The 72,089-nt window shown below is 40.3% G+C and overlaps 3 protein-coding genes and 1 pseudogene across 5 annotated transcripts in view; 1 reads left to right on the plus strand and 3 right to left on the minus strand.

The window, feature by feature from the left end:
* The window catches only part of zpbp2.L (zona pellucida binding protein 2 L homeolog), a 16,211-nt gene extending 7,095 nt beyond the window's left edge, over positions 1-9,116 (minus strand). Inside the window, 5 exon segments of the mRNA NM_001097863.1 lie at positions 2,593-2,811; positions 3,623-3,778; positions 4,610-4,735; positions 7,208-7,285; positions 8,988-9,116. Of these exon segments, the coding sequence (NP_001091332.1) occupies positions 2,593-2,811; positions 3,623-3,778; positions 4,610-4,735; positions 7,208-7,285; positions 8,988-9,051 (643 nt within the window). The 5' untranslated portion in view covers positions 9,052-9,116.
* A 4,227-nt stretch (positions 9,117-13,343) lies between these two features.
* On the plus strand, positions 13,344-45,311 carry ikzf3.L (IKAROS family zinc finger 3 L homeolog). Of its 2 annotated transcripts, none has more exons than XM_041575635.1 (8): positions 13,344-13,458; positions 25,331-25,384; positions 25,837-25,965; positions 32,364-32,624; positions 33,303-33,470; positions 33,917-34,027; positions 36,788-36,913; positions 43,456-45,305. In XM_041575635.1, exons 1-8 carry the CDS (start codon positions 13,452-13,454, stop codon positions 44,136-44,138), a joined length of 1,539 nt encoding a protein of 512 aa, XP_041431569.1. In that variant the 5' UTR covers positions 13,344-13,451; the 3' UTR covers positions 44,139-45,305.
* A 3,862-nt stretch (positions 45,312-49,173) lies between these two features.
* LOC108700773 lies at positions 49,174-53,777 on the minus strand (annotated as a pseudogene).
* A 148-nt stretch (positions 53,778-53,925) lies between these two features.
* The window catches only part of grb7.L (growth factor receptor bound protein 7 L homeolog), a 28,560-nt gene continuing 10,396 nt past the window's right edge, over positions 53,926-72,089 (minus strand). For both annotated transcript variants that reach the window (XM_041576136.1, XM_018234707.2), the window contains 14 exons: positions 61,930-62,113; positions 60,788-60,920; positions 60,317-60,473; positions 60,004-60,125; positions 59,141-59,218; positions 58,707-58,844; positions 57,963-58,073; positions 57,489-57,587; positions 57,172-57,246; positions 56,740-56,856; positions 55,831-55,894; positions 55,641-55,728; positions 55,072-55,165; positions 53,926-54,645 (listed from right to left, as the gene is read on the minus strand). In XM_041576136.1, the coding sequence (XP_041432070.1) occupies positions 54,499-54,645; positions 55,072-55,165; positions 55,641-55,728; positions 55,831-55,894; positions 56,740-56,856; positions 57,172-57,246; positions 57,489-57,587; positions 57,963-58,073; positions 58,707-58,844; positions 59,141-59,218; positions 60,004-60,125; positions 60,317-60,473; positions 60,788-60,920; positions 61,930-62,113 (1,607 nt within the window). In that variant the 3' untranslated portion in view covers positions 53,926-54,498. The remainder of the gene's footprint in view (positions 54,646-55,071; positions 55,166-55,640; positions 55,729-55,830; positions 55,895-56,739; positions 56,857-57,171; positions 57,247-57,488; positions 57,588-57,962; positions 58,074-58,706; positions 58,845-59,140; positions 59,219-60,003; positions 60,126-60,316; positions 60,474-60,787; positions 60,921-61,929; positions 62,114-72,089) is intronic.

A 72,089-nucleotide genomic window follows, 5' to 3' on the forward strand; every position in this document is an offset into this window, starting at 1 on the left:
TATTGCTAAATTTTCTGTGTAACAGCATAGACTCTCTTACTCACCTCTTTCTTAGATCTTTTATTTAACATGGACATCAGTGTGTGCCCATATATGTGTGTATATTTCTGTGTGTGTCTTTATATATATAATTTGTAGCAGATACATTCACACATACACATGCACAAATTCATCAACCATAACTGTTGTAGCTTGCCAATATCAGTTTTCATTATACGTTCTTTGAGGACATCTACTGGAAACTAACACTAGTTGCACTAGTTGTAGATTCATCATCCCATTGATGCTTACTAACACCTTTTTTTGGATAGTAAAAGGTACATATTAAAACAAAATTATATAAATACTGAGGGGCTTATTTACTTAAACTCAAATTAATCTAATTCTTTTATGAAAACAAATCCGTCCAAACTCCCTTCCATGATTTTAACTCATTTATCAATCATTTTTATCAGAGCAACAAATCGCTACGACAAATCAATTTGTATCCTACGATTGATACTGTGAAAATTTTAACGAGTTTTCGCTGCGAAAACTTGACTCAGATATGGATTTTGTAGCTGCTTTGGGATATGATAAATCTCTTCAAAATGTATTTTTTCCGCAATACAAATCAAAATTTCCCCCTAAAACCTCGACCAAAAAAATTTGAGGTTTAATAAGTGGGCACCTAAAAGTGACATTTTACTATTGTTGACAAAATGAACGAGCCGGGCGCCACATATAAATCATGACCTGGGCACAAAAGCTCTTTACTTATAAAGGGCAATTTATTCGTGTAATCTATTCATACCTGCATTTAGATGCAGGTATTAGATATTAAGAGACAATGGAGACTTAAGATACGACTGGGACTTAAAGTGGAGGATATGGAGGAAAAGTGCAGAATTTCTATTCTTGCATGAGTCATTCTGCTAACCCCCCAAGCAAAACCTCAACAACTGTCTTTCTGTTCAGACATTTTATTTCTCATGGCATAGTGTGTTAGAAATAGGTATTTAGCAGCAGTAGATTATATTGGTGCCATCTATCAGTATTAGGGTAGAGTAGTACTGGACAAGGTACTCAAGGCACCTTGCCTCTCCCTGAGTGTTGAGGTGGAGACATTCTGATTACCTAAGCCTAGAAGTTTGAAGCATCTAATTCCTGCAGTTCCAAACATTATGTTCAGTACTGGCCCAGCCTTGACTCAAAGTGTGTTTATAACAGTGTTCTTATTATAAGCACCTGTTGCGTCCATAAGACACCATACAAGGAGAAAGATCCAGTTGGGAAGCGTTTAGGAGTGCAACGGATATCTAGAATAAGCAATTCTAGAGCAACTGGACTTGTTGAGTTATCATTGAAGATGTTTCACTACTCATCTGAGCAGGTTCTTCAGTTCAACTGACTGGTATGGGAACTCCCTGGCATATAAATCACAATGGCCCATTGTAACTTTTCAGAGAGGTGTTACTGTTGTGCAGTGATAGGATCACCAATGTATCATGCAACTCTTACCAGTCAGTTGAACTGAAGAAGCTGCTTGGATGAATAGTCAAATGTCTTCAATGATTACTCAGCAAGTCCAGTTGCTCTAGAATTACTTATACTAGATATACCATGACCTGGATGAATGATAATCTTCACATGTCCTTACAAAAAGAAAACTTCCCATACTTCCACATGACAGTGGCAGCTTTGTTTCTGCTTTGCATCATTCCATCATGCTACTTGAAGATAACGCCAATAAATATGCTTTTAATTAAGAAAGCCCTCGTAGCAATATAATAACCTCTGACACAGTCGGCATCTTAATTGCAATTACTATTGTTCTTTAGGCAAGATCCCGCAATTTACTGGAACCTTAAAGTACAGGAGCTTCTGTGCATTAGCACCAGTCAATACTTTACATCACTGCAAGCTCATCATTACCAATTGTCAATTGTATTCCGCTTTTGCTGTTGGTGATGTCTATGGATTTTGTCAGCTATGAGCATAATACGCCAATACAGAATGTGGCACACAGAGAGTTATCAGTACATTTTTAAGAGTGCAATGGTGTGAAATATTGATCAGTGTTAATGTTTGTTTGTGACAATATAGGTCCTGTTTTTGATTACTGCCCACTTAAACTGTAAAGCAGAAGAGAGATGATAGGGTTCAGCTAAAGGCAACAAAACCACAACACCTGAAGTAAAAGGACTTATCAGGACAAGCAGCACCTGGAATTGATGCAATGTGAAGCAACACCAGTCAAGATGACCCATTGGTGTAAAAAATTGGACTCAAATAAAAAACAGCTGAAAATAAATTTCTACATCTCATATTTCTGAAGGCTTTCCATATCTCAATAATATTCCAAGAACTCAATGGCTTCAGTATGGCTGATATTTAATCACTAGAACAGTAATATGTAGTAACCAATAAGCAGTTAGCTTTTACCAATGATGAATAATAAAATTAAAAACATAATTGTTTGGTATGGGTTACTGGATTAGGGCAAACGATGCTCATGTTATTACAATAAAATATCCCCATAATAACACAGTAAATCAGTTTTCTTTTGCAGAGCGTGATATTATCAGAATCCAAAGTGAAACATATACTTACCAGTGAAAGATATGAAGAGCTGTCTCTGTAGGCTTTGATGTGGAGGTATAAGGGTGTGACATTTATGGTACGAGTCCACCACCTTGCATGTGAAGTTTTTAACAATCTCCTCCATCACACCGATAAGCCATTCTACGGCACGGTCGTTAATTTGAAACCCGCAGGATTCGGTGGAGTATCGTACGTTGAACTGGTAGGTGTAATCTGGCTCATGATATGCTGTGAAAACAAGATTGTTGTTTATTTCTGATGCTTCTTTGTACAGATATAGGATCTATTATCTGGAATGCTTGGGAGTTTTCTGGATAAGGTATCATCATAATTTGGATCATCATACCTTAAATTTGCCGAAATGATTTAAACATTAAATAATCCCAAAAGAATTGTGTTTGCCATCAATATGGATACATGCAATTTAGTTACCATCATGAACAATGGATTGTTTTATTATTAATAAAGAAAAAGGAAATCATTTTTAAAAAAATATTTTTGTGTCTTGCAGTAAGAAGAAGTTGTTACCAGAGGTCTCAGGTATTTTGGTTGCTCCAAGAAGGTCAAAGCACTTGGTGCGTCACTAGATGTAGAAAAGGATCGAAAATCTCTTGGATTGTCTATCCAGGGCCATGAAAGATGCTTTAAGGTTAGTTCACACGAGGAGATTCGGGGAGATTTCGTCGCCTGTAGACTAATCGCCTCATCTTCTGAGTGCCAATCTCCCAAACTGCCTCAGCGTGTTTTCCCATAGGCTATAATGAAAAGTCGCCTGCGCTAAAGCACACGCGATGATTAGTCGACAGGCGACAAAATCTCCCGAATCTCCTCGTGTGAACTAACCCTAAGATGAATACATATAAAAGGGAGGGCATCTCTTTTTTTAATTCACCAATAGGTCTTTCCAGATGACGTAGGCATCCCTAGAGATTAGAAGAGAAGGGGTTTAATAATCTGCAGGTGCAAAAAGGGTTTTGAAAAAATAAATAAACCAGGTTGTATAATTTGACTGTTGGTAGAAACCGTTTCAAATTCTTACCCAGCAAAGTAAATGAGAAGGATTTCACCACTGTGACTTTATTGCCATTCTTGATGTTGAGGTATCTCACCATGCAATTGTAGGACCCAGACATGGATTTGCGAAAAGACTTCATCATGAGCTTTCCTGTTTCGGTGAGGTTAACGCTGATGTGCCCTGAGAGAAAAACAGGAAATGAGTCTCGCTGACAGCTGGAATATACTGATGCATGATATGTAGAGGAGAATATGCAAAGACTTCCAGTAAAGTCACAGTATTTGCAATATGTCAAGATAAGTGAGCCATAAAAGGTCACCCAAAGCCAGTAGGACCCAAAACTCTAAGTCATGTTAGCTGATATCTGTGAAATGGTGAGTGAGATGAATCCCACAGACACCAAGCAGACTGGTACTACAGTAACTTACAAAGTAGAGCTCTTTCATCTCTGAAGCAGTTAACCACATTGAAGGACTGGAACCCCCTTAGACCTACTTATGAAATGTTTTCAATTCAACCAGTAAGATGCCATTATGTAACTATCTAGGGCATGCATATAAGTACGGGGTTTAGAGGTGCCCAAAGTGCCTCAGTAAACGAAAATAAAGTCTATATGTACCAGGGTGATCGTTAGAGACTAAACAAAACCCTTTAGATCAACTTCAGGCATTCTGTTCTGGCTGAAGACTGTTGGGGGTTGATATTAGAACTTTTGCAACAGCTAGAAATCGACAAGCTGGGCAGCCCATCAGCATTAATGCCAATTGTTTGTCGCATGTACCTTTTATGGAATTTTTGAGTATTGATTACATTTACGTTTGGCAACGACCTCAATACTTTAGAAGTCCTTTACCGTATCCAACAAACGATGCGAGCAACATTTAAGAAAGCAAAACAATAACATTCTTTAAAGATGACCTCTCACTACAACACTACTACAACATGTCTACTTTAAAATAAAAAGTAACTGTGCATCAACAAAATATGACCTTTAGAAAGAATGGTACCTGCCTTTTATAAGTCTTTCATTTGGTCCAAGCCACACAAACATTGGGTCTATCAACTCATCATTAGCCGTTTCTATGTCCATGCACGCAAGGAATGGGCTGTTTTTGAACAGTTCCACAAAGACACTCACTGTGATACAAAAGAGGGACAATTAACTGTGATAAAATAGTAACACATTCTCATTTTAGTCACAATCCCAAATAAATGACTATTATTTGAGATATCAATTGATGACGATGTTCTGCTGTAAAACTGCATATTTGTTAAAACTTCAAAAACAACCAAAATATTAATTTCTATGAGAAAGCCAAACCTAAAACCTATGCCATTGCTGCATGTAATTTCCAAATGGTTGTCCTTCTTATAAGTTACGTTAAGCTCAAGAGATTTTTTCTGATAATCAGCAAAATAGGCATCATTCTCTATCCTTGTCGGTAAAGCCTCCGTTTACGACCTCAGTTTCTCTTTCCTGAAGCTGTTTTTCCGTGTTAGGTGCAGTCTCTGTTTCCTTTGACATTTAATTATTTTGCCTTTTCTGTGGTTGACACACCTGCATTTTTGGCACCAGATATTCAACCTTTTTCCAGACGTGTTAGTTATTTCATGTTGCTTTAAAAACTTAAGTTAACATGCTGAGTTTAGAGATATATAAGAAGATTAACATGACTGAATTCACTGGATTATTGTTTCTGTATTCACCGAATTATTGTATTTTTTAGAGCAGTTACAGGAACCTTCTCCCCACTCTTTCCATTGAAACCAGATAAAAGTTTAATTGGTAGTAGTCACAAAGGAGAAGCTGCTTGGAGGATGCAATGAAGAGTTGCTCTCCTTTAGTCCAAAGTTGCTCTTCCTTACTTTGTTTATGGTGATCTACTTTGTCCTTCTCCTTTACTCCTCCCCTAAATGTCCATGACTGCTAAGGGTTTGCTTAACATGGTTAATTATTTAACTCTCTTCTGACCACTTATTTGAGGGCAGAAAACATTAATCAGCAATATACTAAAGAGATGATCCTAACCATTTACCAGTAGATCTTGTTGGTGACCAGCAGATATCATAGCATTGTCCACAAACTGCAACAGTGGTCTTCCCTGATGGCTGTGTGTTGATCATTTAAGTTGATCATTTGAGTTAAGTTGTATGTTGATCATTTAAGTTAAGTTGTGCGTTGATCATTTAAGTTATATCTCATAATTTAATTTTATTAACAAATATTTTCCACGAATCTTAACAATGCAGTTGAGTTGGTAGATCTTGAGAGGACAGCAAATTGATTATCTATATATTACTGAAATCAGGCTTTGTGTAAAGCTACCATCACTATTGCATGTTGTTTATTTGTAAATGAAACCATTTCAAGAAAAGGGTAGACACTATAAGGAAATTTGTGAGGACCATTTAAATCTAAAATAAAAACTGAGCATAAATAATTTATGAATTATGCTCATAATAATTTGAAGATGCTGAGAATTATAAAAGGGTTTCATATAGAGTGAATAGCTTTTGTTACATCCAGGAACTCACTTGTTGGGTCATGATCTCCTAAAACAACAATTTTACTCCTATGTAACCAGCCAAAAAAAAAAAGCTGTTTATGATGTATATACGTTACTAGATGGACAATTCCCATCAACTTCTATTGAACCTCACCAGCTTTTACTTGCCAAATTTTTTCAATCACGTTTTGTGGGTTTAATCTTTAATAAATCCTGACTCGAATCATTAAAAAAAGGAAAATTTGACCTTTGATAAATCAGCCTTCAAATGTCATTTGACTTTAAAGCTCTGGACAACAGATATCTTCGTTTACACACAATGCATTTGTTTATTTTTCTTAAATTTTAAAGGAGAAGGAAATCTTGGTGCACTTGGGGGTGCCAAATGTTAGGCATAACCAAGTGATTGTAATAAGTTACCTTAAACCCCAGGCCGGTGTTCCTAACAGCAGAAGTCTGAACTTTAAAAAGTCAGCCATTTTGTTCAACTGCGCATGCTTTTGCCCTGGGAAATTTGAAGACAGAAGAAGAAAGAAGTGGATCGCTCTTTGGTGCTCGCTGGTATAACCCCGTGGTTTCAGGTAAGTCAATACAATCACTTAGGGGTGCCTAACAGTTATGCACCAAGCCTTTCCTTCTCCTTTAAATCTAAATATGCAAGATGCAAATTAAGTTCATCTTTGGGAAAATGTTTATAATTCACCGAATCCAATTATTTCAATAAAACCCCCATTTTATGGTTTTCAGGGGACCAGAAAAAAATTGTGTAAAATCCGAAAAAATGTATTATGCATTATATATTGTTGGGACCTCAATGTAAAATGAGGGGAAGCTTAAAATCACTGTATGTAAAGTTGAGGTTTTGACTGTATTTCATGATTGTTCTGGTCTCAGTTTTTTTGGTGGCTACTGTTATAAGTAGTTTCATTGCCAAAAATAAGCCTTGTAAGTAATGATTACTATCACAGACACTACTATTTCTTCATATTACTTTCAATGCTAAAATTCTACAAAGATGGAATATTTCTTCCTACTAATATCAATTAATCATAAATGACTCTGCAACTTTTCACTATCATTATGTCTAAGACATACAAATTACCTTTGTGGTTTAATTTGCCATAAACAATATGCTCTGCACCCAGTAGAGGTGTATCCTCTTTGGTGGTTTTAACTCGAACTGGAAAGAGACAAAAACATCAAAACCAATTAACCAGTATGATGCAGTGAATAGTTGTCAATGTCAGGAACTAATCAGAGTGTGACGTGCTTGCTGTACAGATCATGCCTACAGAAGGAGCAGTCACGTTACAGAAGAAACAAAGTCATATTGTCCCAATGCATAAACCCATGCACATTTATATTTAAATCTGGAAGTTCAGATTCTGTATGCACCTTTTCTACATAAAGCCAACTAAATGAGCTCATTTCAAAAAGTACTTATGTCTTCTGATTCTAACAGGGTTGGGACTTGCTTAATGATATTGGGGAAAATCCCAGTGGGCCATGATCCTAGTGGGCACAGTTCCATGGTAGAACATATGGCGATCTTTAATTTTTTTCACTGAAGGTTTGGGTGATTGAATATGTGTGGAATGTAGTGGGGGAAAGTGTAGTGGGGAGTAATGGAAAACTGGAAAACAGGATGGCCGGGATTTGGGGTCCTTGGGTACCTGAGCCCAACACTGTAAACAAATATAGGAAATGCTTAATGATCTAAACACAAATTAAGAATAAACATACAATGAACATACAATGACTCGGGGCACTCTCAACAAATGCTAAAAGCAACACTTTGGGCTTGATTCATAGATGATCTTTTTATGTTTTGTAGTTAAATTTATAATAAATAATCAATCTGAAAATCATGTTATCTGCCCATGTGATAAATTGATGTAATTTAAACCTAAAGTAGCAACACACACCTGGTGCATGATCATTGTGTGCCCAATAAATAAAACTCATTTTGAAAACGTGTAGCCTGTCGCCCTTGGGTCATGATAAGCACAAATCAGCCTTTGAAGCCTGTACGCTACTGTTATTCACACTGTATTATTGCCTTTGTTCTGTATTTGCAAGCCTGTATCCAAAAACGTGCAGCATATTTTGTGTGTTATAAATAAAATCAAGTTTTTCAAAAAAAAAATTAATGGCATATTTTTGAGACTAGATTTTTGGTGTTATAATACAGAAAACCATGTCACACATGAAGAGCACCATGGACCACAAGGCAAGCACACAAATAGATCCTTGACCTAATTAAGTCTGGACATCCACTTGAGGCACAAATGGCCAAATTGTAGATGACCCAGTCTACTGGAAAAGACAATACGATTAAGAAAAAATGGGAAGACAACAAGATGGATTGATTTAATCACACTAATCATGAATGTGCCATTGTGGAGCCTGAGGATCCAGACAGACAATTATAGAAAATACAAGGAGGCCTACAAATGGTATCTTTGAGTGGCCCTTCCCCTTAAAATACAGTTTATACATTTAAATACCCAATACCCCACCATATATGTGTGGTGTCAAGGGCATGAGCCTGTGATCAGTGCTGGACATCCCACTACTAGTGACAACTGCTTTGCAACACTTGGGGTCCTGAAGCAGGTGGGTTGGGTGGGTTCTACTCTGGAAATATAGGTTGCTGAAAAAAAAATATATTTACATATATTTATAAAATATATATTTATTTGGAAAACCCTGTCATGAAGCCTAATGTACACTATTAGGTATATTTAAAGCAGCAACCAGAGAATTCCAGTGACAGTTAAAGTATATAGGTAAGCAAGGTACTGAAGGCCCTTGCTAATCAAACTAAATTATAGGGAAGTGACCAGCATAAGAAACAATGGTAAAAGTAAATCTTCATCTACCTATAAATAAACACACCAGGAATTGCCATATTAAACATAGGGCTGGGTAAAACTTGCAGTCCATTGTCACCAGATGCGACAGAAAAGACACAAACTTTTCTGTTGTCGGTTGTGACTCTAGACCCTACCAATATTGTATCGATGCAGGGAAACTCTCTGATCCTAAAACTAAAACACGATCAGGAAAACTCTTAAATGCTTACTCTCACATATTTTAGGGAAATATTTGTGTATTCAGATGGCTTTTGCACAAGGAACATGGGAATAAAGGTTGCTCAGAGCTACAAAGGATAAGTTGTGTCCACCCATACTTTGCCTGTGCAACCAAACATGGCCAATCAATGAAAAGCAACACAACAACACACAACATGAATAAAAACACCTGAATCATAGAATTTTTTGCTCATTCTCATCCTTATAATGGAAAACTGAATGAAATACTACAGCAATGCAGTATCTATAACCAATTAACCTAACAAATTAGATGCTCGTGAAATGTGAGAAACCTAATTAACTTTAATTAAATGTACCTTTGTGTTTTCTCATTAACCTCAGTGGCATAATTAGTGATTGTTGAGACTCACATCATAATTCTTTTTTTAGGGGAACACCATCATCTCAAAGACCTCGAGCAAAGACTTTGATCATCGATCCTCAGCTTACTTATCTGTAGGAGTTTTAGGCCCTATGAAATAACAAAACTGGTAAAATAATGAGAAGATATTGTGATGACTTTTTCTTCAGGTTCAGATCCTCCTTGCCTATAAAGTCTATAATTTGGCTCCTTGAGTGGTAGGATATTATAAACCTTAATAGAAGCACCATAGTAGACACAACTGAAATGCAACTATAGTGTATTTCCATCTTATTTTAAATCGGTTTTAAGCAGTTAAAAGGAACCTATTATGTTATGGAAATTGAAATACGTTTGCCCAATGATTCACAGCAGTAAATGTGTCAGTAAAACTGAAGATTATACTAATGGCCCATGCCACTTGGTGGAATTCCATCCAAACACAAGACAAATAAGTCAATGGTGCTCAAGCCCAAGACCACAGTAATTTGGGACAGCAATTGAAATTGCTGGGAAATTACCTATAGAATCTTTGTGCTGGCACAAATGATGGACGAGTGTCTTTTTTCAACCAAACTTACTATGTTACTATGTAATTAAGAAAATAAAGTGTTACAGCTTTATAGTATGGGCTCATTACCAGTAATTCATCTACGGTAATAAATCTGTTCTTATTTGTGTTTGTCATATTATTTTTAGAACATAGCTATGGCTATTCATCACCCACCATCCTTCTGCCTTTACAGTGGCCCTTTGCTATCCAATTATTTTGCATTACATATTAGTATGATATATATCAATATAAATCCATTGAAATGAGGCACTCATGAGTGTCAATCCTGTGCTTGTGGTCTCTAAGCTTCAGTAGGTCACTTTATTATGGACTTAAGGAGGCTGAGTCCTTCTCTAATGTGTTTTCTGCTTGACTAATGATATTGTGAGCTAATAGATAATGTTTATTAAATCCTCTTATATTTGCTGCAAGTGTATATGGATTGGTAAATGGGACAACGTGGTTCTGGTTTTCAACTGGGCATCACGTTGTGACATGGAGCAGCCTTACCTGGAATGGTGATAGTAAACAATATAAAGAGTGAATAAACCCTTTGTAAATACATCAACATGCCCTATCTTGATATGTTCAGAGCAGGACCTAAGAAACTACTTGTCAACCCAGTATAGATTTATTGATCTGCTAAGCTAACATATGAGTTATGCATGCAGCACTAATTTCCCTGAAGATAATATGCTAGAACTATATTTGATTTAAAGTGAATCTTAATAACATGTTTCATCCATCACTTTATTCATTTTCTGTTCTTTTTGTGTCTACCCCTTGGGCGATTTTGCAGCCGTGGAGTCGACAAGTTTTATGACAATATATCTATGTTATCGGCAGTCAGCCCGTTTATTAAAATCCTTATTTTTCATGAATCTCTTTGCTAATACAAAGTTGCACCAGAAGGTACAGTAAAAAAAAAAGCCACAAAAGTTGCAATAAACTCCTTCACTTCAACATGTCCCTCACCCGCGGGTGGATGCGGTAAGTACAAGGTGTTTATCTGTATTTGTGCTTCCCACATGTCATAGAAAGGAACATAAAATTCCTCCAAAACCTCATTTAAACACCACAATAACTTATTATGCCACCACCATGAAATGATTCTGGGTTTGGACACCTAAGGATGTCCTTTGGTTTACCACAAAACTATTTAAAGGAAAAACCTTGCTTTGAAAGCTTAGCTGTAACAGGGGAAGTCTATCACATTACAGTTAGTTACGTAGGCACCCAATGTTTTTTTTCCTGCTACCGGACAGATTCAATGAACCTGAAAAATGATTTTGCTAACCTATATTGCAACAACCAGTCAGCAACTGGTTCTCTAATACAAGTTACACAGTAAACATAATGATCTGATTGCTTGCTATGGGCACCTCTCTAAGTAAATAAAAGACCTACGGGGCCAATGATGTGTGGCCTGGTGGGTTTTTTTATTGAGACACCAAAAGATGTGCATAAGAGTTTTCTACATACAAATAACGAGAAATTAAGTTACACTGCAACTACCATTATCACTGTCCATACAGAGGGATGGAAGCTTGTGAATGATATAAACCCTAGGGGGGATCACCAGCCGTGTATGAAGAATGAGGGTAATATACAAGGTTTGTTAATGTAAAACAGGGGGCCTCGTTGTTCCTTTAAACTGTTGTTTGAGTTGCATTCAGAAGTAGGTGAAGTTGTAGCTTCAAGGTGAAGTTGTAGCTTGATGCTGTTGTCAATAGCAGTGCGGTTGGATGCTGCTAGTGTGCAATAGTATATAGATAGATAGATAGATAGATAGATAGATAGATAGATAGATAGATAGATAGATAGACAGATGGTGCATCCCTAGTGCCTGCATGTTTCTACTGAATTCAAACTTATAGCCTACAAACTGTCATGTTTTTTCTGAAGCGCGTTTTCTCGAAGGATCAGTTGTAGCATGATCACAAGTAAAGTTCCGTAATAACTGCGCTAATGTTTAAATTATTTTATCACTTTAAGTTACAAATAAATCATTTTAAGCTCCGGTCCATTTTGGTAACATTGGCGTTGTCATTTCATACAGTACATGATCTGGTGTATCTGAGGAGTAACCCAGTCTGTCCTAGGGATCTCCATTTCAGAAGGGAATAAGTAATATGATATTATGTGGAGTGAAAACAACTGCTAGACCTCCTTCAATTGTGTCCACCCTACTCCCAGTTCTTCTGACAGATATGCCTTTAAACTGGCCATAGACGCACAGATTAGATCCTCGATTCGCACCATTTTCGGATAGTGTGTGGAGCTTCCCGACATTTATCTCGCCATGCCGATCGGTCGTTCAGTCGATCGGACAGGTTAGAAAATTTTAGACGGCTACGGATCATATCTCTGCATGTATTGCCGATCGGACGATTTTCAGTGGGAGACTGTCAGCAGATTGGTCGGACAACATCGACTGACCAGTTATTTTACTGCTTTATTTGGTCGGAATGGTTAGTGGCAGGTCGGGAGATGAGGACGTACGATCGTTCATCCGATATTGAGGTAAAATCTTTGCGTCTATGGGCAGCTTTAAAGTCCACTTGAAAGCCTGTTAATGTGCTGGTAAGTAATGTTCTTTTAACATAGCCCTAGTACTAATTTCCCAGTCTCAGCAATTCCCACCTGACTTGTTTTGTAGGTTTACAATGAAGCAGAAAATAAAAGCTTATTGGGATGTTTGGGCCTCTCTATAGTTGAAATGCCTATTTTGTATCCCAGCTGCTAACAAGCTCAGCTTTTGTTCTCCCTTTGTCTCATGGCTACCTTTTCTGAAGAAAACTATCCTCTATACGGCTTCTTTCTTAACGATTAATAACTTTGGCATCCCAGCCTAAAATGGCAGCCAAGTGCCAGCCCTCCATTTTGTTTGAAGGCAGAGATATTGGGAGATAAAAGTGATTCCTTGAGTGGAAAGACAGGCGGCTCCATTATAATTAATTACTTCATGTTATTGTTTTATGGCTCACTGACAAAAAGCTCAGCAGTGAAATATGTAGAAAAGCAGGACTCCGTTTTAACTACAAACGACGGCGCATTTATGAAGTCTGTGAAACTACAGACTTCAAATCAACTTTGTGACAGAAAACGTATCTTTATACTCAGATAACTCTGTCAGCAGGATTACTCTGACACAACCCCAAGCCCGCCCGCCTCCACTCCCCCTTCCCCTTCAGCGTGTGACGCCTCATCCCTCCGGAAGGCGCTACATGTCGCTATAGGAATCTCCCGCCTGCCGAACTATTTGGAGACTGCGCGGCAGCAGGAGAAGCACGTGGATCAGAGCGCGGCGGAGGGATCTTTTGGGAAGAGTCGCACTATGACGGGTGAGCGATACAGAGCGAGCAATGGAAAGGGAGGGGCGGGGCTTTGCTTCCAGCGCCTTTTCCCAATGGGAATCCATCCGCGGTAGTTTATAGCTGTGTAACTGCGCTTGATGTGCTGATTTTTTTTTGTAATTCCTATTTAACGTCAGTATCCAGTTGCTAATACAACATCACAGCAATTCATATGGTTTTTATTGAGGCGTATATGTTTTATTTGGTCACTATATTTCCTCACAGCATGAGGCTGGGACTTGGGAGTTTTGAGGGATTACTTTGTTTTTACAGACAATTACAATAATATCAAGTGTGACTGAACTAGTTCAGTTTCTATTCAGTCAATATAAGCCTGTAAGTGATCTACACACAAGGGCATGGAGTATTGGGCTAATTTATAGAGAGTTTTGTGGAGAAATGATTCATAACTCTGCCCCTTGGTGTTAAAACATAAATATTGTACCCGCCGCTGATTCAGAAAGGCATGGTACCACTTATATAAAGCCACTCTTGTGCCCACCTCATAAGGAATACTTTCACTTTGTATTCTTCCCGTATGCTTCTGTTCTCAGCAACGTAAACGGCAGCAGGTCACCCAGACCAAGTGTCCTTTACCGTAACGGTGATGTGTTTGACGGGAAGTGACCCATGGCAACTAGTAGCGGTTAACTAGATGGCAGGCCTCTTGTGTACCTAAAATGCCAGGGTCAGGCCCGGAACTGGCAATCTGTGGTCTCTGGCAAATTCCGGAGGGGCTGCTGTATCGTTCTATAGAAAGTTATCATATAGTGGGCTGTTTGGGCTGCTAGGGGGTTGTTTGGGCCTCTGTGTACTTGGAATGGCAGGGCCTATTTTGATTCTCGATCCAGACCTGCTAGAAGGCGATTAAGATATCCAGTTTGCCACTGTCCAGATAAAATATAGTGGCACAGGTGTAAATCTGGGGTGTCCAAACATTATGCAACGAGGGCCTGATTTAGTGAGGTGAAAATTTGTGAGGGCCGACCATTCAGCCTGACATCCATTCCAATGTAGCTAGCTTGTGGTCAGGAGCATTCACTCCCCGAGATGGACACGTACACGGCGTTTAGGAAGTGGAGTCTGTTTGGACTTATTCTCCGCGCCTCATTTAAACAAGATATCGCATAGACGTAGCAGTAATATTTGGGCACATGATAAGGAAATGATCTGCCACTTGGTCTATACTGCTGCCTGTGAGCTGAAGGTTTTAGTAAAAGACACGTACTGGCACCTAGTGACGCACTGCTCTCTCGCATATGTCTTTAGTTTACTGTACTGGCACGTCAGTACGTTTATTGCTCCTTCAGCCCTAAAAAAGTATGCGAGAGTGGGGCATCAATACTTCTTTTACAAAGCACACAGGCAGCGGTATAGACCAAGTGGCAGATCATTTCACTAATCATGTGCCCAAATGTTACTGCTACGGCTACGCGATTCCTCATTGCACTGTGCTGGGGGGCCACATTATTATTAATTTCATGATGGAGGCTGAGGGCCGGTGTAAATTTGAAAACGTGCCGCAATTGGCCCGTGGGCCTGACTTTGGACATGCCTGCTGTAGATAGAACGTTATTTATTTGCATAGACTCACCACACCGTGTAGCCTTCAGGGGTTAAACTAAATTCTATAGACCTAAGAAAAAAAAACTGCGCCACTGTGCGGCCACATTTCACTTTTCTTGACTTAACCCAGCAATTAAAACAAAATCCAAACTCAGCCATAAGTGTATTCTTGTTTTACTCGCACACCCCGCAAGCTCTCACATGGAATAATTGGAATTTTTTGAATCTCAGATGTTTATTTCGTTAATTTATTTTTATAGCGGAAGACTCAGAGGAGTAGTACATTGGGTGTGTAATGTGATTTATTGTGATCAACAAGGAACAACTGCCCTATAGTATTATACCAACATATATTCTAGGTCAGGAGTGCCCATACTTTTCTAATGCAAGGTCTACTTTTAGTGATGTTGTCCCAAGAGGATCTACAGTACATCCGTAAAAGCATTGTTAGCTTTCTAGTCCATGGAAAATGTTACTTAAATATTGATTTATGGGAAAATGTATATTGCTATATTTGCAAACAACTATTCCTAATATGACCTTAACATAATAAACATCTGAATAAAAACCATGAAACAGGTGGAGGGTGATTTAGACAAGCTGTTTGTTGACAGTGTCTTGAGATCTACTAATCACCAGCTAAAGCTCTACTGGTAGATCCCCATCTATCTTTTTGGCACCCCTGTTCTAGGTGCACCATAGAATTATCATCTATTAAAAATTCCACATATTTGATATTTTCCTTATCCCTAATGCAAGTGTTGACGCTCACATGACAAGACAAAGTCATTTGGTTTGCCCTCATAGGCTTCATACAGGGCATGGGGTAAATATTGCTGCGTCCCAAAAATATTTTTTATTCAAATACTGAAATCTAAGAATTAGTAATACCCAACTAGCTGCCATTGAATAACTACAGGGATACAGGTTAGAGATTCCAGGTAAGGTAGTTAAACAGCACACCCAAAGTCTCTGGCAAAACTAGAAGTCACTGGGCTCTACTACACATTATTTTGTAGAGCTTCCAACCCTGCAAACCTTAATTTATATAATATATTGTGCCTTGAGAAAGGTCCCAGAGTGGACCGAAACATCACGTTGGCTGCATATGATCACATAAATATAGTATTTTTATTTTTGAACAAAAGACCCAGTGTTGCTGGTCTTCTTGAATAATATAGATATATATACTGTATAGTCATTGTGATAAATGCATATATTTATAACTATATATAATTATAATATATAGACAGTAAATATGGGATAGACTGTCAGAATGTATGGGACCTGGGGTTTTATGGATAAGGATTCCATCTGTAATTTACAAAAACGTTTATTTAGGCTGCCAAAAATAAGTATACCACTGTTTTGCCCCCGACATGGATTTATAATAACTTAGTTACCATAAAGACCACTGTGCTGAGGAAAAATTGTTATCTTAAATGGGACTTTATGTAAAATCCCATTGCCATGTTTCTGAACTATTCAGATAACGGTTTGCCAAATAACAAAATACTCTCGTTTGAAGCGTCAATGGCCACAAAGTTGGTAAATATGAAATAATCTTTGTGTTAATATTCCTGCGATTTTTAAAAATCCAATTACTAAACAAATAGAACCATATAACCAGGAATAAGAAGGTACTTTGTTAAAAATGTAATACAGTCAAATTCATTTAGGTCATGGAATTGGAAATTTATTCCTGAATATCTAAGTCTATAGCTGACTATATTATGAGCATTAACAGTGGGAAAAGCTGAAATCCTCCTATCTATCAATCTATTTACTATATGGCTTTCTTCTCTCTATGTTTTACACATCTGACATCTTTCTTCCTCTTTTCTCTCCTCTTTTTTTGCAGTACTGTTGCCCTCAATGTCTTTGACCTTCTCATAAGATGTTTCCACCCCTTTTCATGATCCTCTTTTTCATCAATCCTCTCTGTACCCCAAACCTTTCATAATACTCTGTCTCTTCTTTTTAGGAGTGTGGGGTAACTATGTCAATTTGAGAAGCGGTTCTTATTGTAGCAACTTGCTCATCCTTCTTCTCTTGCTGTGTAGTTTTGATAATAATTAGTCTCTCCTAAAACGGAATCACTGATAAACTGATGTTACAGGGCAGATAAACCTTCTTGTATTTGGTTACTAAAAATTAGGAAACAGTGATTGTATTTAAGATAAGTAAAGTGGAACGAAAATTTAAAGTTCAGTGTAAAACAGCAGCTCTTTGTGCTATTTACACATTGACCTAAAATTTAACACTTCTCAATTCTGTCCCATAAACTGAGCCGACAGGATGGAGCATGAGAGGGGTGGTAGTGTGGCATTTTCTGTAGTGTCTAAAAATACATACTGTTATAGTGGGCTTCAGGGGGCGGTTAACCAAAAGCGAAAGAGTTGTATAGCACTTGCTTGGTGCCTCCTTTTTGGGCTCAGCATTTTGCTTTTTCCTGTGGAACAAAGAACATGTAAATATATATTAATATATACGTGGAGTAAAGTTTATGGTAGAGTCTTGTAAGGCTAACAGAAAAGTATTTTACTCTCCTTTGTGAATATAATTAATCTATTATTACTGTTAATAAGTATTAATAAAGTGCCAGTGTTTTTCACAGCACTGTACAGTAGAAGGGCATTTACTCATAGCATGGATTATGTATAAATACTGGTTAAGAAAGTTCCTGCTCTTTAGACCTTACGATCTTAATAATGACTAAATACTAAGACTAAATAATGGCTATCGGTACTACTAATTGTTGAGCTACTTTCAGGCCACTCACACACAAAGATATTTCTCCTCTAGTGCGGACAACTAATCTCCTCCAAATACTTTCCCATTGGCAATAATGTAAATCGAAGATGGGAAAACATACAAGTCGCTTTGGCTTTCCAAACTTGACCTGAAGTTTCAGCCCCCCAGGAATCCAGGATAGGACGTAGAGCTCCACACTTACGGTAAAAGTTTGTTGAAGTGTGGCTGCTGGCACATGTTGGCCATACTCATAGACACGTTAAATGTGACATAGATAAATGTGTCCAGTGAGTGAAGAACCTAGCCAAGTTTGAGAACAGATTGGAAATTGGGCCTTCAAACAAATGCCGTTTCTTACTAGAAAGGCACCAACCTATTTTTGGCCCTACCATTACATCTTTCATCACCATTTTGTTTTACTTTACTCTTAAGATATCCATCATAGTCCAACATTGAAAATATTTCTTGCTCCTTTCCATAGATACCCCAGTTTCACCTGTGCCACCATAGAGGTAATGGGAGTATTGGCTGATCTGAGTGAATATTAGGCAGTTAATGCTTATGGAACGTTGATGTCATAATTTTATGGGGGTGTTTTGCTCCAGTTATTTTTATAAAATTGTGCAGCTGGGGAACACTTTCTTCATTATAAGTTCTCTAAACACTTCATTCTGTCCCTAATCTCACTTGAAGGTAATCCGTTCCCCTTTCTTCTTGGCATGTAGCCATTGCTTGTGAATGCACCTGCAAAATACAGCAGAGAATGAGGTTCTTTTGATCCCGGTGACTCTAATTGTAACTGGTCTATGCTGATAAACTGTGTAGAGACTGAAAGCTGAATCTTTCTTAGTTTAAACGTGAACAGGGCTGACTTTGTTCCATGCAGGGGGAAACATTCAATAATCTACATTCTACATAATATCCAAAAATGCATCGGCAAAAAATCTATTAAGTGCCTGGGTGCGAGTCACCGAACATAGCAACACAAACCAAAAATGTAAAAGACTGCACTCACGGGACTATTCACTATAATTTATTGTAGGCGAACATACCGACGTTTTGGCTGAAAACCAGATTATATTTATAAAATCCTGAAAATTCATTGAGGAATGTGTACTTAAACCTGTTTACCACTAGTTCAGTCATATACTATGTGCCATTATAAGTATTATGTGTATTGGATAGTCAAAAGCTTCTTTTAAAAATGTATATTAAAGGAAAATGTTTCATGTGCATTTAACCATGGGGACCACCATTCAAGTCGAAATAGAACACACTGTCTCAACAGAATTATAGAGTTACATTTTTTTTTACATAAAATAATTGAAATAAATAAGTTTGCTATCCAATTGGGAAACATACACCTATGTTCAAACTGAGCCAACTAAATATAGCATATGTTGGAAATGTGTTCAGGTGTTTGTTGACTTTTACAATCTTTGTCCCTTTGGACTTGACAGTTACTAGGGGTAGAAAAGAATGTCATTTACCTCTGACTGCAAACGTCTATTCATTTCTATGAGTATAGAGCTACTTACTTTCACTCCCAGTTCACACACCTACAGACTAGTCTGATAAGTACAGAAATGTCTGGAGCAAGCACCACCTCTATGATTAAAGTTGATAATATTTAAAGGTCAATTTAAATGTAATATTTAGTTAGATTCCAACAAGTACATAATCTCCCACAGAATAAGATTTCTTGTGTTTATCAATCTTTCATTGGACCTTTTTGCTGAAAGAATTATTTATTATATCACTTACAGGAGAGTTCTTGAGAAATTGTAGAGTTGCTTTGTGGGAACCTCTCGCAACATGATTTTCTTGGACATCAATGTGTGAACAAATTATAAATACCCATGAACTGAAATTGCGAAAAAACATTTTAAAACATTTCTCACTCTAAAATGCTAGGTCTGATAAATTACAGGCGTATGTGATACCACACATGCCAGTATTACTAATATGCTGTTTGTATGTGGATTGTCAGTTGTGCTTGACAGTGGAACATTCTCTACTTGGAGAAGGGTTCTTAGTGGGTGTCCAAGGGTCCTCTATTGGGCCAGCCTTCATTATTATTCAATTTATTTGGTTGGGAGAGTGTAAACAATGTATCTGTGTTTGCTGATGGCATAAAACATTGCAAGCTAGTGAATTCCATGCACAATGTGGCATCCTTGAAGGGAGCTCTGGACAAACTAGGACTGGGAAAATCCACAATGGAGAAGAACCTGGTGATGCTTGTGGATAACTAACTTGGCTGTAGCAAGCAGTGCCAGGCAGCTAGTAAAGTATTCTCCTGAATTTAAAGGAATATTGATTCATGGGAGGAGAGGGTTATTCTTCCTCTTTACAAAGCACTTGTATGGCCCCAGATAGACTATTCTGTTCAGTTCAGTAGAGTGCTAATATCTGCTATTTGGAAACGATTATTATTATGTTTTAGATGACAATTAGTCTTTAAAGTGTATTTTTTCTAGCCTAGAACAAGAACAGGACAAAGGGTGCTTTACACTCTGTTACCAACCAAAACCTTATGGGGAATGTAAGGTAAAAAAATAGTTAAGGAATACTTTTATCATATTATTAATACTTTTTCTAATCTATTTTAATTTCTTATATAATAATAATAAAAAAAAATATATAGGTTTGAATGTTGAATGGATGCTTGGATTACACGCATTTTCTTTCCTGACTATTAAAGGAGAACTATCACGAAAATGAAAATGTAATATAAGCTTCAGCATACTGTAATAAGAACCGTATTAAATACAATCAATTAAAATTTTCTTTAGTATTTCTGAAATAATCAGGTTTATCTTCACTATCCCTCTCTCAGCATCTGTCTATGGGGGGCTCCTTTTGCCTAGAAGATGTATTTGATCTCACTCTAGTAAAATCCTCACTCTAGTAAAATCATCAGACATCATGTCACTCTACATGCAGAATTTGTGCAAAAGGCAGTTATTTTGTTTGTATTTAAGTGAGCTCTAATACATCTTCTAGGCAAAAGGAGCCCCCTATAAGATATATTGGATCTAACTGTCAATGAATATCTGACACCCAACTGCTGCATGAAGAATGAAGAGAAACAGATGCTGAGAGAGGAATAGTGAAGATAAACTTGATTATTTCAGAAACCCTACAAACTTTTTAATTGATTGTATTTAGAAAGTTTCTTATTTCGGTATTATGAAGCTTATATTAAATTTTCATTTTCACGATCGTTCCCCTTTAAGGTCTAGTGCTTTGTTGGTGCCCCAACTTTACTTTCCAAGTTCCTTTATTGTAGAGAACCTTCCCCTCTTCTCTCAGGGCTACTGATTACACCTGATCAGCCAAGCTCAATGTACTACATAAAAACAAATAAATATATATTATATTATTCCCTTGCAAATGTACCTATATAACAAATGCGAAGTACAATTTGCAACATTAATTAAATTAAAAGCAAGTCTTTTTCTTGCTGGAAGAACTTTGTTCTGTGTGTGTGGCTTGCATACATATAAGCTTACAACCTGGGAAATATTAGGAGGTGTTAAGTGACTCAAATTATGAGATGGATCAAAAGCTTTCTACTGCGTGACTGTTGTTCTTTCCTGTGGTTTTGTATTTGCATCGAAAAGTCTGCAAGGACCAAAGCGCTGTTCATTGCTCTGGTAAACACCTGTAAACGGCACAGCAGGCTTGCAAAGGATAAAACTGAATTTAAAAGAAAAAAAAAGCCTTGAATTCTTGCACAAATGTAAATTCCACAGGCTTTTTCTTTCTGTGAGCCTGATGAAGGTTATATTTTTAGCAGAGTTTTTGAGCAAATTGCTTTGCAATGTTTGTCTATATTAGCCACACTTTGGTACGATGCATTTAGCACAACCAGTTTTCACTTATGACTGGGAATGAAATATTGCACTTATATATCAAATGCATCATTTTCTTGTTTATAGTTCTACAGATGATGCCAATGCCTTGGTCTTTGGTTAAAAAAATGATCAGTGTATAAAATTGGGTCTTTGCATTTGTCAAGTAGGGAGTCTGCATGTGTAAATTCTACCAAGAATATTCAAAGTGAAAACTTGGTACACCACAGAACTGCTTGTGTCTGTTGTCATACTGCACAGAAAACATATGGCAGGGTTACCAGATCTCCCGTGTAATGAATGGTTGCATTTTTAGACAACCCCTGCATTTGTGTATGAAGGGGAGTGTAATTATTGGGCACAAAATGAAAGAAGTACTTGTGCTGAAGTAATGTGAAGCTGAAGCAGCACAATGAGAGAAACCGGAATTAGTTTAAATAACCGAATGAAATCAATTGCTTTGATAGATTAAAATATCTTCTGATCTAGGTATATCAACACTGATGGTTCTGTATGGTGGTTCCAGTCTTCCAAGCATTTTGTTCCTCCTTTAGGTAGTCTGGTGTCAACAAATGTAAGCAGAGGCTTTTGATTATGGTAGACATAAATGGCTTTGCTTTGGCTCTAATAGTTGGTTTGACTAAAGGCATCATACTAGAGGCTGATCCTGTAAGGCTTCTCTTCACTTCTTCATCTGGAACTTCACAAGGCATTGGCCTACATGGTAAATCAACACATGAAATATTCAGACCTCCCCCATCGATGAACCTACTGATATTCATGGTATCTAGTTTTAACCTGAGCTCGTCCATCCAACATACACGTTCCAAATAGCGTACAAAATATTGTGTTCAAATATTGTGTTCAAACCTCACCAAATGAGCAGATCTTATTCTATATGGCCAGCTTAACTGGATACAAATAGAAGGTAGAATAACAGAATAGGTGCACATGGTTACAATTACATGTTTTTAGTAGACAATGGGTGGCGGGAGCTGTCAGCGGCATCATACAATCTAAAAAGGAGAGCAGCTCCGCCACCTTGCCTGACTTTCCCAGACATTTATACACTGCCAGAGATTTGCTTGTTTAACAAGGTTGCCAAATGAGTAAATATGAGCCCTATTTGGCCATGCACACGCTGGGACAAATCAGAGTGATCCAATTGTTTGCCTGGCAGGTAACGCTTAGATCATGCAGGCCCATCAGATGAGAACGCTATCAACATGCCTATTCAGTCCTTGGTGGATGGGAAAAGACCCACCGGAATGATATCTGGACTATATCTATAAGGACCAAGAAGGCAGCTTTTATTGGCCCATGCATGGCCACCTTTAGACTATGCAGTAGATTAAAATCAGATGATACCATACTGCACAAGTCTGTGTAGGGGGGTAATTATGCCAATATGTTAGGCTCCCCCTGTGAATTAAGGTTTCCCTTTCCTTTAATGCTTGCCATTATCCGATGATAAAATGCGTCTGAAAACACTTCAGCTGCTTCTTAATCTATTTTTCATTTGTTTTTGGTATAAGGCACATTAAGTTGTTTTGTGGTTTTATTTTGATCTGAACAATGTACAACGCTCGAGTCAAAGTGATTGCAAGTTACAGTGAGTCATTGCTATGGATCTAAAATTGTTTTAGCAAGTAGATCATCTTCAGAAACCACATTACATAAAACACAAGTCTATTTACAGCAGATATATTATCTCTCAGTAGGTTACAGAGATCTCATGCTTTCTCCAGTCTGGATTATCCTTATACTTCTAATAACAGTGAGATACAACATGGTATATTTCAAGTGGCCCTCATTATTTATATAATGTGCCTTACACATGTTTTTTTGCCATAATCAGAAGTCCATGTGCGACACACTTATTGGGTACCATATACTCCAGTAGTTAGAATGGGCCTGAGGATCCCTAGCTGTGCCACTATGGGAACCGATGTGCCCCCTACCCAATTACTCCTAGAGAACATACACTACATTCCAGCTCGCTCTGTACTTTACATACATTATACTACACATATCAAAGGTTGCTCATCAATCTAGTCAGTTCCTTTTCAAGTGCAGCGTTTTACATAATTTTCCAATCATATTCAAGTGGATAAGGGTAATTTTTATTATAAGACAGGTAACCAGCCTATGTGATTTTGGGCTACGTGAGAAAACCAGAGCATCAGGAGGGAACCAGTGCAGAGATGGGAGGAACATACAAATTCCATGAAGATATGGTTCATGTATCTGAACATTCAGTTAACCTGCCCCTTGTGTGTTTGCACCCCTTCTTGTTATGCTACTGCATTAGATAAAACTCGCTTTTTGGCTAATGCAGCTGGCAGTTGCTGGAATCACATCACACTTGAAATGCACTTCTTCAGTCAAGATATTCCTACATAATAAACATGTGCACCCTTGTCAACATTGACATGAGCGTGAGAAGGGACACTTCAAGTCATCAAAAACATCCAACAGATTCAATAGTACGTCCATGGACAGTAATATGCTGATTATGCTGTAATATCGATGATTTCCCCATGTGTAGTAGTATGGCTTTGTGTGGTTCTAGCCCATTTTAATTTGTTTACTCTTGTGTCAGATCATAAAATGTATATACTTGTAGTCATGACGTCTCTGTACCTTGACCATTTCTCTACCTACTTTACCTACTTTGTCTAATCTGCCTGGGCCTAAATAAAGTGTGTTTGTAGTTCGCAATTATCTGTGCTGTCAGGGCCCCCTGTATTAATAGATCAACCATAAAGGTAAATGTTTAGTTAGCCCACCTCTTAATTCTACAGTGGTCTGACCAACAACCTGCTCTTTTCTTCTCACATAACTAAAAGACTTTAGCAAAATCGTAGCTGACCACATCCTCTGTAACTCTATGGTCTAAATTTCTACTCATCTCTTCATCAGCAGTTTGATCGCTCATGAATCTTTCTCTAATAAATCCTTGCTGTATCTAATCAATCCAATAATCAATCCAAAATAAGGTAAACAGCTGAGCAGGGGTATCCAGAGCATAGTCCACTAATCAGGCAATAGGTCAGATGCCAAATAATCAGTCCAGGGGCAATACTGCCAAGAAGTAGGAGCACATATACAATTGCTGAGAGATATTGTTGAACCGAACCAGGATAACCCCACAGTTGTGTTTTACGTGAACCTAAGTTCATTACAGTCAACTTGTTTTTCCCCAGACGACTTTTTCTGTGTAGGCATGGCACTTATGAAACTCTTGGATTTATTTTCCATTTGAGTTTTTCTGTGTAGGAATTTATTATTTGAAACTTTTTTTCTTCCTCGAGTAGAATTTTCTGTTGAAGCATACAGTATCTCTTAGGAATTGTTGAATCTTGGATTTGTTGTCCAAATGTGTAGGTACACAGTTTCCAGGTTTCCGTGGGTAATAGTTTTTCTGCCTCTCAATTGCTGCTTCAGCATTTCCACTGATAGTTGATGACGTTTAATAGGTAAAATAGTAAACCTATACTTATTTCTGTTTAGCCGTAAACTTGGGTATAGGAGTTCATAATAATACATTTTATTTTCTTATCTACTCTAGTGGAAATCAACTCAATAGATGCCGTTCTAGGTGCCATTTGGTTGGTGTTGCATCTTACAGTGGTAACTTTGTTTAAAGTTAATTAAATACATTTTTTGCTTTCTTTTTTTAGATGCTGATACGAGTAGAGATTCTATGAGCTCTCAAGATCAGCCAGAACCTGCAGGTAACCTAATTTATATGAAGATTTGCCTCCAACATTACACATAATCATTTTACGCGCTCATCCAGTAATGTGTATAAAAACATTCTAAATTTAAGTCTAAAGGGTGCCTTCAAAACTTTGTTTCATACAATAATATTCATGCGTGCATGGCCACCTTAAGGCTGCAGAGGTACAGGGAAATGCTCTACCTTAACACTGCCCTTGAGGATTTTGCTTCTTTTTATTTTCTTATAAATCTACGCACTAAAGTATATGCACCAGACATTCCATCGGTGCATATCTCCTTCCAGAAACAATTCACAATAGACAACATGATCAATGTCAACCATGTTTCATTTGCCAAGATCAGTAAAATTGCATTGCCTACAAATTGTATAAATGCTAATTCCTTTTAAATTCATTCAAAATGCATATCCTATAGTTATTCATGCATGCTGACTTTTTTTTATTAGATCTGACCGTTTCCTCTGCAAAGAGAAATCAAGAGGCCGACTCAAACGATGATGTGTTTCAGCAACACGAGGAGGAGGCCTCAAAGAACACGGATCAAGAGGCCAATCAGGAAGTCGTGGATAATGGAGGTTAGTGTACAACGGAATTAAATTTGTGTTTGTTTACTGAAATGCAAGGAGTGAGCAAAGTAAATAATAATGTAATAGGTGAGTTTAGTATTCCGTTTGATGTGTTTTGGAACAGATGGGTGGGTCAGACACTCCATTGTATTGGTTCAGTTTACGTGTTGGAGTAGACCTTCCTTTGGTTTTTTATTTTTCCCTAAGGAAGATCACAATGTACATACTTTACCTGCACCCAGTCATTCTGCCGTATTAAGGACTGTGAGGTTCAAAGAAGACCCCCATGGCAACACCAATGACTCAAAGTGGTTTTCTCAGAAAAAGCTAGCTCATTTGTTCTCACTGTACAAACTAAAGGGCTTTAATAACTTTTAATATCTCCTTAATAAATATAGAAAGAAGAACCCCTTATTTAAGACAGAATCATTAACCACTAATAACAATTTTCAAGTACAACATCAGCAGGAGATCCTTGGACTGGGCAATACTATTTTAAAGCATTTGCTCTACACATCATAGGAATCGGAAGTACCAACTGTTGTTCTCTCCATATGGACCCTAGAATCCAAAGTCATATAGATTCATAGCCCTGGTACACTTATGGTTGGAGCAAATTACTAAAAAATATTCCCATCAGTGTAGTCATTGGTCAATTGCAAGTGCTGCCATGCTGGGCATATTTCTTAAATCAGTAGAATAAGAGGCCCTTTTCTCGTAATTCTTATATTCAACTTAAATTTCCCAGTTTCAGTATTTCTGACACCTGATATTCACCATTGATCTTCTGTGGAATAACAGAAGAATGGAAATAACATAATCCAGAGTTAACTCATGTTCCTTGTTCATGAATTGGTCTCAGCGTTGTTTCCGCTAAACCCATTAAGTATGATATTAGCCTGTCCTGTTCTTTCTGCAGCATCAGCTCTTCCTGCCACAAGCCACTCATATCTCCTCATCCTCCTCCGCTGTGGTTTAGGACGCTAATTTTTCAGACGTTGCCACCCACTCAAAGACTGCCACATCAATGGGTGCCTGTCCCTGTGTCTTTGGTGGCCTAGATTATTTTGCCTCCCATGACTTCAGCTGCCTTTAAAAAAATTATATTATGGAATACAACCACAAGGTAGATGATCATCTTAAATTTCATGATTTTATGGACACTTCCAAGATAATTTATCAATATTTCTTTGGTTGCATGATCAAACTCTCATCTTATTCTTATTTCATAAGATCACTGCATTACAGTGAAGGAACTTTTTATTTTTAACATAAATACAAGTAAAGTTGTATTTTGGTCCTTGCTGAAAGTCATCCAGCCCTTTCCTAAAGTTATCCAATGTACTGGCCAGTACAACCACTTCTGCATGAAGGACCTGCTGTTAAATAAAGTATCAGGTGCTGTCTCCTTATATATTTTTAAATAGTGATCATACCCCCCGTTAAGATCCTCTTTTGCAGTGTTTCAATCCCAAATTGGCCAGCCTTTCATTTTAGCCGGGAGCTTCCATTCCCTTTTTCTTTGTACTTTCTCTACTTGGGGGGAGAGGCAAAAGCCATGGGGTTACTATATCTTTCTCAAGTATGCGCACAAAGGTGGAGGCGCAGGTGTGCTGCATTTCAGTGCGGCTGAATATTCAACTACAGGTGGGTCGGTGGGTCTGGCCATATATCTGCTTTGACAACTTTTGAACCAAATTGTCTGTAAAACTAATGAATGTATTTTTTACATATAAAGAAAGTATTTAAAAAATACCACTGTGTGAATATGGCACTATTTATTTGAGTGTGGACGCCCTATATATTTTTACAATCATATATCTGCTTTGACTCAAGATTCAAAGCAAAGTCTGCACCAAGAATCCAAGGGCGCAAGTGCTGTATTGATGAAAGGGATACTGTCATGGGAAAACATGTTTTTTTCAAAACGCATCAGTTAATAGTGATAATCCAGCAGACTTCTGCACTGAAATCCAATTCTCAAAAGAGCAAACAGATTTTTTTAATATTCAATTTTAAAATCTGACATGGGACCAGATATATTCTCAGTTTCCCAGCTGCCCCCAGTCATGTGACTTGAGCCTGTACTTTAGGATGGAACTACTTTCTGGCAGGCTGTTATTTCTGTAATGTAACTGAATGTGTCTCAGTGGGACTTGGCTTTTACTATTGAGTGTTGTTCTTAGATCTACCAGGCAGCTGTTATCTTGTGTTAGGGAGCTGCTGGTTACCTTCCCACTGTTCTGTTAGGCTGCTGGGGGTGATATCACTCCAACTTGCAGTAAAGAGAGACTGAAGTTTATCAGAGCACAAGTCACATGACTGGGGGCAGCTGGGAAACTGACATATGTCTAGCCCCATGTCAGATTTCAAAATTAAATATAAAAAAATCTGGTTGCTCTTTTGAAAAATGGATTTCAGTGCAGAATTTTGCTGGAGCAGCACTATTAACTGCTGCATTTTGTAAAAAACCTGTTTTCCCATGACAGTATCCCTTTAAGGCCTTGCACTTGCAGGACATGTAAATAAGGCCTCCTTATTTAAAACCCACTATTTATCTCAATTCTGGATTTTAAGCGCTGAAGGTGGCTATATACAGGCTGTCCAACACAATACTACCCAGTCGTCCTGCAGGCCAAACTATGGGAACAGCAGGAACTGAACAGGAACTGCAGGTCTTTCATCCAGGAGACACAGCTCTCAAGCCACCAGGATTGCAGGATACCTGTTGGACCAGCCCCCTGATTGGCCATACATGCTGAGATGTTTGGGCTGTAAGGGCTGACCATATCTGGGCATGTATAACCAGCTTTATTGTGATTAGCACCTATCAGAGCCACAGAAACATAGGGAATATAGGAAACAATGTAATGATGGATCCATGATATCTCCGGCACATGGTCACCACCTGCGAAGTCAGATGTAGAAGATCACTCTGCCACATAAAATAAAGTGTCTCCTATTTCCCCCGCAGGCAAAAGAAATGATCAGAGTGCCAGCTGTCACTGCCTGTGAGCGTGCACTCTCCTGCTGCACTCTCTCAGCCCGGGAAATGTGAGCTACAGCTTTGCCTTTTTTCTCTTTGACTCATAGACAGAAGCCTAAGCATCAGGATGTGGTAATTGCCTTGGTGTGGCAGCGCCGAGTTCTCAGCAGCCTGCTCTTATACATAACGTGTCCAAGGAGCGGCGGTGGGTAGAGGCGGTAGATGTTTGTGGGTTTTTAAGAGTCGAGGTCCCTTGTTGGGTTACTTATCTTGCAGGGTTCTGGCTTGCACTTATACTTGTATTTTTTCTCCAGGAATAAAGCCTTTGTGAAATGAGGTGGTCAGAGCTGTTCTGCTGGGGCGGAGGGGGGGGGTCTTATTTTACAGCCCAAATAGCATGCGAGATACAATTGCTTCATTAACAAACATATCTACATTCATTACCACTCTATTAAATTATATATTCCTTGTCTTCAGCAGATTATACTTTGCATATTTTAGGCAACTTTAGAGCTGTCCACCGGCAATGTGCCATGAGCACGGTCTTGTTACTATACGATTGAACTTGGGTAAGTGCCCAGGACCAATATCCTCTCTGCTTGATTACCCTCTCATTAAGGGCTTGTTATTGATCATAAACAAGAGCTTAGTCCCTGCCGGAAACAGTTGCTCCATTGGCACAAAACTGCCCCATTCCATTGTATGTTGGTGCTTTTTTCTGTTTGACACGTGAGCCTCTTCCCACCGATGGATCTAGGGCTATAAGGGTATAACAGGGTATAACAGAGGATAAAAAAACCTAGATTAAAGTACAAGGGACATAGTATATGGGTTGACAGCTGCAATTTGGACACCTCTTATTTATGTAACTCCCCCTTCAATGCCAAGTAAAAATAGAAGCCTCTCCATGAACTTGACATAATTAGGTGTAAATTACTGTTCAGCTTTGGGCAAAGTATCATATTGTCACGTATGGCAAACCCACTCCCAGGGGAATGAATGTATTGCTGTCAAAGCATGCTCTTCTGCCTATAACAGCCACCTTTGGCTTTGGGCCTGGCCCTCAGCTACTCAGGTGCACCAGGATTTACTGCACCAGTATCCAGTACTCCCAGTGGCAAGCAAGGGCCCCAAACTTATACTCTGGGATGGAGCGGGTAAGGAAAAAGCTGGATGTAGTCAGACAGCCTGGGTCAAAACCAGATAAGAGGAGCAGAATCGTGAGGCAAACTCAAGGTCAGGAGCAAATTAGGGTCAGAATGAAGAAGTCACACAGGGAACAGTAGCAGGAGCCAAGGGAACAATAATCAATGGCAACAGAGCACCTAGGACCAAGCCTGCTTGACCTATAATGGGAAGTGGGTCAGTGCAGAGCAGGGGGTTATATAGCCAGACTAATGGCTAATACTGAGCACGTGTCCAGATTAGCAACAAATGAAACAGGCATACCTACTTGGAAATACTGGGATAGCAGTGGTAGTGTCATCTGCTCATATAGAGTAGAGGTAATGCAGACAGCATTGATAATACTAGGTCCTTGGTTCAATCCCAGCCAAGAAATAACACAATTGAACTGAAAAATGTTTTCACTGTGTTAGAGAAGAGATCCATCTTCAGACACATGGAGGGTCCCTTTCCACAGAGACAAATGTTATAGTAGCAAAATACATTACAGATAAATTAGGAAAGATTTAGATGCTTTCATTAAAAAATAAAAATGGAAAGTACTGAGAATACTCATCTAAAAGCTATTTATGATTTGAGCTAATTGTTTCACATTAATGCAGTATTTTAAACCCTTAGCAGGATTACTTAGCTCAGGCATTCCAATGTTTGGTATATAATGTTATTATTGGTATATATCTGGTAACATAAATCCTCCCAACAATAATTAGAAGTGCATCCAGTTTTCAGTTATGAGCATAAGCATTGCTCTGTGACTACTCTGTGACTTTTCCAGGTCATGTATATTTCACACACCTACACCCCATACATATCTCATAGTAGTCTACTCAGAAGATCAGTGCCAATGAGATCTGAGGATCAGTTAAGATGATCTGGTTTATGATTCCCGAGAAATATCCTTGACATTCAGTTTTCGCCATACTCGTATTCAGTTGATAACTGCTTGTTTTAACTTTTCATGAGTTTTAGCCTCAACGTCTGCTTTCCAACACCTTCCTTCCCAGTTGTCTATATTTAGGCAAGACAGTACCACTTTATGGCAGGTGAATGCTAAAACCAGTTGCCTAGCAATGCAAAAATGTTTTATTTCATTTCACTGCTTGCAGTCGATACTGAAAAGCAAAAACCACACCTTAGACTCATGGATGTTAGTGGCCGGGTGCGTGCCTCTGATTTCCGGGGATGGAGTTGGGCAGGATACAGTTACACTGATTCTCCAGAGGTTCATCAGCTCAATGAGCAGGAAACTCAGCAGCTTATCAGGCCAACACATCACACCCACTAAATAACATCTACTCAGGGACTTCCTAGGAAACTTCACTGATAGTGGGTCTGGTGACTGGCAGGAAAAGCTGCTACAGATTTAAAGATACACACACTATTACTGCTTGTCACGCTTATGTTTTGTGGATCTTCAGAATGGGCTGAGCTTTCATTTCCAAACTGCCCAAGCTGACTGAAGGTGAAACACATGGACATGTAGCAAAAGCTTTTCTTTAGCATGGACATTAAGGTCTTATCCTACTTATAAGAGATGACCCAGATTTGGGGAAAAACTAAACATCGACTAGAGACATCTCCTGGTTACTGCTGTGGTTCTGAAACTCGAGATGTACAATTGATTATCTGCAATGCAGCCATACACGGTGGCAAAAAATGTGGCTTTACCCTAACCCTAATAAAAGCTGCTGACAGACTGAGTTGGCAGCCTATTGACCCATGTACGGGACCCTCCAACTGGCTTTCCAAACTGATATTTGGCTGAAAATCAGTCTTCGTTCCTTTTTTGTGATCGGACCATTAGGGCCTAGGACCACATATAAAATATCTATCTCCAAAAAATATTTCTGGGATCAACTTCTAGGGTCAAGTTAACCCTGCAATTTAAAGTATGCTGGTTCCTGGATTGGTGCTCTTAAAATTTGCTTTTTTTCTGATCTCAGAAATCTTCATAAAACTATAAAAAAAATTATATTGGTGTTATCCAGAGATTCTGGACTTACAAGTTGATTGTATTTCCAGAAACTCAGAAGTAGGCAAATTTCTAAAGCTTTGGTTTTTATAAAAATAAAGATCTGTTTGAATATGACTCTTAGAGAAGTGACGGCGCCATTTGTGCTTATTAAAGATTTCTGCTGCATATGTTCAATAGTTATTTAATAATAAACATTTAGAGTTCCAGTCATGTCTATAAATATAACACCCTGAGCTGTGTTCTTTTCTGTCTTCATAGCAGAAGATATGGTGAAAATCAAAGATGAATTCTGCACTATCAACAAGGAATCAGTGGAGGTGGAAGCCATGGACCCCCCAGAGAGAACAGACTTGGCATATGACTATGGCTCAGACTGTGCTCCGTATGATAGCATCCAACTGTCGAGACACGCTGCTCCATTTGATATGAGCAGGCCCGGCCTGGGAAAATTATACTGTGACATTTGCGGGTTGGCGTGCAACAGCCTCAATGTATTATTGGTGCATAAGAGAAGCCACACTGGTAACTATTCTTACCCACACAGCTGCAACAGCCTAACTCTTATCTGGACCCAAGCGGGGATACTGCTCAAAGCCTAACCCAGAGCTACAGCCTCAATGTTGTATGTACAACCTTCTCTTGTGAATTCCTATGTGAATATATACATTAAATGTCTTTTCTGTCTATGCTTCTGCTTATACCACTGTGTGTGTCATTGTGTGCTACTGCCTCCAACATGGACACGTTTCTCCTTAATTGAATCTGGCGCAGTGTATCTAAATTGCCGTTATCCTTTTGTACAATTAAATGACACTTTACAAATTAAAAGGAAAGGTAAATTAATTGGCAGGGGCCAAATTCTTAGGTACCCCCAGTGCAAAAAAATATCCATGGTGTGATGGTTCCAGCTTATACTGTGTTATAGAATGTTATTTTCTTCAGTTTTTTTTTGTTTGTCTTTTTTTTTATAGTTTTTCCTGTTATATTTCTCCTTTTCCTAACCTGCAGTTCCTTATTCTGTATAATGTACAATTGCTTTGAAAAGTATCATAGTGCCAGGCCAAATGGGCAGTTCTTTCAGGCCCGTCTTGGCTTTATTGCTTAATGCTGTGCTGCTCCTTGGCCTTTATTTAGCTTCTTTGCTTCACATGGTGCTGCCTTTTGGACCTTCTCCCTAAGGACGCCGCTTGCATATTCCAGGAGAGAGGCCTTTCCAGTGCAATCAATGTGGGGCGTCCTTCACCCAGAAAGGGAACTTGCTCCGTCACGGCAAGCTGCACACTGGGGAAAAACCTTTCAAATGCCACCTTTGCAGTTACGCTTGCCAAAGACGGGATGCGCTCTCCGGGCACCTGCGCACACATTCAGGTGAGAATCTTGCGTATCTACGACTGAAAGTGGTAAACTTTTTATTCATGTGCTCAATTTGGGGTTCAGATTCAGTTCAGTACAGAAATGCTGGAACTGGAACCCCAATAAATAGTGTGAATCTCGCATGTCCCCCCTGAGCAGACCACATGCCTTCAATGTATGTATATATATATATATATATATCGTCCAAGGCACAGGTCTTCAGTAGTGGGCAGGTTTATTAGGTTTATTAGAAACTCATTGCTTTGGTCACCACATGTGACCTTTCTTCATATAGAGGTAGTGACCAAAACGCTGTTCCTGTAATTAATCAGCGCCAGCGGTGTTGTTGAGAGGGTGCACCTTGATGACTGTGCCTACAGTTTATATATGTGTGTGTATTAATATGATTTATTTCTAAATGTATTTATGATCCAGATTTTTTTCTGTTGCATTTCCTTCAGTGGAGAAACCGTACAAATGTGAATTCTGTGGCCGCAGCTACAAGCAGCGCAGTTCCCTAGAAGAGCATAAGGAGCGTTGTCGCATTTATCAGCAGAACCTCAGTGACTCAGGTAGGTTCCGTCTCTGATAGTATCACCAGTGTGATAACTATTGGCACTGCCCCTTTAACCAATCTAACTGGTTCTCTATGTCCTTTACTTTCTATGAATGGTAGGAATATTATATATATTGCATACTGTACGTGTAAGGACGTTTTTGACTACAAAGAAAGCAATAAAGAGTTTTCACACCTTATCAGATCAAGATCTTTACAGATTTGACCACTGGTAGAATATATATATATATATATATATATCTCCTTCCCGTCTGAAGCAATGCTTTCTGAACATTTTTATGTAATAGTGCCTAGAAGAGTTGGCCAAGCCACCGATAATCATCTTGCCTGTTCACAGCCTATTCACTGTCCTGTTCACTGTAGTCGCCCTTGTGCTTCTCTAGTGTTTCAGCGCTCTTCCTTAACTGACCACAAATGCAAAGGGACAGGAAGCAATGCCTTCCATTAGACAGCGAGGATACCCGTGCGCTCGCCTTGAATAGAGAGAGAGCAGAAAACCTCAAACCAGCTCAGTGGAAAGAGTGACAAGAGACATAAAGTGGTCACAGAAGAGAGGCAGCAGGTGTCCTTTACACTGCCAACAAAAGAGCATTTCTTATAAATACAATCCAATTTTATCACGCAGATAGCAGCCGAGCGGTATACACCAAATACCAGCAGGATACTCAATAAACTTTACCAGCACCGGGTGGACGAGTAGCAATGTTAGTTTGTGTTATTTCATGGTTTCCTAAACTCATACATATATCACACAAGGTTTTGCCACTAGATTTGCTCTATTTGCAGCTTACTTTCTTATATCCAGTATGGCTGCGACCCCTCAAAGTATCGTCTATACACTACAGGGCTAAAAGTATTCAGTATCCCTTCTAAAATCAAATCTTCTCAGGTAGAACTGTTGCCAATTGTCCAACATCAGCACAAGAACTATTTGCTATTAGTGAGGGGCTGATGTCACAGGCCCGGACTGGCAATCTGTGGGTTCTGGCAAATGCCAGAGGGGCTGCTATAAGGTCCCATAGAAAGTCAGTATTTAGTGGGCTGGTGGGGGCTGTTTGGGCCTCTATGTGGGCTGATTGGGCCTCTGTGTACCTGAAATGCCAGGGCCTATTTTAATTCTCAGTCCGGACCTGGCTGATGATCACCATGAGCATCTGCAAACGATGTCTGAAGTGGATTAACAGTGGCTGCCATTAGAGTCATGAAAATGTGTATCAATGAGTGATTAATCACACGCCACCATCGGACTTATGGATGTGTCTGACTTTAGCAAAAGCCAAGAGAATGCTCTCTGCCTCAATGTGTAGTGATTGCTGCAAAGTTTGGTTGGAGGGATAATAGTCTGGCTGTTTTTCATGGTTTGAGCTAAAGCCCTGGGTTCCTATGAAAGCAAAAGTAAATGTTGCTGCATAGAATGACATTCTTAAGAATTCTGTGCTTCCTACTTTGTGGAAACAGTTTGGGGAAGACCCCCATGCACAAAGTAAGGTCCAGACAGAATGGGTTTGCTGAGATGAAATTAGAAGAACTTGACTGGCCTCTCCAAGCTAATTCAATACTTGTAGGATGAATGGGACACCTGCCTTAATCCAGGCCCAACCTTCCTAATGCTGTTGTAGCTGAATGCAACCAACTCCCAACAGCAACGTTCCAAATTCTAGCAGAAAGCTTTCAATGAAAAGTAAGTGTCAGCAAAGTGAGGACCAACTTCATGGTACTATGGTTGGTTGTGGAATGAGACGTAAGTAAGGTGCCTGGATACTGTTGGTAGCATGATATATATGTAGAAGTTACTAAAGCTTCTGTACACAAGATCTGTACTGTCCTTCAGCTTTCTGCTTTTATATGATGGTGGAACTTGCTTACTTTCATTCTCCTGATATTAGCTGGGAAAGCCAGCCCATAAATATCCTGTAGTTTTCCAAAGCAGTTACAATACATTTCTTCTTGCTCTTGAACCTTAACTTTCACCTTTTGTTCCTTTTAAAGTGCTCGATAAATACACATTGGCCCTGTGTTAATAAATACGTTTGACTGCACGCTACTAGAGCTGTGTCAACTTTGTTTTTATGACAAAAATCTTCCAGAGCTTTTCTAGCTCTTCCATTTCATTTTATCTCTTATCACAGTGAATAAAACTGAATCAAAATTGCTATTTAAATGCAAAGGAATCATCCCAAAGTTAGTAAGAAAGGAGTCTGCCAATTACAATAGTCACAAAACCACGTGTGCCATAGTCCTATCTGTGCAAAAGTGAAGATATATGGATACAAGATATATGGACCTCAAAGGATTATTGAGGAGAAAAGATTTGTAGAGCAGTCATTTTAGTTTCCATTTATTCCTTTCAGTTTTATAGTGTGGTGTGGGACTGATGGGTGACCTGCAGGTATGTATCCCATGGGTGCTGTGGGTATAAGAAAGTTATAGATGGATTTGTGTCTTGTGGGCTATGCTGGTGACTTCACTCTCACACCTTTATTTAGTGAGCCCCCCTACATCAGTTGCACCTCTTCCTCTTGCTCACAGAGTAAGTACATTATTGGCGTATGGGTCTTCTGACTGAAGAAGTAGAAGATTTGCATCAGTCTAAATGATGTTCAAGTTGACCACAAATTAACTTAAACCTCACTGGCATAAAAACCACAACCTTTACTGCAAGGGCTTCACAGACCGACTTGGTCTTGGACTTGTAGTCACTTCTGCTTGTGACAAATAAATTCCTTTCTGCTTCTCTCTCCCCCCCTACACAAAGCAATAGCAGCAAGTGAGGACTCCAGGCCTCCCAAGCCAGAGATGGGCAGTGAAAGAGCTTTGGTCCTGGATCGGCTAGCCAGCAACGTGGCCAAAAGGAAGAGTACAATGCCACAAAAGTTCATTGGTAAGAAACAATTTTTTATTTTATTTAACAACATTGTTGAATATAAAAAATGATGGTCGTTACGAGGTAGGTACCATGTTTTAGTTAGGACTAAATTGCATATTTCTCTCCATCTTTCCTCCCACCCTCCTCCCCAGGGTGAATTTGCTTCTGGGTTTCACAACCTGTTTCCAGTTCTTGCTAGGCAGTAGCGCTTAGAGCAGATAGTTTGGGACACAGTGCCGTGTTGTGTATTCTTGTGGTGTGTGTGGAGGGCAGTGATGGGGAACATTTCACACTGGGTTGATAGAGCATAAATTGTAAAAGGGGAAGAATCATCACCAGCCAATGGCAGCTGCACAAGTGTATGTAACCCAAAGGCTGAGATTCCCCAACGCTGACGCCATGCCCCTGTATTTAGTAACATAGTAGGTTAGGTTGAAAAAAGACACACGTCCATCAAGTTCAAAGTTTTAACTTTTTTTTTAACCTGCCTAAGCCAGTTGATCCAGAGGAAGGCAAAAAAAAAACATCTGAAGCCTCTCCAATTTGCCTCAGAGGGGGAAAAATTCCTTCCTGACTCCAAAATGGCAATCTGACTTGTCCCTGGATCAACTTGTACTATGAGCTATCTCCCATATCCCTGTATTCCCTCACTTGCTAAATACCATCCAACCCCTTCTTATACCTATCTAATGTATCAGCCTGTACCCCTGATTCACTTCCCAGCTCTCCCTGTAACACCCCTTTCCCTCCTCTAATCTCATTGGCTCCCTCCTGTCTGCTGGGAGGAGCTACTGGTGAATAAAGCATCCGACCCTTCCTTATACCTATCTAATGTATCAGCCTGTACCCCTGATTCACTTCCCAGCTCTCCCTGTAACACCCCTTTCCCTCCTCTAATCTCATTGGCTCCCTCCTGTCTGCTGGGAGGAGCTACTGGTGAATAAAGCATCCGACCCTTCCTTATACCTATCTAATGTATCAGCCTGTACCACTGATTCACTTCCCAGCTCTCCCTGTAACACCCCTTTCCCTCCTCTAATCTCATTGGCTCCCTCCTGTCTGCTGGCAGGAGCTACTGGTGAATAAAGCATCCGACCCTTCCTTGTACCTATCTAATGTATCAGCCTGTACCCCTGATTCACTTCCCAGCTCTCCCTGTAACACCCCTTTCCCTCCTCTAATCTCATTGGCTCCCTCCTGTCTGCTGGGAGGAGCTACTGGTGAATAAAGCATCCGACCCTTCCTTGTACCTATCTAATGTATCAGCCTGTACCCCTGATTCACTTCCCAGCTCTCCCTGTAACACCCCTTTCCCTCCTCTAATCTCATTGGCTCCCTCCTGTCTGCTGGGAGGAGCTACTGGTGAATAAAGCATCTGACCCTTCCTTATACCTATCTAATGTATCAGCCTGTACCACTGATTCAGGGAGACAATTCCACATCTTCACAGCTCTCACTGTAACAAACCCCTTCCCAATATTTAGCGGAACCTCTTTTCTTCTAATCGGAATGGGTGACCCCGTGTCAGCTGGTAAATAAAGCATTAGAGAGATTATTATATGATCCCCTTATATATTTATACATAGTTTTTTATAGAAACAAAAAGAAACCATGTTGAAATACACTGGGCATTAACACCACAACACATTTAAAATTCCATGTATGTCATATGTAGCAGGGTGTAAAATTCTGATGAAAAAAGAAGGGCTTTAAAAACCCAGCCACTGCTTTCTGTATTACTTTTTGAATTTTTCTCTGAATAATTTGAATGGATTACAGTGTTGCATACAGAACATTTATTGGCATAAAGCATGTTATATACTCAATAAATATATCCTTTAAATGTATCCTCCAACCATTTTGCATAATACCAAAAAAAAATGTAATTCTATGCAGCTTTTCAATAAGTATTCATAATCATTCATTTCCAGTAGCAAATGTATCAGGAGCAGTTTTTGACTATCCCTATTCTTTCATTGGGCAAAAAAAAATCATAAGGGGGACCCCTTTAATGATCATCACATAGTAAGGGCTTAAAATGAAAATATATATAAAAAAAAAACATGTTAAGACACCCATAAAATATGGGCTGCATAGAAGGGTGCTGTATCTAATTTTGCAAGGTAAGAAAGAGGCCCAAAAAGCTTACAATCTAGAATCTGCCACTGGTTCCACAGTAGAGAAAAGTAATGCAGCCATAATAATGATTACTAGAATTTATAATCTATTATGTCAGATAGCCATGAGCATATTAGGCATCTTACAGGGAAGTTGTATGTGTATATGAGTGTGAGGAGAGACACTTTCATTGAATCTTGTATAAGAGGAGCAGGTGACAGATGTTTCCTGATCTGTGAGTATTTGGGGAGAATGACGTTTATGTAAATGTACTAACACAAGATATATGTGTGTACTCTATGGAGTATGATATGATCCAACGGTGTGGGGAAGATACTGATGTCATGGAAGATAATACACCCTTAAATTAAAGGTGGTTCATCTAACTTAAGTATGTCATAGAATGGCTAACTCTAAGAAACTTTTTAATTGGTCTCCATTTTTTATAGTTTTTGCCTTCTTCTTCTACTCTTTCCAGCTTTCAAAAAGTGGTCACTGAACCATCTAAAAAAACCAAATGTTCTGTAAGGCTACAAATGTATTGTTATGGCTACTTTTTATTACTCCTCTTTCTGTTGCTATTCGTAGGCTCCATCATTGCCTGCCTCCATATACCATATGTAGATAACATGCTCATGTGTCCTCTGTTGCAGCTGAAGGGTTTTTATGTTGATAGAAAATATATCAAGCACTTTTCAATTAGCAAACTACTAGAATCTAGCCTACTGTCTTGATGTTTATTACCTTTATTAATTTATTTGCCCTTCTCTGACAATTACCAGCCTGTTATCGCTGGCCAAATTCTTTCATTCCCCTCTTGGGCAAATAGAGTTCTTGTTCTTTGAGTTCTCAGGACGACTAGAAATACAAGCTGGACCCTGCTGAATGTTTTTTTAAAAATAGGAAAAAAGGTTAAGAAACAAATGACTTTAAAATTACACTTCACTTTCCACCTCTGTAAAAAAAAAAAAAAAGATGATTAATCTCATATTTTGAAGAGGTGAATTCAAAACGTTGTTGTGATCTCACAGGTCCCAAAGCTTGAGGTTTGCGAGATGAATCTGCTCTTTCTGTTTCGGGTTTGCAAATCATGGGAACGGGAGTGATCTAATTGGGCACCATTATCTGAATTCATGTTTTTTTCATTTGGGAACTGATGGCTAATGCATGGAAACTTAGGGCAGAAAGAATTATTCAGCACTTGACAATGGAGACACCAAGGGCGGGGGGGGGGGGCCGAAGTCACAAAAATTACATTAACTGAAAGTGTAAGTAAAGGGTTGTTTTTTGGAAATTTCAAAATGGCATGCTTTGTGCCTCATAGCACTGTGCCCCAGTGTAAAGAAATCACCCCTATTGAATTTGCCTGCCCAAAAGGATTTTGCATAATGCCCCTCATCCTAACAGTGCTCCCATTGAATGAAGTCACCTAACTGCTACTACACACCACGTTTGATGACTTAACCTCATTACTAAACACTTTAGAAACTGGTCGGTTTGGCCTCCGGATTCAGTTTCAGACTGGGATGCCAGGGGCCCATCAGAAGACCTTAGGCTGAGGGCCCCAATTATTATAACTCCTCTGCTCACTCCTTGCCTCTTTTCTCTACATCAGGGGTCCCCAACCTTTTGAACCCATGAGCAACATTTAGAAGTAAAAGGAGTTGGGGAGCAACACTAGCATGAAAAATGTTCTTGGGGTGCCAAATAAGGGCTGTGATTGGCCATTTGATAGCCCCTATGTGGATTGTCAACCTACATTGAGGCTTTGTTTGGCAGTACCCTTGGTTTTAATGCAACCAAAACTTGCCTCCAAGCCTGGAATTCAAAAATAAGCACCTGCTTTGAGACCACTGGGAGCAACATCCAAGGGGTTGGAGAGCAACATGTTACTCATGAGCTACTGGTTGGGGATCACTGCTCTACATACTATACTCTATTCTTCCGTTATTAAGCCTCTTTGTTCCCATAAAGAAATAGGGAATGACCATAAAATAGGCCAAATGTTTAGAAGCAAGAGGCCCACTGACACCTGGGCCAGTCCGCCACTGTCCGGATTTGTCCCTTCAATGGAATGAAACAAAAGCAGCTATATACTATATATACTATTGATGGATAATAAAGATAACCAACTTTCATATCTGGGGGAAGTTATGTAGCCCATCTGTAGAAATAGCTGCAATAATTCTTGAAAATGTGTGCGGTTAGAGGATCAGCAACAAACTATGCGGAGGTGGATAAAACCATGAGAACGAGTGAGGTGAACAACGGTGTTCATTTAATAATTCTCCCCACACTGCTGACTCACTATACAAAGAGAGGTGGGAAGCGTATTGCATTTGCTGACAGTGACAGATTGTACTGTAACAGTCATTATTCCCCAACTGGATTTGACTCACAATCTCGCCAACCTATTACGTATTTGGTACGTTAATAGTAAATGTATAGGTTGATATTTGTTGGACTCAATGTGGGGTGGAACTGATCCAAATAGACTTATCAGAGACTGTTTAATAACCCTTACCAACCATTCAGACATTTATACTGTCCTGTTAGTGTACATAATTGGCTGCCCATGTCTGTTAACAGCAAGTAGCCGTTGTACGAGAGATGAGTAGATGTTGATTTGTCCCAGTGTTGCTTCTGTTTTAATTCTTGATTATTCTGTACATTGGTTTAATTTAGTAAACGAGCCCTAGGGTATTTAAAGTACCCTAGTGTATACATAAATATATATACAGTATATGTAGAATGGAACCTACTTTCCTTAGTTGGAAAGTTGTAGAAGACTGGAGACTATGGAGCTGTGTACTCAAGTAACTACGTCAATGAGGGTTGAAGGTTTCTGCATCAAGCGGTTACTTTCATTTGCTTTGAAAATGGAAAGTCTTGCAGCCATTCAAGTATATGAGTGACAAACCTGCTCAGTGATGGGTTAAACCAGCCTTGGGCACAACCCATGGACTCCCTCCACTGATCATGGTGGCACACTCATTTCACTTGATCATGAATAGCTAAAACCATACATTATTTCAACAGCAAAACCAAACTGGTGGGTCTCCTTCCCTTTTCCCCTTAAAAAGAGAAGAGAAATAGAGACTGATTGTGTGTGTGTGTATTTTTATCAGGTATGTTTAGGCACATTTCTCTTCTTCCAGAATGGCCCAGAGACTATTGGTGGCAGGGACAATCTAATTTGTATATACAGTAAAAAATATACAATGATGAGTAGATATCCAAGATGGAAATCCAGAGAAAGATCCAAAGAATATTTTAGGACCTCCATGACAATGGGTTGCTGGGATCAGTCATTTTTTTTGAATCCATGATGATGATGCGATGAGGGGTACCCCATTCCCTCACATAATCCTCAACTCCATTCTTTGCTCTAAAGTGGATGCAGGGCTTCTATAGATTTCAGTTGCCCCCGCCATCTTTAAGCAAATAACACAAAGTTCTTGGGGATAAGTGACAAGTCGTAAAGAACATTTTAAATCTTTAGAAATATGACAAATGTTGTCACTTTTGGTGGAGAATGAATGGGATGGAAACTCTGAAGGAAGAATGCCCTGACACTACATTACGTTAGGAATAAATGACAGTGTTTAGCGTCTTGTAGAAGGTTCATCTATATGTGGCCCTACTGAGCAGCTGGCTGTTTAAAAACATGAATTCCGATAAAGCAGATGTGTTTTCGCCGCGCTCATCAGTTTCTTACCTTTAGTGATTGTTCCTGAGGAAAAGGAGCTTGTTCACACGATGATTCATTTGTATCTGCTGAGGGATGCTCAGGTCTCTATAAGTGAGAGGGCGTAGCTGTGTTGTATCAGATGAGGCAGTCATTCAAGAGCGAGCCATGGGACTCTGTTCTACGGTGACTCACAGGCATGAAAGTGTGCCAACTCAGGCCTTTGTAGATAACAATCTGGTTTTATGCACCACTCATGTTTAACTACAGAGTCACACAACCATTTTGTATGGATAGTCTTTCTCTACTCATCCCCTATCTTGTGGTGAATCACCACCCCTGCCACAAGTAAACGAGGGATCAACGCTTTTGCACTTGCAGCATTGGCAGTAATAAATGACCACTTATGTCTCTGGCCACTAGGTCCATATGTTCTGTAAGACTACAGAAGTACTTGGAAACTCTATAAAAACCTGCAGAAAGAACAATGGCGTCTCATGCAAGCTTGAAACTGCCACATGAATCAATAAACCTACATAGTAGCTAATGGAAGCAAACAAAATTGAAATAAATATTTCCATTACGTTAATACAAAAGGACATAAAATATAGTGGTCCGTATAACTACCACTGAAATAGGGTGAAGCAAGAAGGTATCAAGTTCATAAATATGTCTTAACTGTGCTGTAAAGTCTAATGCTTTAATGAACTGTATGTGGATTTTAATGCAATATGGCTCTGTGTGTTCCCAGGAGAGAAGCAACCTTGCTTTGAACTTTCCTACAACGGTTACTTGTATGATAAGGAGCATGACTTGATGGCAGCAAGAATAATGGAACAAAAAATGGGAGGCAACATGGCCTATGTGAACCCTGAAGTCTTACGTCCTATGGTGCACACGCCACCGATTCCCACTGCTGAAATGGTGTCGGTTATTAGCAGCCTGTACCCAGTGCCTCTCACACGTGTGGAGATACCTAATGGCCATGTCTCTGGACAGCTCATAAAAGAGAAGAGGTTGGTGCCTGAAAGGGTTCATTCCCCTATCACCAGTGCTCAGGACTCTACTGATACTGATAGCAGTCATGAAGAAAGGTCCTCCTATCCACCAAACCTAACTGCTGCTACTATGCGATCCAGCAGTGTAGTTGAGCAACCCAAACAGATGTCTAGAGTCTGTGAAAACATCAAGCCAACCGGGCAGTTCCAGCGAGACCCCATTAGGGTGCTTAGCAAGGAAGGCTGTCCCCTAGGGGTGTACCGCTGTGACCACTGCTGTGTCCTTTTCCTGGATTATGTCATGTTTACTATCCACATGGGATGTCACGGATTCCGAGACCCCTTTGAGTGCAACATGTGTGGATATCGCAGCCAGGATCGTTACGAATTCTCATCTCACATTGCCCGAGGGGAGCACCGTCTGGGCATAAAATAGCATATTTTTAAGGTATATATATATATATATATTTCTAAGACCAAAAATGATGATAAACTGGTTCTGAAAACAGGGTTGTTCCCAGCAGCTTAGTTTATAGACTTGACTTCTAGGTTTCTTCCACCAGATGGACATCAGGGTCCCTTTAAGCTCATATCATGGTTACAGATACATAAAACGTGGTCAGCATGGTCTAGTTTTAGAGATATCCAAGTAGAAAATTAGCATTTCCTTTAAAACTCACCTCATCCTGATTGGCCTTCTGAACTTCAAAGCCCACCACCACCCACACAAACACATCCAATGTACTGGATCTCTTTATGATAACCACTGTCAGAGAACCATGTCGTAAAGGATTATGTTGTAATGCAACACTTAGAGCCACCTACAAATATGGCAATGGATATCTTGAGCCAATATTGTTGTTTGAAATATTCTGTAGCTTCAGCACAGTCATGTTCAGCTGTAGAAGATCTTTATGTACATGGTTTGTATATTTATCACAGGATATTTCTGTCAAAAGTCAGGGTTTTTTACCTGCACAGACTGCATAGTTTCTCAGTAGTCTTTTGTTGTACAACACAGAATGACCAAAGTCTGAACTATTGGATAACAGACTGGTTAAAGGGGCAGCCCCTTGTTCAACCTCACTTTGGTTTATAGGACGTGTAATGCCTCACATAAGTCTATCATACTTGTAGATTCTTAAGGGGAAAACTAAGACTAAAACGACTTTCACTTTCCAACCTTCTATGGTTCTTGCAAGCAACTGTGAGAGGAGGGACGGGTTGCTTTAACCCAAACTGAAGAATATTTATTGATGTCTGCTTATCTGTAAACTAAAACACATCAAAGGGGGCCAGTCTTGGGGTTGCTTACTCATATTTATATTTAGATCAAATCAGCCAATTCCAGGAAAGAGGGAGCAGGAAGTAGGAACTGTCAAAACAAAACAATGATTGATGATTTATAATTACAAACATATGAAATTTGTCTAGAAATAGTATTTTTAGTATATGTTCTATTTATTTTGCTGATGCCAGAAGATGATGTGTATAGGCACGTGCTGTCCCTGTAGCATTTGACGTGTATATTTTCTAAACCTCTTATGTTTGGTTTTTTTGTCATTTTTATGATAAACACAATAAAGGTTTTGTGTGGTTTGAACTTCAATTTCTCACATACTCTGTTAAAACATATTTAAACTCTGTACAGTATATATTAGTTGGCTTTTGAGCTGTAATTATAAAATTGGGTGAACTTCCTAAATCGTGAGTGTATATGGATTAAAGGTCAAGTTAAGTTAAACCTATGTTACATAGTTACATAGTTAAATTGGGTTGAAAAAAGACAAAGTCCATCAAGTTCAACCCCTCCAAATGAAAACCCAGCATCCATACATACACCCTATACTAACTAGAGCTTAGTATCAGAATAGCCTTTGATATTATGTCTGTCCAAAAAATCATCCAAGCCATTCTTAAAGGCATTAACTGAATCAGCCATCACAACATCACCCGCCAGTGTATTCCCCAACCTCACTGTCCTGACTGTGAAGAACCCCCTACGTTGCTTCAAATGAAAGTTCTTTTCTTCTAGTCTAAAGGGGAGGCCTCTGGTACGGTGATCCACTTTATGAGTAAAAAGGTCCCCTGCTATTTGTCTATAATTTCCTCTAATGTACTTGTAAAGTCTAATCATGTCCCCTCGCAAGCGCCTTTTTTCCAGAGAAAACAACCCCAACCTTGACAGTCTACCCTCATAATTTAAGTCTTCCGTCCCTCTAACCAGTTTAGTTGCACTTAGTCTCTGCACTCTCTCCAGCTCATTTATATCCCTCTTAAGGACTGGAGTCCAAAACTGCCCCCATACTCCAGATGAGGCCTCACCAGGGACCTATAAAGAGACACAATTATGTTTCATCCCTTGAGTTAATGCCCTTTTTTATACAAGAACTTTATTTGCTTTAGTAGCCACAGAATGACACTGCCCAGAATTAGACAACGTGTTATCTACAAAGACCCCAAGATCCTTCTCATTTAAGGAAACTCCCAACACACTGCCATTTAGTGTATAACTTGCATTTATATTATTTTTGCCAAAGTGCATAACCTACATATATCAACATTGAACCTCATTTTCCATGTGTCTAATTAAACCATTCCTGAATATGCGAAGCATGGATTGCATTCATTCCCCATCACAAGCAGATATCCCCAGGAATGATCCACCAAACATTATATTGCTGCTGGCTGGAGTCAAGCTATGGTAGAGGACTTCAGTTCAGAGACACTATGAAGCAGAACCCATCAGAGAAGTTCAACTTTTTCCCATCCTCAAAACACCCACAGAGCATTAATAGACCTAGTTCAAAAAAATAGTTAGGACCTATAGGTTTCTCTGTTTCTTGGCCCAACTTTTACAAATTTCAGCCTCCATTCCCAAGTACTAAATGCACAACGACACCCGAAACTGAAAAGGTTAACTTCTACAGGTGCCTGCAGATATCTCCAGTGGTAACGGGAGTAATGTTATGTCAAGTTGTCTCCCCAGGGTCTTAATGGTTGATATTTTAGGGTTGGAAATGGGAAGTGAAACTCACAGCTCGGTGACCATCTCAGGTTGTATTTCAGTAAGTTCCCCTCTCCATTTGCCATGGGACAAAACCCCTTTTCATAAAACGTACATTGTCTGATGCAAAACCAGAGCATAGACATTTTCCTGGCATGCTGAGAGCACTTTCTGGAAAATCTTTAGTGAACCATCACTTTATTTTATAAAAACCCCGTCGGGAGTTTCTTCAAAAGTGCCGTGAATGGTTTTTAGAGAAAGGCAAATGTGTGTTACAGATATGTCCCTTATTTCCTTGTTGAACTACATTGTGTTCAGAAGGTTCACAGAGATAAATACAGATGGAGCAAACCAGACATGTGCCCTATGCCATGTCATTACAAATCTGCTCCATCTGTAGGTATCTGAGATGCCAAGTTTCAGGTATGGACCAGACTGATGATGCTTTACGGTTCTGCCTTGTTAGGTTATCCCATTACAATGTTCATGAACCCTCCTCCCATGGAAGAGACTGTTGGATGTCCATACTTTAAATCAGAACCAGCATCCTTGCTCCTTGTTGGACTTTGCTGGCTTTCCATCGTATGAATTTTATCGCATGGAGACTGGCTTGCATGAGGGTATCGTGGTGGAAGACCAATTTGTAGAAAATGTCATTCACAAGTTCTCCACTAGGGTCAACATATTTCAGTGCGGTCACAGGGGTATAAACCTGATTGGTCTGGTGCCGCAATGGAGGTTCCTCCATTGTGATGACGCGAAGAACGTTCTAGAACAATTCCAGTCAAACATTAACCCTGACATATCTATTTAATTCTGTATCATTGTTTGATCACTGAGTGGTTATCGGCTATCTAATATTTCAGATGTGATGCTTCAAACTTATTCAATATGTCTTACAGGAATTGCACTTCAAGGGACAGTGATGTGTTCCAATTTTAGCAGGAATGTGGTACTGTGCCTATATAAACCCTAGTGCTTCTAATCTTTTCTAATGCAGGTGATCCCTGCCTCCCCCCTCAGTACTTACTAACCTGTGTCCCTCTTTAGTTCTCTTCTCAAACTGAATGTGTCCAATGGCTCTTACCTCCTAGATGTTCATGTATTGCACGTGGATTCCTCCTGAAACTGTACCCCAACCTGCACCCCAGCAAAAGTCACACTTTCCCAAACTGAATACTGGATTTGGTGCATCCATATAAACACACCAATGTGCATGCTATTGTGGAAAGAGCCATGACATTGGCCCGGGTCTTGTAATCCATAGCAGCCAGTCTGATGTGGTAAGCCTGTAAATGCAAACTCTGCACCTGCTATTATCTAGATTTTTAAAGAATCCTACTAACAGTCGCAGGTGTCAGACAGCTGGAGACCCCCCAGTTGGTTGAGCATGTGCATTTGATCTCAGTGTGCTTTGCTTGGGGTCAGTTAAAACTGTTGCAAAAGAATAATACCACTTATACAAAATACCAAATGAATAAACAGGAAAGTGTAGCTGGTGGTTATATCATGTCTGGTTGCTCTTTGTTGTTGTGACAAGTCAGTGAAACCTTATATACAGACGTGTCACAATTCAAACCACTGAATATAACACCAATAGCCAATTTTAATTCTTTCTTAGGACCTGACTTGTGACCTTGGCTGGTGGAGCTATTTGATGAGCCGTGGTGCTTTATCTACAGTGGCATTTATATGTTGAGGATGCTCAAATCTACATCCTCTTTCCAGACCTGCACTCAACTTTAGCTCAAGTCCCAGACTGTCAAATAGCAATATCTGCATGTATGTCCTCTCCTTGATCAAAACCATGGACAAAATTGAATTGGTCCTCTGTCCACCTCCCACAAGTGCTGATCCTCTCTACCAATACCTGCCCATTCACTTTAAGATACTTGTACTCACAAATCACTCAATGGCACCACCCTACATCATCTCCTAATAGCCAAGAACATCCCGGACATAACATTTGGTCTGCACAAGATCTCCTTCTGTCCTCCTCACACATTACCTATCATTCCTGCACCCAGGACTTTTCACATGCTGCACTATCCTCTGGAACTCTCTCCCTGTCCCACACGACACTCCCAGAACCTCCTGGCTTTCCATAAACCTCTTAAAACCCACCTTTTCACTCAAGCCTATAACCTAAGCCCTCAGCATCTCAACCAGCTTCCCAAACCACTGGCTCTCAGTTTTTCACTATGAACTTGCCATCACTATCCTAACCAACAGGACCTCAACAACCATCCAAACTGGACACCCTCACAATACACCTCACTTTCTTTCCCTTTTTGATTGTAAGCTCTCGCAAGCAGAGCTGTTTCTTCCTATTGTCTACTAAAACATGCATGTGCATTTTAGTGAAATGTTTGTCTTTATACTGTATGTAAACCTATATTTGTGTGCCCTTACTCTATAAAGCCTTGCAGGAGACAATAGTGATATAAATAAACAACAAATTAGACTACAAGATATTACATTTCATGGCCTGGTACAGCAAGCTTTCACAGAATCCTTCAACTGCAAACTTGGAAGCAGCATAAATATCATTGGACATGATGCCTGGGGTGAAAAAGATAAACACAAGTAGAAAATCTAAGAAGAAGAGCAGCCACAAAATACTTATGTTTTATTGTATTGTCTGGTAGGATTAGGGCTTAGGGACTCCTGCACTGAGACATTGTCCTTGGTTTATTGCCTGGTGTTACCAGGTTGCTTTCTGACCTTGGAGACCCATCACACTGCTGATCACCACAATATGCCCACTTCTTCTTCTCTTCATGCCAGGCAGGACCTCCTTGATCATTCTAACCACCCCAAAGAAATTGGTTTCGAAAGACTCCTTTCATATCGTCTATGGACTGGCATTCTATGGGTCCAATTAACCCCACACCGGCGTTATTAACTATAAAAAAATAGACAATGGTTGAGAAAAACTGATGACCTTAATAGTCAATTATACTTAGGCAGTGGAATGTATTTGCCAAACTGGAACATTTTAAATATTGAGACCATCTGTCCTACACCAACATGGTACCAGTGATCAACACAAGCTGTGAGGCCTCTAAATGCCTAGACTCTGATGATAAACAGTAGTTCCACTGCAAGTTGCTACCACCACCTCACATCTCTAAAGGTATGGGTCAACCATATCAAGAGCTCTGTTGTCTATAGAGGGCTACCGTTAAACACATTTGAATGTTTTTCCAGCAAGCATCAGAGCAACCCAACTGCAATATGAAATTGAGGTTTTGTGGACAGATGAAACCAATAAAGAGCTTTTTGGCCAAAGTTCAGAGCTATATGTGTGGTACACACATACCTGGGGTGAAGTATGGTGGTGGTAGCTACCACTGATGGAAGACTTATGTGAACAACATAGAGAAGGCGGGGGGTGACTCCAGTCTTTATAAATGAGCACAGAATAAGATGGGATGGGATATTTTGTATACTTCTATAGTCTTGCCTCCCATGCCCTGGATGTGAAGTAATGTAGGGCACACTAGCATGTATTGATGCATTATAGAGAGTGGGGAACAATGGAAAACCGAAGAACTTCTAAATTGTTAAGCACCCCAGACACATAAATCTCAACCCCCCTCCCTATTCTTTCCAGTTTGTGTAACCAGTCTCAAGGAAAAAAAATCTACATGATACACCAAAATACTGTCTTTTAATAACCCCCCTCTTTCTCCGAAAAGAAGAATGCCCCTCTGTCACTCAGTTTCTTCCTTAATTAATTTTACTAAGTGCCACCCCACAGAAACCATGGGTCAACATATTTGTTCTGATGAGCTCTAGCAAGATCCTAGACAGTTGTGTAGTGGTACATATGAGGAAACCCAGTCAAGCATGGAGCACTGGGAAGCTTAATTATGATGATTAGTTGTGAAGAAGCTCTGAAGTGTAAGGGTTGGTTGGCTTTACTGCCACAGACCCTGTATAGTCAAGCTTAAGGGGCCACACACCACTCACTGAGAATGTCCACATGCCGCCAGGGGAGGCTTTCCATGCATTCCCTGATGGAGCTGTCACTGCAAACGTCCAGCTTCTTAATCTCTAGAGTGTCATTGAGGGCATCTCCTGCTGCTTCTTCCAAGGCTCCTCTTTTCGCCAGGTTCCGCATGGTGGCAATTACTATAGGAGGCAGGTATGAAAAGGAACAACTTGTGCCCAGCACAGATTAGTGTAGGGCCCTATGTATCTGTTACATCACACAGCGGCACTCCTTAATAATTCATGGAAAAGAACAAACTAGGGCTGATTTATGCACATAACAAGTGCAGTTTGAATTCATATTGCAAACTTGGGTGGGGTTTGCTTTAATAGAATAATTAATTGTTAGTTCTTTAGTGGATTTAAAACCTTAATCCTCACTTGCAGCCAATTGAGTTCATGCCCAACCTGTGCTTGGCTGCGAGGGGGAACTCAGATATTTCCATGTTCCAAGGAATTTCAGTTGCATTACCCTATATACTAACAGGTATTACACCCAGAATAGGGAGCCTGCATTTTTAGTACAGAAGCGGGATACCCCTGACAAGGTATTTCACCATATTAGTTATTTAAATAAGCAATTGCTCCTTTTTGGCTCGATTGACTGTTCCTTGGTTCTGTTCTTTCTTTAGCCATGTACATTTGTTGGAATAGATTTTAAACATGGTGCTTCTAATTATGGGTGGAAAAACATCTATACGTTGGGGGTTCCTAACTATGGGGCTGGCCCCAATTTTTGGCTTTGAGGGCGTGAATTTTACATCTGCACTGCAGTTTCAATAGGCACCATTAGGTGTCAGTAATGGCTGATACGAGCAGTGACTGTTGCACATAGCTATTAACCAGTTGTAGTTACAATGAGTATTGCTGATGTATGCAGTACCGCAGAACTGGTAATACAGGTCACTGAGCTCCATTGTTCATAGATATTATCAGAGGCCTTGCGTGGAAGGATAATCTGGTTAGTGGGATCAATCATCTTGTAGACGCTATGACCTCACCAGTGATAGTCACATCATTATGATTCTTCATTATTTATATGGGAGAGGCTAAGCTGCCCTTTAACTGACGTCAATGCTTAAAGCCTTGCACGGGCGGCAAATAATTGCACAGGGCCAAAGGCATGGCTAATAAGGTTATGCAGAAAATCAAGGTTTAGCTATGGCTGAAACTGTCAAATGTTTCTGTGAAAATCCTGGAGAACAGCAAAAGAATAAAAATGCTGTTGATGATGTGCCTCCATGTGTGCAGTATGACAACCATATACTTATTCCAGACAGATGAAGGGCAAACAAATAAAGTATTACTGGTGCCATGCTGCTGTGCCATCACTACCCTATTGCAACTTACCCTTGAAGTGTTTCTGCTCATCATTGGCCAACTTCACAGCCAGTGCCAAGCCAATCCCTGAAGAGCACCCCGTTATCAGCTCAAGTTGAGGCTCCATTAGAGGCGGCAGAGACGGGGAATAGAGTTGGACTCAGGAGGGGAGACGGGATTCTTGCACTTGATGTGATGCCTCTCTGCCATACTGATATTTATAAGGATAATTCTGGGTCCTGATTGGATTTTTTAATCATTTTGTCACACTCCAGACAGTGGAGATTAGGGGGATTATATTGTCACAGACAACAACACGCAGCCAACTAGGCCAATGACAACTGAGGGAGAGACAGAAAGTTTCCCAACAACAGGTGCTTTGTAAGAGTCAGGTAGGGCCACTTCCGGAAATCTTTGGGCCCCACAAAAAACTACATAATTGGGTCCAATTACAATTACATTAAGGTCCAAATATTATCTGCACAGAAGCTGGAGGGCCACAGAGGCCTTTCCTTGGGCCCCTACAACTGGCTGTGCTCTCCTCGCTGATGGATCTAATATACAAGCCCTGGGCCCAGATCAGTAGAAGAGAATACATATGGGATATTTTTTATTTCCTGGGTTTGGTGACCGCCTGGCAGCCTCAGAGCAACAGATTCTCACACTCATAATGGATTATTCGCTTGTTTCATCTGCAGTTTGACCGATGTCCTACTTTTTTTAGTGTCACTCCTGTTGTTTCAATCAAAACATGAAGATGGAAAAGCAAACATTAAGTATTAAGGAAACAAAGATGAATTATGGGTCTCCTTTCTTTCTCCAAAGCAGCCGTTTTTGCCTCACTTTATGACAGAGATTCTGGCTTGATAAGGTCAATGGGGGGCAACTTCCTCAATAATAAATAGTAGCAATGAAAGTGCCCCTACTTGGTGGGAAGTGCAGCAGGTTAACATGACCTGTGGTTATAGTCAGGGCACATTCCTTGGCAGGAGTCATGGGTCAGGGTAACCATTAATGTTGTCGGAAGCAAGTCATTGACAAGTAGGGGTTGCTAATATTTACAAGAATGCCTTTGGGACAAAACCACAATTGTAGCAAATGCGATAACCCTCTCACCTTCTATTACAAGCTCCACCCCCTTAAAGCCTAGATGGGAACCGTAGGCCTACAGCCTTGTGCTTTTATATGGTCATGGAACTCCTCGTTGACTTATAATATCCTTATACTGTACAATAGAGGTGCATTATTCACTAAAGAATAAGGGTCCATGACTTGTATAAAAACACTTGGATATAGTGATGGAACTCCTTGGGGACTTATATATAATTTTTATTGTACCTTCTGTACCTGAAAATATCAGAGATAGAAGATGCAATTAGTCAAAGATTAAAACTGAAACCATAAAAGGGTCTACTGAAGTAGACTGAAAAGCCTACTGAATGAGATTGGTTTTATTTGGATTTTGAATCTTTGAGCACCTACTGTAATTGCCACCCCATCATATTTTCCCCAATCAAATGGATATTTGTTTATCCACAACTGTCTATACAGATATAGATCACTGTGCATTTTAATGTTGGACAATAAGAGATGCTCATGACCATAAGTAATACGAAGGACCCATGCAGAACCCCACTGCAACCACAGAGATTTTGAATAGAAAATTGAAGAATGATGGGCAAGACGTTAGAAGTTAAGGCCGACTACAAGTGAAATCAGGTTGAATGTTCTGTGAATGAAGTTGATGGATGTTCATGACATTATTTCTTGTGCCCTTCTGTAGAATGCACGACAAACCTGAGGCTAAAATGAATCTCAATTTCCAGAGAATGAGGAGCAACTGGTCATGAAAGTCCCAGAATGCAGAAAGTACGAGACACAGCAGACACAAACGTTTGGGTAGTGCAGTATTTCCTCTCTTTTTATTAGGTGTCACGTCTGGGTAGATATAAATAAAATTCTCTTCATAAGCAGATTGAGGTTAGAGTGTTTTGTACAAAAATAAGCAAAAAATAGATGTCAAAAAAATATATATATAGTCAGGATTTACCGTATAAAATATCTGACCGTCAACTGGCCACATTGATATGTACTGTACAGTCGCACTGTGACTTTTCCATGTGCCCAGCCTTCTTCAACTGTTCGTGGGCCTCCATATAAAAGGGTAAGTCTTTCTTTGGAATTGAATTGTCTCCTTGGCTGTCATCTGAAGCATTTGCACCAGCATAGAATTAAAAAATGTAGCTTATTGGGTTTCCTCTCCTACACATCAGTCCTTGGGCCGGTATCTTATTTTTATCACTCGAAGGAAGCATTTGTGTCTTAATGCTGGGCATGCAGTTACTAGTCCCCTGTTGGATCAAACCATCCACAATGCTCTATTGTATCTCAGTGATACCAGTTAATGTGGAATAGTTGTCCCAATCGGTGGCATCCCAGTTGTCTTCTTCAGAGACTCCAGCCAAGACTCCTGTCACAGTGCCACGTTGGTACAGTAGTGTTTAAGAGTGCACGGCAGGATTCCTCTGTTGATCTGATGGAACTCAACCAGTTGGATGAGATCAATGAATTTGGTCTCTCCGTCGTCCATTGAATAGTAAGGCCTGCCTTCTTCCTCACACTAAAATCAAGGCAATAAATAAAACATTAAATGGGGATCCAACAGTACAATGTAAACACAAAGTAAAGGTAAGGAGGTTGACCTACTCTACAACCCTTCCATGGATGATAATCATCACAAGAACCTGGCGTCAGACATCAATATATTGTAAGGAAAGGAATGGAGCAATGGGCAATAAGAAAGAAAATCTGCCATTATTGCAGGCCATTTTGTGATAAGGAAGGCAATAGAAGGGCTGTTTTGCAAGAATAAAATGTTGCTGTGTCATGGACATTTACAGAAGAGAGGACTATTGACTAGAGGTGGCATCATAAAAGCTTATCGGTGCAAAATAAAAAGTAGAAGAAATCATTCATAAAATTCATTTTGCTTTGGACAATGTTAGGATTCTTTCTGCCATATTGGCTTTTTTTCACTGCCACGTACCGGTAAGATTAGGTAATGTTTGATCTTCTGCAAGTGGCACAAAGACAAGACAAACCCTTTGGCATTTCTCGTACTTTCCCGTACCAGGAAAACTCTGCAGGAAGCAAATACATGGTATGGATTAATGAGAAATGGAAATATAAATACACTTCTTCCACCTGAAACTCTTGTCAATAGCTTCATCTCATTCATACATTTAGTAGGTCAGACTGGCCTGTTGGCTACCAGGGAATCTCCTTGGTCCCTCTTTAGAACAATTCAGCAACCGTTCTTTATTATATTAACCACAGAAATGTATGTTTTAACAGGTTTTACTTCCAGTACTTGTGGCAGTGGGCCCCAGACATGACATATTCTTGTGTGCCCAAGAGGTCCAGTCCGACCCTGCCCATACAGCCAAGAAAAAATTTTACATTTGTCCTTCAACTCAATGGCTTATATGATATTGCTTAAAAGTTCTCCTTGGCTGTGTAACATTTCTCTCAATCTTTATGATGTCTAACCTTTCCCAACACAATCTCCTCTTAGTTCAGAAGAACAGATATGATTTTAACTTTGCAGCCACTCACCCGTCCACCATCCCTTGCTGCATTATTAGCCGCTGAGTCTCATCTCTTGATAGGCGCCCATGGTACCAGGCTTGACTTTTGTGGATTCCTAAAATGTTAGAAAATTCGTTTTTTTTAAAAAAAATCTTTGCATGCTTTTAGAGGCACAGTGGCCGTCACCTGGTGGACCTTCAGTGGTTTGCAGACCTACCTGCACTGTTGGGTGGGGTGGCCTGACATGGCGTGGGCAGACTGTAACGGTGAGTGGTTTTCTTCTGTATGAAGACATCCAATAATTTCAGATTACAAAACAGTTACAAACAGCTTTTAATACCCTACTACAGAAATAATACCTGTTGTCTATTTTAAAAATATTCTGGACTATCTTTTCACGCAAGGGGTGGAATAAGGGAGCAAAAGCTTTACTTCCCCTTCAGACGTGAAAGGAAAAATTGTATTACTGTCTAATAATAATAATCCCTTAGGTCTCGGGCTGTTTAAACGCAATCAGTCTATGGCCGGGGCTCTGACATTTAATGGCTATTTGTATATGGAATGCTAATCCAAAAATTCTTTGCAGGTTTTTCTCACCGAATGTAGCACATGAGAAATGTCACGGTACATTTCACGCATTTTTGGGGATTTCGCATTTGTCACTCATAAGGGCGCCCAAGGAGGTTTTTCAAGAACTTTAGAACTTTAATAGTAAAGCAACTAGAAGGTTCTTTACAGAATTTATGGAGTGGTAGAAGCAGTGTTTGGACTGGCCTGTTGGGAGACCAGGGAATATCCTGGTGGGCCCTCATATCCTCTACATTTATTCATTTTACAAGCTCCAGTCCTGTGTTGCTGCTTGCTGTTCGCCTGTTCTGCCCTGTATTTGCAATGTATGCATGTCCCCCCATCCCCTTGAATAAAGCACTGAAAACTCTGCTTTCAAGAGGTGGCCACCAAGTCTGGAATGGGATTCAAAATAGGTTTTGGCATTGATAAATGACCCCTTAAGTCTGCCAGTGGAGCTGCTTATTCCATGGGTTCTTTCCCTTCTATGTAAACGGAAAAAACAACTAAAGGATAAGTAGGGGCAATATGCCAATGTTAAATAATGCAGATTACTCACCCTCCAAGACTGAGCCTCTTCCAAAGCCACAGACAAGGCTTCCAGTGGGTTCTCTATGACTCTCCCAGTGCAGCCTGAGAAGTCCATAGGGACCAATGTGCTATCGGAGGCGCTGCGCTGTAAGGAACACAAACACTGGGTCACATTGATTTCTCCCATTCCTGGTTCTACAGCAATTCTGGGCCATTATTTTGGAGACATTTGATATAGTGTAAATGCTGTGCTCCCACTGATTCCTTGTGCTCTGATTGGTGGAATGATGCCCTGCAGTGTGACCATGCACATGGATTGCCACCGCATTCATATGATAAGCCATTTATCAGCCAATGGCCTCCCACATGCACTGATGAATAAATTTATTTTATAATATGCTAGACAGAATATATACAAGTAATTATCCCTAAACCTTTGATATGCAATAGGAGATATTACCTGTTTGGTTGGCTCAGCCCACGAATGAGGGTTACGCTTAGATATCTGGTAATTCTTATACAGCTGGGCTCCATACTATTGAGAGAGATAAACAAGAGAATGGTATATATTGGGTATATGTGGCATGCGATATGTGTAATAAATCGGGGCATAATCTATTGGTGTATACAATATATGGACCAGGTTGGTGCACACAGAAATTGAGATCTATCAGTGAATACAGTCTATACACAGTGCCTGGGATATGCTGGAGCTATGGGATGTGTGTGTAGAGAGTAAAGGAACTCTCTCAGTTGCCTGTACCCTCCACTTCTTACCTTAAATAGACGTATTGCAGTGAGCCAGCAGGTCTTCGCCTGCTCATCTTCTGTGCACAGGATTTTCAGCCCTTTTGTACCACTGCGCATCTTTAGAGCCTGTGGGGGAGAAGAAGACTAAGATCTTAGACTGTACTCAGTCAATTATTTGTGGATGTCATACAAAGAAGTCTATGAAGAGTTTGAACAGACCAGAGGTCCATCAAGATCCCTTGGAGGAGCAAGTCATGGCCCAGGGCCTCCTATTGCATGAAAGATCTAAGATTGTCCATATGTACTCAGCTAATTATTTGCTGATGGTATACAAAGAAGTCTATGGAGCATTAACCAGACTGGAGGCTTGTAAAAATCCCTTGGAGGACCAAGTAATACCCCAGGACCTGCTTTGAAGACTATTCAATGTGGGAAAAAAAATCTAAAAAAAAGATAGAATGTTCTGTGCACAGAATGGGAGAACCAGTACATAACACGTACCTTTAAACAGAAGCCAAACTCAGTGGGGGCGGTATACATCTTCTTGCCCTGGGTCAGGCAGTAAAGGTTGGATTCATTCACATCAGCAAAATACTGCAAATGTCTGGGATCCTGTAAGTACAAAGTGTAACTTTAATCACACCTACCAACATTTGTTTTTATTGCACCTACCCCACCCCATCCTTGAACCCACTGCTCCTCAATTCTTCATACTGGACTGCCCAGGGGCCCCACTGGGTGATGTAAGAAAGAGATGGTGCACAACAGCCAGACAGTCTTGCAATGATTTCCAGCCTGGCCCATGGAGTAACGTAGGAAAGAAAAGACGTAGAAGCTTCAAGAGGAGCCGGTTCATGTTCAATGGACATTTCCTTACATGGTCAGTAGAGGGTTGGGAAGGAAAGCTGAACAATGCTACAAACAATCTATGCAAAGGGTCGCCTGGGGCAAGGGGGTGTCAGGAAAAAAAGCAAAGAACACAGGACCAAATTCTGCACCAGGATTCGTAGACTTTCACTTATAGCACTGGCCAATAAATGTAGACACTGCAAAAACATACGATGAGAAGGTTTTTCCTTCAACGTGGGCTGTAGGTACAATGCCTAATTATGAATGCCAATCAGAAATGCCAGTGACAGATTTGCAAGCTTTGTGCATAACCTGTTTCTGGATAATAGATTCCATACATGTATTTTTAATGGACAAGGAGTCAGTGGAAGAGTTCTGACACACTCTATGGCTCACCTTGGAGGTTCCTTTTGTAGAGTAATAAAGACCTGACCGCCGCAGAAAGAAGAAAAAGCACTTCCAGACCTTACGTCCACTTTCCTTCATGTGCAAGTAGCCCTGGATCTCTGGCCAGCTGCCCGAATTCAGGAAGTTCTGCAGGGAAATATAATCAGTTTGGCACTTGCAGTTGCTCGGATCTGAATGGTGTTGTGGCCTAGGCTTTATAAAGTGGCCGGGCCAAATGCTGGACTTGATGAAGCTCTGTAATCCTAAACTGTTGAGACTGAATATTCCGTATGGCTAATCAGTACAGTGCGTCTCGGGTTTTCAGCACCGGTCGAGCTAGACACTGTGTCAGACTTCTGAGGTATCAGCTGATCGTTTAATACGTGTGACCCGTCTGGTACAAGATGTACCATACACATTGCTGGAAAACCCAATATTGTTACCTGTACGAGCTCCGAGTGCGTGAGGCCTTTCTGGACTTCCAGGTTCCCTCCGACCATGTCTTCGGGAAACAAAGAATACTGGGAAAAGGCAGGGGGCAAAAAAAGAACAAGAGCCTCTTCAACCAAAGTTAAAAAAGGTAGAAATAAACTTATACTAGTAAAAAATGGGAATATTCACATGATATCAATGCAAGAGGCAGATGGGTCCATAGCTAATGGACATGTAGGAGATATACAGATGGAGCAAACGTTAATGGTGAAAGAGAGTGTTCCTCTGCCAGACACATTATGCACCACCAAACCTGCTTCATCTCTACAAGGACAAGATGAACTCTTCTAAGAACTTCAGCAATATACATCATTCTTTTTCTAGCTTTCATGATATGAGCAATTTTCACACGGCTAGAAACTGAAACAACAGCACCGCCTGCTGGCCAGTTCATCCGACCGGGCAGACAGTGGAGAGGAAATTTCAGAGGGAGAAAAGGGGAATATTTTTAATGTTGCTTCGCAAGGAAAACAAGCAGAACTGGCCAGCAGGCGGCACTGTTGCTTCAATTCCATAATATTAGAGGCTGAAAAAATGGCCAATCCCTTGAAAGCTAGAAAAGAGCAATAAGTAATATAGATTGATGAAGTGTTTAGAAGGGAACTCTGGGAAATTTTACAATCATTTGTTTTTAGGGGTTCCTTTTGAAATTCTTTTGATCGCAAATAAATTGCAATGGCAAAGGCCGATATTAAGCTTTTGTGCCAGAAGTACCCATGTGTCCCTTGGCCCAACCTGCCTGAAATTGAAGCATTAAGGGGCGACTAGGTGTTTCCTGTTCTAATATCAGCATTCAGGCATTCTCCATACTCACAGGGGAACCACGGAACAGTTCGTACTTGGCAAAATTTTTACGGAAGATAAAGTTGCTGTCTCCTCCCGCTGGCCACATGGCCTGGACCTCTACCACTGACTCGTGGTCTTCAAGGCAGCGCTCTGTAATGTATTAATGAGAGTCATGTCATCAAGGCACATGGGTTCCTCAGGCATTTCACTTCCTTTGAACCCTCATGCAGATACAGAATCCAAGCAATTACTATATTTCTATTATGTATATAGAAATAGAAGGAAAAAATAGGTGTAGATCCATTGTTGCTTCAATTGTAATCCCCACTTGTCCTCCTTACCAATCCCCAAATGGGGATGCAGCTCCATTAGAGACCAACTCTCGTCGCTCAGACAGTGCACCCTCTCCACCAACATGTCACACACGTGTCTTGCAGTGGCCCCGGCTGTAACTTCTAAGGATCGGCATGTGCCATCCTCGCTGTACACCTTTACTACCTGAGGGACAAATCATGAGACAAAAAGATTAGGGACTATAGCAGGATCTATAGAAATAACGACTGCCCTTTGGATGGAAGGCAGGTGCCTTGTATTGTTTTGTTGCTAACAGTACTCCAATAATCAATTCGGCATCTACATGCAGTTTCTAAATGGAGTTTAGGTTGTTAGGGCCTAAATAAATGGGCAGGTGTTTCAAACTTCGGTTGAAATTTGAGAAACTTGGCCCCATCTGAAAGCCTTTGCCCCCTAATAAAACATAAGAGGGCAGGTCTGGATTTATTTAAGAGGAGACTGTAACTTGAAGGACTCACGTGAGGTCCCCCTTCCTTTGGGGAGCGACCACTTGGGGTGTTATTTAAGATGGGGGAAGAATTGCAGAGCTCTGGAAATGGATTTGGGATGTCAGGGAGAGATGCCGATCGTGACTCCTCATCTCGTAATCTCCTGCAACATATAAATACATTGGGTTACACCTATTGGTTAGACAGAAATATTGGTAATATCTCGTTGATTATGGTAGAGTAACATTTAGCATGGGACAGTTTCCCAAACACATCAGCTTTACACAAGTTAGAGCCTCCTGATCTCCCTAGGTTAACTTTTTAGATCCTTTCCTATCTGGATTGGTACTATGGTACTAGAACCCAGATTTGGGTACAAACATCATATCAGTCATGGGAAAGCAACATAAGGGAAGCCTGGAGGGCCATAGATTAAGTTGGACAGGGGTTGCTAAGGTCAACAGACACCAGAGACTTGACAAGGCAGGTGTCAAAAATAGCATTGTTAGAATCCAAAGTAGAGGTCAGGGTGACACCAATCAGAAGGTGAAGTTAAGGCAGGTCATAGGTCAGACGGCTTCAATCAACAGCCATTATGTGATGTCTGCACAACAGCCCCGCCCTATTAATGTTTGACTTTGGTACCTGCATGGACTATAGGCAGCAGAGCTCATTTAATGACCCAGAATAACCTCATTGCATTTACCCATAGCAACCAATCAGCAGTTATCTTTGACCTTTATGCTGCAGGTAGAATGGTGAATACCATTCTTTGATTGGTAGCTATGGGTGAACTGGTGAACATGGTCAGTGTTAATAAATGAGCCTCAACTTTTTGTGCTAAAATGATGTTTGGGGAGGCTGCCAGTAGAAGGCTTTCCATTGGAGAACTTATCGTCACACATGAATATATAGTGTTCTCTAACTATTCCCCAACTATACATCATGCTAGTGGCCCATCATCGAGATGGCTGTAGTTGTAGGGTGTTCCATTGGGTTTCTCCCAGCCAAGCCATAGTAGGACTCATTGCCCTCAGCAAACCAATTTTCATATTCAACCACTATTTACTGCTATTTGGAACTGCCCTCTCCAGGAGCGCCATTCAACTGGCCATTTGGACTTTGGATGGATTTCATGTAAAATCTCTAGGCGCCACTAGGCTGCCACTTACCCCCACTTACGGCTCTGAATGAGCAACGGCTGTGACCTCTTCAAATCGGGGGTCAGCAGTTCTACTTTCTCAGGGTGGCCTTGTTGAGTAGAAGGGCATCGGCTTGTACAACCTTCTCTCTCATACAGATTGTCTGGGGCAGGACTGTGACTGCTCTCGAGGGCCTCCAAATCCATGTCATCCCCTGATGGAGAAACAGGTACATCCATCACATGTATAAAGCCTATCAAAGCATATGGAAATTACCTGAGTTCACTTAATTAGTTATGTACAATTAGAAACAATGCGCACCCAATCCACAACATTGGTGGTAAAAAAATGAGCCATGAAAGGCACTGGTACTGATCTGGTGGTGAGGGCAATGTTATTAGTATCTGGATTGAAGAAGGTGATACTGATCTGGTGGTGAGGGCAATGATATTAGTATCTAGATTGAAGAAGGTGGTACTGATCTGGTGGTGAGGGCAATGTTATTAGTATCTAGATTGAAGAAGGTGGTACTGATCTTGTGGTGAGGGCAATGTTATTCGTATCTAGATTGAAGAAGGTGGTACTGATCTGGTGGTGAGGGCAACGTTATTAGTATCTAGATTGAAGAAGGTGGTACTGATCTTGTGGTGAGGGCAATGTTATTAGTATCTAGATTGAAGAAGGTGATACTGATCTGGTGGTGAGGGCAATGATATTAGTATCTAGATTGAAGAAGGTGGCACTGATCTGGTGGTGAGGGCAATGTTATTAGTATCTAGATTGAAGAAAGTGGCACTGATCTGGTGGTGAGGGCAATGTTATTAGTATCTAGATTGAAGAAGGTGGTACTGATCTGGTGATGAGGGCAATGTTATCAGTATCTAGATTGAAGAAGGTGGCACTGATCTTGTGGTGATGGCACCATTATTAGTATCTATATTGGAGAAGGTGGCACTGATCTGGTGGTAAGTATATTATTAATATGTAGGTTGGCACAGGTAGCCGTGAGCAGCAGTGAATAGACTGTTCACTACAGATGAGCCATTTCTGTTCATACTGTGCCTTAAAACCTGCATGTTGCTATTTGGCTTGAAGTGTTGGCATGGATTCTGCCTCATCAGCTAATGTTCTTTCCAAGCTCTGACCTGCGCCCGACCCACCTTGCTCCTCCCGGGTTTAAACTGTAACTGAGAGGGAGGCCGTACCTCCACCTGCACATTAACACTTTCACTTTGAATAGTGCAGGGATCTGTTGGGCGCACCTTGTATTCAGCAACCTACACACACCTGCACTTGAAATCTGCACTCTGATATCCCAGAATTCTCCTGCTGCTGGGTTGAGATTCAAATCTGCAGCATTCCTATTTAACGGTTCTAGATCACCCGCCCCAACGGCAGATCTAGAACCATTAAATGTGAATGCTGCTGAAGGTAGCTGTTGAAGTACTACAACTCCCAGAATTCCTCCATGGAGAAAGGCTGACTGTGGGTGCTGGGGCTTGTCATGTAGATAAAGGAGCCGCACACCACAGAGACAACGTGCAGGTATTGGGAGTAAATTCGGATGGTGGAATCCGTGCCATAAGTTGGGCTTTGTCCCATGGAAGGCCCATCTAAAACTTTCTAAAAATAAAAGTGCTGACTGATCCAGTCGCTCAAGCAGCCGAATGCAGGAATACAGAGTGCAAGAAAAGCGTGGAATTTGCCGGCAAGAATTTTGGTTTGAGAGAGGTTAATTCAGGTATGTGACCCAAGGGTTCTGCTGGTTCCCACACAAAGGAAACGAGACCGTTTGCATTTTTTCTGTCCTCTTGCGGAACCTGAAGTGGCTGCACAGTTAAGGCATTTAACCCCTTCCAGGCCACTCATATGGGTGCCACCTACTAGGTTACCTTTCTTCCATAATAATACATTGGCATCAAGTACCAATTGTATTGACTGGCACTGCCACATGAGAGATGGTGTTGCAATGCCAGGCAACTGGCTGCATTGTGTGTTCATATCGGACAGATCATGACCCTTTTGGCCACCATAAAACTATAAGTGACATCAGACCAGAAGTGACATCATCATAAACCAGAAGAGATGTCATTCAAGCATTGGAAAACATGGATAGCCACAGCTGCAACCCAAAATCCAGGCACTTAGCAAATTTCACTATTTGCATAAATCCGTGACAAATCAATATGTAATCGCTTGCAGGGAAATTTCTTGTGTTTTTGTAAAATGAAATATAAAAATGCAGCCAGCAAACTTGGCACTGCAGAGAATGGCAGAGAAGTTATTGGCTTAGAAAACATCCCCGGGGCAAACAAATGAGCTGGCATCTGTGCAGTATAGTATAGTCTGAGGTTCCTACTACTTGGCACAGTTTCATTAGGAGCCAGTTACACTCGCTGTCTGTTTTTGGGTAATAGGGCAGGGTATTTGCCCCAGAGTTCACCACCAATAAGGCCAGTCAGCTGGTGGAATCAAAGACATATCCCCAGTACAAATGGGGTTAAGAGAAAGTATTTGATGAGGAAGAGAAGCTGTTGTCACGTTGTGTCTGAGAAGAACAATGCTCTGTTGTAGCTGAAGCCTGCAGAAGGTGTGCCACTGCCCCAGGTACCAGAAGCCACACACAGCCACAGGGATGGGAGCACCTTCCTCAACCAGGTGCCAACAACATCCTTGTACTTCCGCTAGTGATTCATTAGTCCCAACTCTGCTGGACCCGGTATAAATGTCTAGCAAATTAGAAATGCTTTTATAGACAGAGCTGATCTCTTGGAGGACACCAGGAAATGATCTGGGCTTTCCATTTAGAGCTGTCTTTAGGGTCTCCAAGCATGATTGTCTGCTCTTGGCTCAGACAGTTGCATGGAGAACCTCAACTATTTCCTATATTAGATCAGATAGGAGATCCTCAGCCATCTCCTATGTTAGATGAGATAGATGGATAGAGACCCTCAGCCATCTTCTATATCAGATCAGATAAAGTCATGGATGGAGACCCTCAAATTTTTCAACATTAGATCAAACAGAAGCACAGAGACCCTTGGTCATCTTCTATATTAGATCAGATAGTGGCATGGAGACCCTCAAATATTTCAACATTAGATCAGATAGAGGCAAGGAGACCCTCAGCTATTTACTATATTAGATCAGATAGATGCAGGGAGACCCTCAAATATTTCAACATTCGATCAGATAGCGGGGTGGAGACCCTCAAATATTTTTATAGTGGAACAGATAGAGGATGGAGTTATTTCCCCCACTGAGGAAAATTAGAACTTTTTTGCCTGTAGATCAGCGAGTAGTTAGGCAGGTTTCAGTTTCCACTTATTCAGCCTCACCTACTCTATCCTATAGTGAATGTCTACATACTTGTAGTCTACATACAATAAGCTGAACTACATGTCATAGTAAATGACTCTCACAGCCTCTCACCCAGTTCTTCAATTCACACCCATCTTCATCATAACCATTGCTGAACACCCTGAAACCAGCCAGTATGTCGGCAGGGCACCTTATGGATCATGCCACTCAAATAAGTTGCAGAATCAACACAAAAGTCGGTTTAGATCCAGGCAGATTCCTTATTGTAATAACTGTTTCCTAATGCAGAATTACATTTCTTATTAGTTAAAGGATCCCACCCACCCTAAAGAGCACTTGGACGTGTCCTCACCCTTAGTTAATGATCCTTTGATTGGGGCCAAAATATAACATGTCTTAGCTTATGCCTCTTCGAGTCATGGTTTATCGACATGTATGGGTTTCTTTGAAACAAATTTGTTGGGGAATGCGTCCGTAGCATTGATAACAATTAAATGAAAACAGCAAAGTCCTAGGTGCTCTAGTGGGATCTCCAGGAACATCAGCAACACAAATCACCTTTCTGCAGAAAAATGTTGAGCAAGGGAAAGAACGTTATTTTGGGCCTCTGCTGGACCTGCATCGCCTTTGCTACCCACGAGGAAGGAAATATACCTTATAAGATTTCAGACCTTGAAGTTTGAAGTTCAAATTTGATCAGGGTCCTGCTTAGTGGACAACAAGGTGAGAGATACATGGAAACATTGACATACTGTGTAAATGGCCTTTAGGCTGAGCCCTTGGTTTAGGAAGAATAGGTAGCTCTTTTTGCATCCAACACAAGGACAGCTCCATATGCTGAAGAGAGAGTGCATATTTCCTATAGGGCCACATAATGATATCTCTGCTAATTGGTAGGGGTTGGCTGTTTCTGTGCATGCAGCTTGAGTATTGAGTTGCACCAGTAATCTCTGGCCTGTTGATTTTGTCCTATGTACATGGCATTCACCGGTCCTGGAAAGATAAGACTCCATACTGTATAGCAACAGGTGCTACGACTGCAATCTAGCAGTCAAGGGGTTAAGTCCGCCTCCGCTGGCAGGCTGGGTTTTTCTCATACAAGTCCTAGAGCGGCAGGAGTTAATTATTGACTTGATATTGCTCAGGCTTGAAATGACCTCTTGTTAATATTGTAAGTGACAAGGGTTGGAGGAGGTGGAGGGGGGGGCACTTTGTGAAAGACTGATCCAAAGTCTATCTATAGGTGCTGGGGAAGGGAAGGGAGGGTGCTGTGACCCAGCCCCTGCCATTTCAATGCCACCCTCCCTTCTGCTAACAGCTATGCAAATTCCTTTCACTTGCACTTCAACTCATGGCTTCTATATAGGATTCTTATTGCTCTCCGGTGCCAGAAGCAGACATTTTGTTTGTTACTATGGAGCACTAAGGCTTAGAGCCCCGAGAGCCAAATCAGATTAAAGTTAGCGGCTTAAGCCAGCAATCCTCTCTCTCTAGTTTTTTTTTTTAATGGAACAGTATAAATGGGTTATGGGGGAAATGTCACAATTAGCACTTTACTAAATCACTATTTAGATGTATTGTTTCCTGCTTGGTGGTTTCAGTATGACTGTCGAGCTAGAACAGTCGTGTTTTGCCCCCTGCTAATATCCACACACAGCAGTATATACAGTATTGGTGCTAAATAAATAACCAGTGGTGTAACTATTGGTCTTGCAATTGAACCCTATGGAGTGGGTCTAGCCCCAAATAGCATGTGTAGAGGGCTTCTCTTAAAGGAGAAGGAAAGGTTAAAACTAAGTAAGCCTTATTAGAAAGGTCCATCTAAATATACCAGTAAACCCCCAAAGTGCTGCTATGAGTCCCCTGTCAAAAGAAACAGCACATTTCTTTCCTTCTATTGTGTACTCATGGGCTTCTGTATCAGACTTCAGCTTAAACCTCCAGGGCTAGGGCTTGAGCATGCTCAGTTTGCTCCTCTTCCCCCACCCCTCCCTTCTCTACTGTAATCTAAGCCCAGAGCAGGGAGAGACTCAGGCAGGAAGTGATGTCACACCACATTAATACTGCAGCTTCTATCCTAAACAAACAGAGCGTTTCTAGAGCTTTTTACTCAGGTATGGTAAAACATTCTACAGAATAAATATAGCATTCTAGCTTGCACTATTGCAGCTAATCTATTGGCAATAAAATGCCTCCGTAGCTTTCCTTCTCCTTTAAGAGACAGTATTTGAACCCTGTTATGGATTAGTGTTGGGGCCCTTTCCCAGGTGGTATTCAAATGCCATCCCTGGATCAACTCCATAGTAAAGTTGGCTTTGACCTAGGACTTCTGCCTTCTAGATTCATACGACTCATAAAGGAAGACCAGCTCCTACTTTGTTTGCATCTTAAGTAAGAAATCTCATTGTGCTCATAGTTTTGCCCCTGGTGGATACTTTATCATCTAGATAGTATGGCATGTGTTGGCCATTGTGGTTTGTGGGTGGTTGCACCATCAAAGAAGGTGTTAAGATCAGAGGAAAGGGCTGGTATCAACTGAGGCTACTGTTAACTTCATAAAGCCACTTGATAGGATGGAGGTTCAAACCAGTGAAAATCTCTCATAAGGGAAGATTGTGAAACTGGAAATGACTGGATCGCTTTACAATGCAGAGACCAAACGTAGAGTATAATCTTTTTACTGCATACCAGCCGATTATTATCTTTATAGCAGTAATATAGATAATAATATTAGATACACATTTTGCTGCTTTTGGCAGATGGTGGGTGAGACGGCAGAAAGAGCCATAGGTTGGGCAATACTGGAGCCATCTTGTACAACTGTCATCGTCTTGCCTTATTATACCTGCCAATAACTGCCTCCTTGTCAGTTGCCCCTATACAAACTCCTTAAAGACAGCTCATTTTGGGTCTCTGATATAAATTCTACAATGGTCGTTTAACAATGACATCCTGAATCACTACCATGCCTATACGCTGATTTTTAGATGACATATTCATGCTATTATGGAGGATATAACTCACTTGCACACAAAAAGTTTAGTGAATTTGAAAATAATTTTTAAAAACAATTACTGATATATCTTTATTTGATCACATTGCTGAGGTTGAGAAAAGAGACAGGTCCTTCTAGTGAAACCTTGACCACACATATTAATATTGAGCTCCTTTATCCAGAAGATCCACAGCAATACACTCTCTAGTTTGTTCTTTCTATAAAATGTCAGATTAATCCCTGAACGAATACATTGCCAACATTATTAAATCCATAGGTTTTGTGCCTGTGTTTTTCTAAAACAAAATTACTTCTTGAAACTCTACTGAGTCTTTAATTATAATCTCTTCAGTTCTACCTCTCAATTGTCCCCTAAGTTATCTCAAAACACATTTTCAATTATATTTCTCAGCTGTCCCCCCAAAAAATCTCTTCCATTCTACTTTTTTTTTATCCAAAAACATATTTTCGATTCTACTTATCAGTTGTCCCAAAAAATCTCTTCCATTCTATTTCTCAGTTGTCCCCAAAAAAATCTCTTCCGTTATACATCTCAGTCGTCCCCAAAAAAATCTCCTCATTTCTACTTCTCAGTTGTCCCAAAAAATCTCTTCATTTTTGCTTTTCAGTTGTCCCCAGAAAACCTCTTCCATTCTACTTCTCCATTGTCCCCCAAAAAACATGCCGCAACAACAAAAAATATACTTTCCTCTATTTTCAAGGGATTTCCTTACATGAAAGTGTTTGATGATGAATAGTCATTGGTGTATGGGCCCAAGCCTTCTTGAATGCTACATCTCTAGTGTATACCAAAAACTGTGCAAGTTCCTTAGTTTTATTTCTCTGTACTTTCTCCTGATCATTGATTTACTTTTCGTAACAGGAGCCAAAACTGCTCTGCAGACTGAAGATAAGGTATTATCAGTGCCTTCAAAATATATCTTTTGTTCAGGAAGGAAAACTAGTTAGCAGGAAGCTGGTTATCAGCACCAATTCTTAAAATAATAGATGACATCCCAGCCAGGTTTATTACCACCACCTGAAGGTACAGTTACAGACCTATTGACTATTTGAAGACCTACGTGGGACTTTATGGCCCCAACTTGACTAGTAGCTCCTGAGACTTCTATATATGACACAAATTCTGCTCCGCAAGCATGTAGTGTATTGAAATATGTGTCCCGTTGTCCCAACGCATAACTGTACCCAAGAATTTGCTGGCACTTATTACAGCTGACATCAGCAAGCAATATTGTCTGGATATAGACATCTGCCCTTATCTACCATTTTTGTGAGGTGCTCATTAAAGGCTTGAGAACACGTCTGAGCAAAGTCCACAAGTGACTAATAAATATATCCAGTCATCTGGAGTCAGCCGTGCCTCTAAACATCTCCAGCTTTGCAATGAATTTCTGAACACAGTAAAATGAGAGCGTAGCCGTTCCTCCTGGGTGCCTGGGATGTGGTGTAATTGACCTGAAGGAGATCACTTTGATTTGTACAACTGATAAATGGAGTTTATATTTAGAAGATGTTTTATGGGGGTTTGATAGTGGATTTGGCATTGCCAACATGAGCAGCAGCTATTTCCACCACTAGTTGTAATGTTTTCCAATGACTTGATCAGAATCCTTGCAACGCCCTCACATTTGTAGTAAAATCACTTATCACTGCCTCAGTCTGCTCCATCTAACTCTGTTGGCTGACTTTTCTCTCTCTGCTCCTATTAATTCATGTAATGTCTCGTCCATATACCATTCCCGGGAATGCTCCATATAGCCCTCTGTATAAAGCCCCTATTTCTCCTCCAATTTCTTCATAAAACCACACTCTGTAACATCTTCTTTCTCCATATATCTCCTAAAATTCTTCTTGATTGCTCAATATAATACTCCTTACTACTACTCTATGCACACTACGACATCCTATGTGCTTGCTCTATAATCTCTCTCTATAACTCATGCTATTGTTTTCATGCAAACCCCTCCCTATCACTGCTTCTATTACACCAAAAACAGAGGTCCCCAACCTGCTTTACCTGTGAGTCACATTCAAAAAGAGTTGAGGAGCAACACAAGCATTAAAAATGTCCCTTGGGTGCCAAATGAATGGCTATTTCTTAGCCCCTATGTGGACTGAGTACAGGAGGTTCTGTTTGGTAGTACATGTGGTTTTTATACAACCAAAACTTGCCTTCAAGCCTGGAATTCAAAAATAAGCTCCTGCTTTGAGGCCACTGAGAGCAACATCCAAGGGGTTGATGAGCAACATGTTGATGCTGAGCCACTGGTAGGGGATCACTGCCATAAAACATACAAATACATTATTCCATAAACACTTTATATTCAGTAATTCCTCCTACTGCTCCAGTTGACTGGTCCTATAATCCCCCATTGTCCTATAACCATTCCTGTTGCTCCATATATGCATTCCTATAATAAACCCTCCTTTTGCTTCATATAGGTCTCCATAAATTCCTGCCATTGCCTTAGGTAACATCTGCCTCATTGCCCTACATATATGATTCTCTGTTCTCCCCTAATTACTCCATATATTACTCTCCATTCTACCCTACAGCTCAATATAACCAGTGGTGCCATTAAACTAGCTATATCTCTTTATAACACCTTCCACTGGTGCATCATCCAGATGCACCAGATAAGTCTTCTCGATAGCACCTGCAATTGCCTTATATAACATCTCATAAATGAAGTCACTCCTAATAAAAAATGTGCAATGATCTCATAACCAAGGCAATGGATTCAGTTTCTGGGGGGAGTTATTCATGTATCTGAGATACAAGTCAGTGCACCCTCTGCCCGCTGCTCCACTTGGGTATATATTTAGCTGTTGGCATGACGCTGCAAGAGCTTTCATTTCACAACATACATTCCAAACAGAGGTAGACGTTCTTGCCGGAGTTGAATTACGGATTGTAACGGAGCCAAGTGTAGAGGGCACGTACACTGCCCTTCCCCGTCAGCATCGTGCGGTGCCAGCTTTCTGCGCCTCTCCTCACAGCTGCCAAAATGAGGCAGCATTTAAAGACCTTTGGCTTGGGTTGCTGCTTGGCTCTCGGTGATATCGCTAGAAAGTGGGGCTTAGTTCAGATTTCTGAGGGTCTGGAAAGAGGTCACAAGATCAAGAAGCGAGACTGAGTTTTTCTAGAACGCTGCTAATAAATCATGCCAGGCACCCACACAATGCCCTGTATTCCTTCTATATTGCTTCTAAATATATCCAGTTTGCCGAATATTTCTTGTTGGAAAGCTGGTATGGAGCTGCTCATTCTTCAATGCTGTATTCAAATAAGGCTCAGGTCACACTGGAAGATTAGTAGCTGCTACTTGTAGCTGGCAAAAATCAGTCTCATTGTTTTCTACTGGCAATTTTAGTGTAAGGGCGGTTTCCAAAGTTGTCTCACGAGGAAACTTCGGGCGACTTCGGAATACGAAGCGCTGTGTGTGAGATGCCGCTGGTGATTTTTCATTATAAGACAGGGGGAAGCTGTTCGGGGAGATTAGTCGTCCCAAAGAAGAGCCGATTAGTCGCCAGGCGACTAAATCTCCCCGAATCGGCAGGTGTGCCCTTACCCTTAATGTCCAATGTAGGAAACAATAAGACATGTTCCAGGCTGGGTCCAATAAGCTGCTGCTAATCTCTCTTGAGCCTTAGGGCTCAAAATCCTGCAGTGATGGATAGAGAGGGGCTCAGGAGCATGCACTCTGGTCCTGACTTGCCAGTGATAAAGGGCATCAACCAGCTCCCATCGCCAACTCCCGAAAACACATATAGTCCAACTCTAATATGCTCAGATATATCATTATTATGTCCCAGCTCTATGAGTTGTATCTGGTTAATTTCTTTTAATCTG

Source organism: Xenopus laevis, chromosome 9_10L, assembly GCF_017654675.1.
Source record: "Xenopus laevis strain J_2021 chromosome 9_10L, Xenopus_laevis_v10.1, whole genome shotgun sequence".
Lineage (NCBI taxonomy): Eukaryota > Metazoa > Chordata > Amphibia > Anura > Pipidae > Xenopus > Xenopus laevis.

What these genes read in the sequence shown, in the direction of transcription:
- ikzf3.L (XM_041575635.1), top strand. An exon ending in GGAAGTCGTGGATAATGGAG is followed by an intron (nt 25,966 to 32,363) that starts GTTAGTGTACAA and finishes TCTTCATAGCAG; the next exon opens with AAGATATGGTGAAAATCAAA. An exon ending in GCAGAACCTCAGTGACTCAG is followed by an intron (nt 34,028 to 36,787) that starts GTAGGTTCCGTC and finishes CCCTACACAAAG; the next exon opens with CAATAGCAGCAAGTGAGGAC.